Raw genomic sequence first — 72,089 nt, forward strand, 5'->3', positions numbered from 1 at the left:
GCTCCTTGGTCATACTGACGTTGAAATTGTTGTCCTGGCCAGGTCTCTGACCTCCTCCCTGTAGGCTGTATCATTGCTGTCGGTGATCAGGCCCACCACCATTGTGTCATCAGCAAACTTGATGATGGTGTTGGCATTGTAGTGTTGTAATATTTGATAACTATATATTATATATGTGACGCACACAAATACACTATACAAAAGTATGTGGACACCCCTTCAAATTAGTGGATTTGGCGATTTCAGCCACACCGGTTGCTGACAGGTGTATAAAATCGAGCACACAGCCATGCAATCTACATAGACAAACATTGGCAGTAGAATGGTCTTACTGAAGAGCTCAGTGACTTTCAATGTGGCACCATCTTAGAATGCCACCTTTCCAACAAGTAAGTTCATAAAATTTCTGCCCTGCTAGAGCTGCCCTAGTCAACTCTAAGTGTTGTTCTTGTGAAGTGGAAACATCTAGGAGTAACAACGGCTCCGCCACAAACTGGAAGAACACACAAGCTCACAGAACGGGGCCACTGAGTGCTGAAGCGCGTAGCGCATAAAAATCGTCTGTCCTTGGTTGTAACACTCACTACCCAGTTACTGCCTCTGGAAGCAACGTCAGCACAAGAACTGTTCATCGGGAACTTCATGAAATGGGTCACCATGGTCGAGCAGCCGCACACAAGCCTGAGATCACCATGCGCAATGCCAAGCATCGGCTGGAGTGGTGTAAAGCTCGCCACCATTGGACTCTGGAGCAGTGGAAACGTGTTCTCTGGAGTGATGAATCACACTTCACCATCTGGGTTTGGACAAATCTGGGTTTGGCGCATACCATGAGAACACTACCGGCTCTAATGCATAGTGCCAACAGTAAAGTTTGGTGGAGGAGGAATAATGGTCTGGGGCAGTTTTTAATGGTTTGGGCTAGGCCCATTAGTTCCAGTGAAGGAATATCTTAACACAACAGCATACAATGACATTGTCACGACTTCTACCGAAGGTAACTCCTCTCCCTGTTCGGGCGGCGCTCGGCGGTTGGCGTCGCCGGTTTACTAGCCGCCACCGATCCCTTTTTCCTTTTCTGTTTGTTTTGTCTGTGATTCTTTTCACACCTGGTTTCAATTGCGTTTATTTCTGTGTGTATATAGGGTACCTGTTGCCTGCCTTAGTTCGTGCGGGATTAGACTTGTGTGTATTGCGCTCGATTGTATTTGATGTTTGTTGTGTTCACGATTTACGCACGTGTATGTAAAGTGTCAGAAATGTGTTTGTTTGCACGAGTTGCTGAGTATCGTGAGCGTAGTTTTTGGATTTTTGTCTGTGCCATTTTTGTATTGGTGGACTATATGATTAAACACGCTTCTCAGACATTCCTGCTCTCCTGCGCCTGACTCCTACACCTCTCACCGAGATGCACGTTATCACAGACATTCTAGACTATTTTGTGCCTCCAACTTTGTGGCAACAGTTCGGGGAAGGCCCTTTCCTGTTTCAGCATGACAATGCCCCTGTGCACAAAGCGAGGTCCAAACAGAAGTGGTTTGTCGAGATCGATGTGGAAGAACTTGACTGGTTTGCACAGAGCCCTGACCTAAACCCCATTAAACACCTTTGGGATGAATTGGAATGCCGACTGCAAGCCAGGCCTAATCGCCCAACATCAGTGTCCGACCTCACTAATGCTATTGTGGCTGAATGGAAGCAAGTCCCTGCAGCAATGTTCCAACATCTAGTGGAAAGCCTTCCCAGAAGAGTGGAGGCTGTTATAGCAGCAAAGGGGGGACCAACTCCATATTAATGCCCATGATTTTGGAATGAGATGTTCAACGAGCAGGTATCCACATAGTTTGTGTAACGGCTGTCTAATGCCTCCTCCTCGGATGAGGAGGAGGAGTAAGGGTCGGACCAAAATGCAGCGTTGAATGCAGACATAATAGATATTTATTAAAGAAAGACGAAACACGAAAACTCTTACACAAACTACAAAACAACAAACGACGTAGACAGACCTGAACTTGAGAACTTACATAAAGACACGAAGAACGCACGAACAGGAAAGACTAGCCGAACGAACAAACGAAACAGTCCCGTGTGGTGCAACAGACACAGACACAGGAACAATCACCCACAAACAAACAGTGAGAACAGCCTACCTTAATATGGTTCTCAATCAGAGGAAACGTCAAACACCTGCCTCTAATTGAGAACCATATCAGGCAACACATTCAACCCAACATAGAAACACATAACATAGACTACCCACCCAGCTCACGTCCTGACCAACTAAACAAAGTAAAACAAAGGCAAATAAGGTCAGGAACGTGACAGTTTGGGTCACGTAGTGTACTTATGATCATATTTCTGATTTCATTTGTTTTCTTTGGAGCCATCCCAAGAATTTCCCAGGTATCTGCATTGAAAGTAATGTAGTATATGATTACAGCCGCTAGTGGGAGTTGTGATATCAATGGGGAGCGTTAGTGGGATCGTGAGGTCTTGGATGTTTCTTCTTCTCATTATTCCACCCTGTTAATTCAGGTATGTAATGTGCAAAAGTGCAATATTGAGATAACATGGTTAACTACATAGTCCATGAGTTTGGTGATGTTTGAAGGAAATTGAAGGCAGTTTTAACCAAGTGAAACACTGGTTAGTATTTTCCCCATTATAAGTAATGGAGGTTCGCTATGTTGCTAATGGGTTACATGTATGAAAAGGGAATAATACCTACTAAAAAAAAATATATATATATATATATACTGTATATTAGAAAAGGGAATAAGATGGCGTCCAAACTTCTACTTTTTTCAATAATGTTTTAGCTCCTATTTGGTTTATTTTCTATGAACAAAGGCTCAGTTTACTTTAGGTAATATATGTAAATATGTGATGATAGAATGTGTTGAAGGTGTTTATATTTGTAAGAAAATAGCATTTAACAGTTCATTAGCTTTATGCTAACCAAATGTAGTTAGCTCTAGGCTATTGGGTTTCAGCTATTGTTAGCTCACGTGTTGATGGTTTAGAATGTAATGGTTGTAGCATTGTGTAGCACAGGCCTCTGCTAGCTTTATGGAAATTGACACTGCTAGTACAGTCAGATCTATATAATGTAGTCTCTTATGATACAATTTGATGGTTTAACATGCTAAATAGCTTTTGCTGTTAGATGCTAAATACTACTGATAAAATAGCCTAAATACTAATGATAAAATAGTTATATGCACTATTAATTTGATTATTAGTGAAAGGTGAATGTGTTTGAATGTGTAGATGTATGGAGATAGCTTTTTGAACTTGAGACCTTTATTTTTGATACTCAACATGGAATGTGAAAGACTTAGTACTACAATGCAGTTGTAATGTATCATTGATTTTGACAACAGAAAAAAAAAAGATAAATAATAAAACATTTTCATACATTTTGGAGAATGCCTAATACTGAGCACTACTAACTTTTCTCTGTCTCCTTATTCCACCCTGTTAATTCAGGTCTTAACTGCTGACCACGACTCAGTCCGAGGTGTGTAACATATACACTGAGTATACCAAACATTAGGGAAACCTTCCTTTCTAATATTGAGTTGCACCCCCTGCCTTTTGCCCTCAGAACAGCCTCAATTCGTCGACAAACTGTTGTTTTGGATGCAGTATTTGCAGCATACTGTAGTTGTACTGCATGGACTCTACAAGGTGTCGAAAACGTTCCACAGGGAGGCTGGCCCATGTTGACTCCAATGCTTCCTCCAATGTTTTGTCAAGTTGGCTGGATGTCCTTTGTGTGGTGGACCATTCTTGATACACACGGGAAACTGCTGAGCGTGAAAAACCCAGCAGCGTTGCAGTCCTTGACACAAACCAGTGCGTCTGGTACCCTGTTCAATGGCACTTACAGTAAAAAATGTTGTCTTGCCCATTCACCCTCTGAATGGCACACATACACAATCCGTCTCAATTGTGTCAAGGATAAAAATAAAAATAAACGTAATTTATGCTGATTGAAGTGGATTTAACAAGTAACATCAATAAGGGATCATAGCTTTCACCTGGTCAGTCTATGCATGGAAAGAGCAGGTGTTCTTAATGTTTTGTATACTCAGTGTATACCACACATGTGATCCGTGATAAGACTATGCAATTAGTCTATTCAAATCTTAATCTGACTCCATAAAGATGATATAGCAATATGCTATAATAGACTGTAGCTGAGTTACAGTAATAGCAATCAAGATAGGTCTGAGAATGGAATTCTAAATCAAGTGTATTATTTAATAACTTTGTAAAATTAATTCACATACAAGACTAAAGCTTAAGTTACAAAGCATTAACAAGCATTACAAGCATTGTTCTAGGCATGAGAGGGAGAGAGAGAGAAAAGCCTGAAAGGCCATGCTACAAGAGTCCATGGGGTGGAGAGAGAAAGAGAGAGAGTATCTTACTAGCACAGATCAGGAACAAAGAGAGAGAGAACAATGAATCCCTTTTATAAAATCTGAGTTGTATAGCGTTACTGTTGAGTTAACTCCCAAACAGATATCAGACCAACAGGATGTAAAGGCAACTGAACCTCTACTACCCAGAGTTGAGACAGAATGGGGGTTTGAGAGCAACACAGAGAAGGCTGAATTCCGGAGAAGACAATAAACCCTCTTGCATGCAGTTGTTGAGAGTCAATTAGGAGGGTGGCAGGGGCTCACTTTGGAGGATGGCGGGGGGAGGACCCTACAGAGTCGTGCATGGCCACACAGTCGTGGGTGAACAGGGAGTAAAGGAGGGGACTAAGAACACACCCCTGGGGGGCCCCAGTGTTGAGGATCAGCATGGCGGATGTGTTGTTGCCTACCCTCACCACCTGGGGGTGCCTGTCGGGAAGTCCAGGATCCATTTGCAGAGGGAGATGTTCAGTCCCAGGGTCCAGAACTTGGTGACGAGCTTGGAGGGGACTATAGTGTTGAACGCTGAGCTGTAGTAAATGAACAGCATTTTCACATAGGTATTCATTCCTCTTGTCCAGGTGGGAGAGAGCAGTGTGAGATGCAATTGAGATTGTGTCATCTGTGGATCTGTTGTGGCAGCATGCGAATTGGAGTATGTCCAGGGTGGACACTGCAAGAAACACTTAATTCTGCAGGAGTTAATGTAAAAAAATGGCAACATGTGAGGCCAACAGTCAGTGTCCAGACTTCAGTTACTAGTCCAACTATTACTGTTCCCATCTGAACTTCAAAGGTGTGCAAACCAGGCCAGGGGAAGCGCATTGGTTCCAGGACAATGTGGTTTGTCCAGTGCGCACTGAGTGGATTCCTCCCAGGCAAAACTGCATATTGAAAGATGGCTGCTGTAACAGCTTTCGTCCTTGTCTGAGGAGGAGTAGCAAGGATCGGACCAATGTGCAGCGTGGTAAGTGTCCATAATAGATTTTTAATAAATCTAAATGAACACAGAACAAAAATAACAAAACAACAACCGAAACAGTCCAGTATGGTGCAAACACTGAAACAGGAAACAACCACTCACAAAACACAATAGAAAACAGGCTACCTAAATATGGCTCCCAATCAGAGACAACGACTGACACCTGCCTCTGATTGAGAACCATACTAGGCCAAACACATAGAAATATAACAACAGAACAAAACATAGAAAAACAACATAGAATGCCCACCCCAACTCACGCCCTGACCAACTAAAATAAAGACATAAAAAAGGAACTAAGGTCAGAACGTGACAGCTGCAAACACATAGTTTCTAAACCCAGAGGCCTAATGTCCAGATACTTCCTGGAACGCTTCACGAAGCAGAATCCACAAGACCGAGGTTTGGGGTTTCACAAGTCAATGGGAGAAGTGAAAAATGTGCCATTAAGTTGTTACATTTTTCGAAATCTAAAGGCAAAACCTACATTTGAGCCAATGTCTTAAGCAGCTGAAACTGTAATTAGCCTACTACAACCGTGTGAAAGTGACAAACCTGAAATGTTTTAATTTTCATCAAAAACAACTTGAAGAAATGCCTTTGATTTGAGAGCACATACACAGTTCGGCGCGACATGACCATTGGACCCGATGATGTGTTTCTGCGCAAGAGCTTAGCTAGCTAAAGTCCCCTTTCAAAAAAAGATTGCAGTTTTGAAACTGCAGTAAAAGTACAGTATCTGCAGTAAACTGTGGTATTTTGGATGCAGTAATTGCAGAATAACTGCCATGTACTGCAGTTGAACTGCAAAATGATTGCAGTAAAAAAAAACTGTTGTTTTACAGCATACTGTAGCTATACTGCAGTGTTCTGCAGTTATACTGCTCTCTGACTGCAATATTTTTTCGTAATGGTCGCCATGACATCGCCTACAAGTGTAATCAGGGATTTCTATTGGAGAAACAGTTTCACGGTCTCTTTATTTAATCTTTGACAAAACGGGGTATGCAAACTTGAGTTTGAAAAGTTTGAAAACGTATAAAAGAACGGCCGTCCATCTTGGACACTGTCTAGTTCATTATGCACTGAGTGTACAAAACATTAGGAACACTTTCCATGACATAGACTGACAGGTGAAAGCTATGTTCCCTTATTGATGTCAATTGTTAAATCCACTTCAATCAGTGTAGATGAAGGGGAGGAGACCGGTTAAAGAACGTTTTTTAAGCCTTGAGACAATTGCATTTGAATGGGGTATGGTAGTAGGTGCCAAGTGCACCGGTTTGAGTATGTCAAGAACTGCAATGCTGCTGGGTTTTTCACCCTCAACTGTGTGTATCAAGAATGGTCCACCACCCAATGAACATCCAGCCAACTTGACAAACTGTGGGAAGCATTGGAGTCAACATGGCCCAGCATCCCTGTGGAATGCTTTCGACACCTTGTAGAGTCCATGCCCAGACGAATTGAGGCTGTTCTGAGGGCAAAAGGTGGGGCAACTCAATATTAGGAAGGTGTTCCTAATATTTTGTACACTCAGTGTATACCTAGTGATGCGAACAGGAATAGATTACGTTGAAAACAAACAGATGCTGTCTCTAGTAGTTCATATATACCTCAGTGCTCCCATTGACCTTTATACGCTTTATCAAAGATGATGGATAAATATGTTTACTTAGGCCGTTTACCATTGGAAGAAATTGTTATGGTTCTTGTGTGTAAGTGGGCGTTCCCGCTCTTGTGTGAGCATACTTTTTCTGAGTGAGCTCACGGTTCCTCGATAGTATCTGGGATGCTCACGGGAGAGAGGGGGGGGGGTCTTCTTTTTCTTTGAGATTGGGTAAGCGTATCATATCCAATTTTTAAGGTGCATACACCGCCCCCTACTCTACTGGAGTGTGAGGCCAGTCACGGCCTACATACATTAAATTCTCTTCATTAGTCCTGTTCCTCTAAGAAAGTGAAATAAATCCCTAGACATCACTTCCTTCCCCCCACTACACCACCCACACCCCAACCCTGTCCAGCCTCTCTAACCCTTTCACACAATCTCTCCCTATCTACGTCATACAGTTCACAAAATATCAACATATGCTCTACCGTTTCCTCCACTAAACACTCATCACACAGACCTGTTTCATGTCTCCCTATCATCCACAACATAGCGTTCAAACCTGTGTGTCCAAACCGTAGTCTACTCCACACAACTTCCTCTATCCTACACCCCATACGAGAAGCCTCGTTTACACCTTGCGGTAACATGCGAGTTTTGTGATCTGAGCAATATGACCCAATCACTATCTGTCTGTCACGTCTACACATGGTATTAAAATATCTGTGTTTACACAGGAAGCCTAATTCTGATCCTTTGCACAATTATTGGTGAAGAAAGAGTTAGGCTGCCTGTGTAAACAGCCTACTTGTGTCTGCATTGTGACCAGATTAGCAGGTGCCTCCCTGTGTGCAAATTGTTTGACAGATATCGGGTGTGTTTGAGTGATAAGGCTAAAGCAACCAACTATAGACGAAAGTCAAGGAGTGAAGTAGGGGGAGGTGCATCTGCAACCAATGATGTATATAAACCCTGGATTGCTAATGCTATGTATTGGCCATTGAGAGGCTTTGAAGCCACTGGTCGGCCATATTGGCACTCCCCAGCAGAAGCAGTCCTCCATAGGAATAAATGGAATTCTACAGTATTTCAATTGTTCCAAGGACATAATTACATGTATTTAAGTATTTTTGTTGTTTTAGTAAGGACAGTAACATTAGCAATCTCTAAAAAGCATACTTTAAGGAAAATGTTTTTATATATATATATTATTTGTTTTACCTTTAGCTCACATAATATTTTAAAAGTTTGCATTAAGGTGTCTGTAATAGAATAAGTGTGGCAAATGTAGACATTAATATATGCATTTTTATAGATTCCAAAATATCTTTTTACAACGGTGGGGAAGTTCCAAGATGGAGGCAAGGTGGCCTCCAGCCCCCCCCTATCAGTCATCTAGTGTATATATAAATCATTGATCTGCGACAGCTGAGAGTCAGACACTAATGTACTTTGCAAAGGCAATGCTCAGATCAACATGGCAGTGTTGCCATTGGCTGGTTTCGAGAGCATCAAATCCATGATGCATTGAGGGTAAATGGTGACTGACTGACTGGTCTACAAATAATGAGTAGCTATTTATGATGCAAGGTGATGCAAATTTGTAGAGCAGTCAGTCGCCTGTACTGTTGATCAAGCCCATTGTTAGTAAAAGGGTTTCTTTATGTCGAAATAAACATGTAACTAACCCTCATATCACACACTCACAAACTGAAATCATATTATGTGTGTACACATTGTACAATCAATTAGTGAGAGCCTCAAATATCACATTTCCACTGTACAAATAAGTCTGGACAAATTGGTTCCTTTTTCAGTCATGTCTTTTTGTCACGTTCGTGTGGTTCAAACAAAAACACCTTAATGATTGGTTGACAACAGTCTTCCACAGTGCAAGCGATGGCCGCAGGATGAAGTTGTTGAAGAGCAACTGCAGAAACCTGCAGTCAAAACCTTATGACCTTAGATCACATGATTTTTGTAACGTTCATGCAGTTGACATGCAGGCGCAAAAGTCGGACAACTTTTATCCCCAGAATGCAACACACTTTGAAGGCATTGAAAAAAAGAGACCCACTCGAACGCACCCCGCATTAACTCAAACGCAGCCTGCTATGGCTGAACATTGATGAGTGAAGTCGGGGGAGGTGTATCTGCAACAGCCGAAAGTCGGACAATGTTATGGTTTACCTACAGCAAGGCTCTGTCCAACATGGCAGTGTTGCCATTGTTTATAAAAACTTTTTCTATGGAATGTCAAAATAAACATGTAAATATGTGTACATTGTACTATCAATTGGTGAGAGAGAGCCTCAAAATATCACATTCATTTGTACATATCCACTGTAGACATGAATCACAGTAAAGTTTCACGCAGGTCTTTTGTCCCGTTCGCTTGGGTCAGAAGCAACTGCAGGGACTTGAAGGTGATTTCATAGTTTTTGTAAAGTTCATGCAGTCGGCAAGTCGGACCATTTTTATCACCATAATGCAACACACTTTGAAAGTGAAATGGTAAAATTTGTCAAATTGATCCACTCGAACACACCCATTCTTTCAAAATAATATGAATGCATTTTTTAAAGCTGAGGTCATAAGTAAATGGTGCTCAGTGTCAATGGGCTTGTTCAACATTGCAGCCGACTGCCTTTTCTACACTAAACAAAAATATAAACACAAATGTTCGTCCCATGTTTCATGACCAGAAATAAAATATCCCAGAAATGTTCCACACGCACAAAAAGCTTATTTCTCTAAAATGTTGGGCACAAAATTGTTTACATCCATGTTAGTGAGCAGTTCTCATTTGCTAATATAATCCATCCACCTCACAGTTGTGGCATATCAAGAAGCTGTTTAAACAGCATGATCATTACACACCTTGTGCTTGGGACAATAAAAGGCCACTCTAAAATGTGAGGTTTTGTCACAACACAATGCCACAGATGTCTCAAGTTTTGAGGGAGCGTGCAATTGACATGCTGACTGTAGGAATGTCCACCAGAGCTGTTTCCAGAGAATTGGATGTTAATTTCTCTACCATAAGCTGCATCCAACGTCATTTTAGAGAATTTGACAGTACGTCAAACCGGCCTCACAGCCGCAGACCACATGTAACCACACCTGTCCAAGACCTCCACATCCAGCTTCTTCACTTGGAGGATCGTCTGAGACCAGCCACTGGGAAAGCTGATGAAACTGGGTTTTCACAACTGAAGAATTTCTGCAAACTGTCAGAAAGAGTCTCAGGGAAGCTTATCTGCATGCTTGTTGTTGTCTCCAGGTTCTTGAACAGACTTCAGTGGGCAAATGCTCACCTTCGTTGGCCACCGGTAAGCTGGAGAAGTGTGCTCTTCACGGATGAATCTCGGTTTCAACTGTAACAGACAGATGGCAGAGAGCATAGCATATATGGCTTCATGTGGGAGAGCGGTTTGCTATTGTCAACGTTGTGAACAGTGCCCCGTGGTGGTGCTGGGGTTATGGTATGGGCAGGCATAAGCTACAGACAATGAACACAATTAAATTTTATCGATGGCAATTTGAATGCACAGAGATACTGTGATGAGATCCTGAGGCCCGTTGTTGTGCCATTTATCTGCCACCATCACCTCATGTTTCAGCATGATAATTCAGAGCCCCATGTCACAAGCACCTGTACACAATTCCTGGAAGCTGTAAATGTCCCAGTTCTTCCATGGCCTACATACTCACCAGACATGTCACCCATAGAGCATGTTTAGGATGCTCTGGCTTGACACGTACAATAGCGTGTTCCAGTTCCCGCCAATATCCAGCAACTTCGCACAGCCATTGAAGAGTTGGAAACATTCCACAGGCCACAATCAACAGCCTGATCAACTCTATGCGAAGGAGATGTGTCACACTGCATGAGGCAAATGGTGGTCACACCAGATACTGACTGGTTTTCTGATCCATGCCCCTACCTTTTTTAAAAAGGTATCTGTGACCAACAGAGGCATATTTGTATCCCCAGTTATGTGAAATTCATAGATCAGGGCCTAATTAATACATTGTAATTGACTGATATTACATTTTGAAATTGTTGCATATTGCATTTAAATTTTCAGATTAGGACAAAGGGCGCATGTTAGCGCCAGGTATAAACGCGGCTTGAGAGCCAGTTCAACAGGCATCCCCTCCAGGATCAAGCAAAAATAAAAAATAAAAAAGGACAGCATACGAACGACCTTTCAGCATTTCAAAAATAAACATGTGAAAGAAAGCAACAGCACTTCCTTAACATGTTCATTTTCTGCTCTGACAAACATTTTGTATTGTTTTTATACAAGTTTCGCATGATTCATTACATCAATCAATGTGGTTTGTTACCTAATCTAGACCATTTCAGGAGATCAGTGCTCAAGAGGTAAACCATTTACTTTGCACCAAGGCTCCCTAATCCAAATAACACTGAGCCAATGAGACAGACAAAAGCAGCATTTGATTTCAAGGCATGAGAATGAACTAGAAAAGGACAAACCTAGTAATCTCCAAATCAACTCCAGTTAAGACAAAATATGGCATGAATGGAATCTTAGGCCGTACCTAACCACTGCATTGTTCCCGGGAATTGCAGTGAATTTCAAAGTAGATCATTAAGACATTCACTTGATTGATCTATCAGAACTACTGCAATTTTGAAGAACTACTACAAACTTATAATAGAAAAAGTCAGAACATCATTTTCCAAACGTATTTTTTGATTGGGTGGAATCAATATGGAACCAGTGTATAGACACCAGGGATGCAAGGCCAGTATAATTCATCGCTGTGTTGTTACACATCACACTTCTTTTCTTTATCCAGCATGGTGTTTTGGTAAGCCAAAGTTTGTGCATTAAAAATGGTACAAAAATCTATCTCCCCTTCCCCATATGCCATCAGTGCTCCCAGAAGGCAATGCAACAAGACAGTGGACAAAGGACAGCGTTGAAAGTCTTGAGACTAGATGGAGTGTGCTTTCTTGGTTCCACACACACAGGACAGGCAGTCTCGAGGGCATGCTACCAGTCAGTTTGACCAGCAGACACGTTAGGCGGCCACTACGGTGCAGCATGCGGAGGGTCACATCAGGCCTCTCTGATCTTGGCAGCCAGAGCAGAGTTCTCCTGGCGAATTGCTTTGTAGTCCTCCAGGATCTTCTCCAGGTTGCTTACAGTCTTCTTACCATTTTCAGTTTCAATCTACGGAGAGAAGGAAACTTAAAAGTTTGCTCTACCAAGTCAGCTCTAGATCACTATGTCAATAAAATGACAAACTGACTCATGTGGTACAGTAGCAGTACAAGTTAGTGGTTTGGAATAAAAGAAAGAGGGCCATCTATACCTGCTCCTCCAGGTCTCTGATCTCTCTCATGATTGTGCCTGTGTCCTCAATAGTTTGGATCAACTGAGTGCAGTTCTATACCAAGGAAGATAATGAAGTCACACAACTAAGCAATGTAGCTATAGGCACCTAAAATTACCACAGAGCACCAGACCAAAGGATATACAGTATGTCTTGCTCTTCAATTTCTAAGAAAATTGTATATTCTGCAAACAAGCTCTTACCTCATGCAAGGCTGCCAGGTACTTGTAGGATTTGCGGACAGATTCGTCTTTCTTCGCATCCTACACAGTATTAGGAAAAGTATTGATTAGGCAAGAAGGAACATCATTGGTGTGCTTTCCTGAAATTGTCAAACTGTGGTATAGAACAATTGAAATGAAAGGCATGAGCAAACTGACAGCAAGGGTCCTTGGTAGCAAGTTGAGCATTATCAGGTGATCTAGAAGGGATTTCTTTGACCTATAATTGCAAAAAGTAGACACGAGTTATCTTGCTAGGTGCTCTACCTTGAAGACCAGCTCATCAGTCACAGCGAACGTTCGGTCCAGTTTTCCAGTCAGATTGTTAATCTCTTTCTGCAGCTCCTTAGTGTCAGACAGAATCTACAGAGACCAAGAGTCGGACACACAAATACCATACTTGAAATCACACTACTCAGATTCAAATTTAGTTTTTAATTCCTTTGTTTTTCAGGAGATACTCAGGACTGTATTGTTGAGAGGTGTCTCAAACAGTGTACCTTTGTAATTTCTTCCTTCTGTTTCCTGATATTGCCAACGATCTCCAGAATCCTTGCAGTGTACGCTGAGCGGGAGACATCTTTGGGGAGATTCTCAAACTCTGTTATCTGAAAGAGATGTCAGATTCCCCAAAATTGTGTCTGACATACAATGCATGGACTGGAACCTAAATAAACAGTGTGGAAGTAGCTCATCCCAAATATATTTAAAATTTGTTCTAATACCAGTTGTTTATACAGTGCCTCCTTCATCTTGGACTCCTCCGCAGATTGGCGGATTTTGTTGTGAAGCTCTTTGATTTCAACTAGCTTTCTGGAGGACTCAATCTACAAAAGAAAATGGAAGTTGAATCTCGCACAGTCAAACACACACATTTGGTGATATCTAAGGAGATTAACACTACCTCTTGGTTGCTGCAGAGCTCCTTGAGCCTGCGGTGCTCATCGATGAGCGGAGCTCTGCGTTTCTCCCACTGCACGGCAAGGTTGACCACTCGCTTGGCACTTCCCTCCACCAGGGCCTGCAGCTTGGCCAGGTTGTTCTCTGCGTCCGGCATCAGGTCAATGGTCTGCTTCTTCACCCGCACAGAGTCCTCCTTCTCCGCCTTGCTCAGCTCTTTCTGCTTCAGCTCATCTGACACCTGCACACAAACAGGAGACAAGTTAGTCTCGCAGGGTGACTACATCTTACATGTCACAGTTCATTTGACTGTGGTAACTCTGGTCGGAGGTAGGGATGGGGGGTATGTAATCATTTCACTATTCGAATAGTATCATGAATTTGTCAGATATCCAGATATAGGAAATGCAAGTCTTTTTCCCCCCTTAAGTTAACCTGAGCACTGCTGCGCGATGGAGAGAAGCTGGCCATCCATTGCTGCGGAGGGGGCGGAATATGTGAAGGAGCAGACGGAGAGAGAGACGCTAAGGCAACTCAGCTACAGCCAATACTAGCTAACTTGTTGCAGCCACAATGTTATTTATCGTCGTATATAACAGTGCCCATCTTGACTGTAAAAGCCTAGAAGCAAGCTAGCTAAATAAAACAACTGCCTAAATGTTGGTTGCTCATTGTTGCCTACTCCTCATTTTGCTAACTTTTCATTCCATAATTTTATTCCATCTTGCATTGCATTAGTGAACTCACTCTCTTTCTACACATTGAACCTCTGTCGCTTTGATTGGCCAACATAAACAACAAGCTACACGTGAAGGCTACCGGTCAGCTACCGGTCTTTTTATGGGGTGCACATCCTAAAAACTATATAAAAAAAAAATAATTTTCATGTTTAAATGTCATGGTATATCCTTTCATGTAACAATGCCATATGGATATTTTAATGAAACTTAGAAAAATACTTTTCAGTGTTAAAATAGGGCTATAATTTTTCCCCCTGCAAAAAACAAAGCACACAAGTAATCCAAAATACAAATGTCAGATCGGATATTCGAATAACCACGCACATCCCTAGTCTGAGGTCTACACAAATACAGAGTTTATCTGTTTTAAATCAGAGAGGCTCCAGTTACCTGAAGTACGGATACGGTGAGCTGCTTCATGTCTCCGCCCACCTCCTCTAGGCTGAGGGTGAGCTGCTGTAGCTGCTGCTGCAGGGAGGCCAGCTCCTCCTGCTGTCGGGCCTGCAGTTCCTCTTCCGACTGATGCGAGCTGGGAAGGGGGCTGGCCGCTGCTGCCATCTGCTGGGAGGCTTTCGCAGGCTCCTGACACACACACACACACACACACACTAGATTCAGATTGGCAATGAAAGGGGGAACATTTGTAGATGTTGCTCAATGTCTTTGGGGCAGGCTTTGTTAACTCTTCAATTACCTGTGTGAAAGTGAATTTCTCAGTGTGAGTGAAGCGGGAGCCCTTGGCGAGGATGTCACCACCGAGGGAGGAGCCCCCGAAGGACTGCAGTAGCTCTGCGAGATCAGAGCCCGACCTGTGGGCACCGAGGGTGTCCGAGTGAGGCTGGGCCGCAGTGTGCAGCTGCTCTTCGATCCGCTTCTGCAGACGGACACGCTTCCTGGAGCGATATTCCTGGGTGGCCACGAGAGGAGACAAAGTGGAGTTCAGAGATTAAAACACTGCAATAAACACAAAATTATTCTTATTGTGCTCAAATTAAAATTGTCCAAAATCTTGAAAAACTATCCCTTTAAGTGAACTATCCCTTTAAGAGTGTACCTCAGGGGTGAGGCGGGAAAGGAGGCCTTGGCTGTTCCACTCATTTTCCCACTCCTGGGCGGCACTAAGCTCCCCTGCATGCATCTCCAGCAGGGATGCCGGCACTGAGGCATGCTGCGACGGCTGAGCAGTCACAGGGGGAAGAAATTCCCTGTGGTAGTCCTTTTCCTCTGGAGACGGGGTGAAAAGAATGACGTGGTACACTGGGATTTAACTCTCACCACAGGTTCTTATTTCATTGGCAAAGAATATCTTGTACCCCATGCTAATATATATAGGCTACTAATTCAGAACCCTACATAATTGGAAGAATTGGATTACAGAATGATATGCAATGAGAGTAAGTACAGAGGGCCCTGTGTATTCTGGGGTTTACCTTTCAACTGCTTTTTCCCAGGCACTTTGAGGCAGTGCAGTAAACTAAGGGGCTGAGAGTGGAAACTGTGGGACGGTCCTGGGTTCTAAAAATAATGAAATGTTAAGTGAGAACACATACATTAAGTGGGAACACTTGACACAAAGACATTCAAATAGGAAGTTTGTATAGTGCATCATTTTGATATATTGACTTCAGTAAATATCCAGGTCATTAAAAAACAGGGTAAACTTGAGACATTGCATTATTGCCTCACTACTTTCACTGACCAGCCCTGAAATCTAGCTTCCTTTATGATCTAGGAAACCAACAGTTATTTGTCAGTGTTTCTTAACTTTAGCTGCCATGTCATTGATAATGCTTTGTGATATTGCCAGCAGGACATACCTACCTGTGTTTTACATAGGAGGGGTAGTCTGCAAGATGGAGGGAGCCAAGGCAAGGCCAGCTGAGCTTTGATCTGGGTAGCTATCAATTTCTGGAGGAGGACCGATTTACCTGTTATGGGGTACAATGAATGCGAGACAAATAAATACTTATAGATAAAATAATTGTCATTTTGAGAGATTCACAAACATTCAATGTATTTTTATTGATCAGATTATAAAGCAAAAAAAAATGCCCAATGTATAAGGGGATAGCTAAAGTTAATGGTATTCAATAATGACAAGAAGTACAATGGTGGGACAATGTGTCTGTACCTGCTGGTTGGTCCAAGGCCTCAGCACTTTCTCTGGGCAGCTTCTCCACCAGGAACATGAGCAGAGAGCGGATCTCTGGCTCATTGCTGTAAAGAAAGGTCTGGTAGCCAATCTCTCCCTTGTAGCCAAGGTCCTGCATAGAAACACATGTCAACCTGGTTATGGAGTCTGCTCATACACATGACATTGACCTTTGTGTCACATACCTCACCCAGTCTAGAGCATGAGGGTCATTAAGCGTGAAAATGGAACCAGTCCATGACATTGTGTATGAAGACCATTATGAACATGTGGAATGATGGAGCCTTCTTCACAAAATGAGCAAACCAAATGTATTCACACTTGGGAGATTCTAAATCTTGTAATAAAACTACATTTCAGAAGATCACTTCAATGAAGTTATGCAAGCAAATGGACTATTCAATAAAGCCAATCGAGTGAGAAAATAAAAATAGTTAAAAGCAGTGCTCAACGAGATTAGGCATTAGGATATGACATGACTTCACATTGTCGCAGGCGGTCAAATTGGTTGCTGAATTACTTCTATTCAGACATCAGTGGTCCAGACTGCATGCATGTAGTTTGGACCATGAGTAACTGAGCTTGATCTAATGAAATTCAATTCATTTTAGAGTATAAAAAGAACCTGGACTGAGTTTCATGCAAAGGGGGTATAGGTCATATGGCTACCGTACATCAAGAAGTCGTGCATGGTTATTCTTTTAGATCCAACAATATCTTAATCTTCTTCATTTGTTCAACATAGTATTGTGGGGAGATAGTCACGAGCCTCACTTCGCAACAGGAGGGTGAGCACTATCCCTTTTCTTTTTGACCTCTCACCTGACAGGCCTGTGCCAGGCTCATGCCCACTCGGAAGCGGGCAGACATGCCGGGGGGTAAGGAGTGGGACAGGCTGCTCCCCAGAGCCGGGTCGATCACTCGCAGACATTTCACTACCGCCTCCACTATGAACTCACTGGAGAAGCGCTTCACACTCTGTACATCCTCCCCCACGTCCCTTGGCAAACACACAGAGCATGAGATGCAGGTGCACGGGGTTAACTTCTCATGTGTGTCTCACACCTCGCTAGTCATGTAATCAGCAAGTTACTCTTTTAAACGACATTGAAAAATGTGTACCGTTAGCGTAGCTAACTTGACCGACATGGAAGAATTCTGGTCACTACACTAGCTCAAAGATTTGCAGAGTTCAAATCAAAAGAACCAGCTATTAGAACACACTTGTACAAGTGTGAATGAATGTAATTTAGCTAACTTAGCTAGCTCTCTGTACTTCAATTCCCAAGGAAAACATCAGCTGAGATAATGGCTGATGAGTAATTGAATGTAGATAGACCTGGGTGTCAATCACTAAATCAAAGAAGAGAGCTACGTATCTAGAGGTAGCGAGCTATCCAAAACTCACTAGACACAAACAAGCAACAGTAGCAAGCCAGATGGCAAACGTTCACTAACTAGAAACAAAATGTTAATAATGTTGGCTAACTACTTACGTGCCGGTCTGTCTAAGGGAGTGAATTAAAATCTTATCAACTTCCTCCATCGCTGTAAGAAGATGAAGTGCCTTGCAATTCCTTCTCCTAAATTCCAATAATTAGGCTTCAATATGCTTATTTTGGCTAGCTAGATAACGTTAGCGGTCTCACAGGCGGGTCCATTAAAAAAAACACACAAAAACAAGCTAGCTCGCCTGTTTTTAGCTGGGGAACTAGCTAACGTTGTCACTTCTCAACGCATGAACAAGAGGCACGACAGTAGCTATTCCAGCAACCGTTCCACTTAACACTTTTTTTGTGCTCCCTTAAATGTCTTGCAAATAGCTTTTTATCATATGAGAGATAGCTAGCTGACAAATTAGTAAAAGCTAAAATGTTGCATCTATAAACACATGAAGTCACATGGGAGGAGGATATGATAGCAGTGTTCTATGGGATGCTGAGTTTCAACATTCTTCAGCATTGTTGTAAAAAAAACGGAGAGTTGGGAAAGTAAAACTATGATTCCCAGCAAACCCCCGCTTCTGGAGTCGCATGACTGGGTACTGCGTCGAGGAAGAGGCGAAGCGAAAGGATTTGTGCCACGTTCACGTACTAGAACTAGGAAACTCAGAACTAGGAAACTCGGGAAATGTCTGACTTGCCAACTGGTAAACGCGGCACGGTATAACTACATCCATTTAGCAAGTCGGACATTTCCGAGTTTCCTAGTTCCCGACTAGCGTTGGAACACGACATTACTCCACCCCAAATCTGTCCACGCGAGATAAGCAGACCACGTGGCCATGTTCTGTGTGGAGGTCAACAATGATTAATGTACATTGGGGTGGGGTTGGGGATAGGCAGTGTGTACCCAATGGTACGTTCGGTTGAGCCGTACCACCCTCTTTAGCACCTTGCTGTAACAGGCTGTGATGCAGCCCGACACAAGTGTGAATGTATATTCTCCCTCAAGCCGATACCACAACGGCCCTCAAGGATCTACACTGGACTTTGTGCAAACTGGAAACCACATATCCTGAGGCCGCTAGCGAAGTTCTATCAACACATTGACTGTAGTACTCGCGCTGCTAAAACACTCGACCACTGCTACTCCAACTTCCGGGATGCCTACAAGGCACTCCCCCACCCTCTCTTTGGCAAATCAGATCATGACTCCATTTTGCTCCTCTCTTCCTATAGGCAGAATCTTAAACAGGAAGTACCTGTGCTAAGGACTATTCAACGCTGGTCTGACCAATCGGAATCCACGCGTCGAAATTGTTTTGATCAGGCAGACTGGGATATGTTCCGGGTAGCCTCAGAGAATAATATCAACGTATATGCTGACTCTGTGAGTGAGTTTATAAGGAGGTATATAGGAGATGCTGTTCCCACTGTGACTATTAAAACCTACCCTAACCAGAAACCATGGACAGATGGCGGCATTCGCACAAAATTGAAAGTGCGAACCACCGCATTTAACCATGGAAAGGCGACTGGGAATATAGCCGAATACAAACAGTGTAGTTATTCCCTCCGCAAGGCATTCAAACAAGCAAAATGTGAGTATAGAGACAAAGTGGAGTCGCAGTTCAACGGCTCAGTCTGTTGTCCCCACATGCTTCAAGATGGCCACCATTGTTCCTGTACCCAAGAATGCAAAGGTAACTGAACTAAATGACTATCGCTCCGTAGCACTCACTTCTGTCATCATTTTTTATTTTATTTTTATTTCACCTTTATTTAACCAGGTAGGCTAGTTGAGAACAAGTTCTCATTTGCAACTGCGACCTGGCCAAGATAAAGCATAGCAGTGTGAACAGACAACAACACAGAGTTACACATGGAGTAAACAATAAACAAGTCAATAACATGGTAGAAAAAAAGAGAATCTATATACAATGTGTGCAAAAGGCATGAGGAGGTAGGCAATAAATCGAATAATTACAATTTAGCAGATTAACACTGGAGTGATAAATCATCAGATGATCATGTGCAGGTAGAGATACTGGTGTGCAAAAGAGCAGAAAAGTAAATAAATAAAAGCAGTATGGGGGTGAGGTAGGTAAATTGGGTGGGCTATATACCGATGGACTATGTACAGCTGCAGCGATCGGTTAGCTGCTCATGAAGTGCTTTCAGAGACAAGTCAAGGATCAAACCACCTCCACCTTACCTGCCACCCTAGACCCACTTCAGTTTGCATACTGCCCCAACAGGTCCACAGACGATGCAATCTCCATCACATTGCACACTGCCCTATCCCATCTGGACAAGAGGAATACCTATGTGAAAATGCTGTTCATTGACTACAGCTCAGCAGTCAACACCATAGTACCCTCAAAGCTCATCATTAAGCTTGAGGCCCTGGGTCTCAACCCCGCTCTGTGCAATTGGGTCCTGGACTTCCTGATGGACCACCCGCAAGTGGTGAAGGTAGGAAACAACATCTCCACTTCGCTGATCCTCAACACTGGGGCCCCACAAGGGTGCGTGCTCAGCCCCCTCCTGTACTCCCTGTTTACCCATGACTGAGTGGCCATGCACGCCTCCAACTAAATCATCAAGTTTGCAGACGACACAACAGTAGTAGGCTTGATTACCAACAACGACGAGACAGCCTTCAGGGAGGAGGTGAGGGCTCTAGGAGTGTGGTGTCAGGAAAATAACCTTTCACTCAACATCAACAAAACAAAGGAGATGATTGTGAAACCGCAAAGGTAGCACCCCCCTATCCACATCGACGGGACAGCAGTGGAGAAGGTGGAAAGTTTTACGTTTTAAGTTCTTGCATTCATATCACTGACAAACTGAAATGGTCCACCCACACATACAGTGTGGAGAAGAAGGCGCAGGAGTGCCTCTTCAACCTCAGGAGGCTGAAGAAATTTGGCTTGTCACCAAAAACCCTCACAAACTTTTACAGACTCACAATTGAGAGCATCCTGTCGGGCTGTATCACCGCCTGGTATGGCAACTGCACCTCCCACAACCGCAGGGCTCTCCAGAGGGTGGTGTGGTCTGCACAACACATCACTGGGGGCAAACTACCTGCCCTCCAGGACACCTACAGCACCCAATGTCACAGGAAGGCCAAAAAGATCATGAAGGACAACAACCACCTGAGCTACTGCCTGTTCACCCTGTTACCATCCAGAAGGCGAGGTCAGTACAGGTGCATCAAAGCTGTGACAGAGAGACTGAAAAACAGCTTCTATCTCCAGGCCATCAGACTGTTAAATAGCCATCACTAGCACAGAGAGGCTGCTGCCTACATACAGACTTGTAGAATAATTTGCCACTTTAATAAATGGAACACTAGTCACTTTAATAATACCACTTTAATAGTGTTTACATATCTTGCATTACTCATCTCATATGTATATATTGTATTCTGTACTATCTATTGCATCTTGGCCTATGCCGCTCTGTCATTGCTCATCCATATATTTATATTTATATATTCTTATTCCATTCCTTTATTTAGATTTGTGTGTATTAGGTATCTGTTGTGGAGTTTTTAGATATTACTTGGTAGATATTGCTGCACTGTCGGAACTAGAAGCACAAGCATTTTGCTACACTCGCAACATCTGCTAACCATGTGTATGTGACCAATTTGATTTGATTTAGTTATTCCCTCCATAAGGCAATCAGACAGGCAAAACGTCAGTACAGAGACAAAGTAAGGTCACAATTCAACGGCTCAGAAACGAGATGTGGCAGGGTCAACAGACAATTACGGATTACAAAGGGTAAACCAGCCACGTCGCGCGGACACCGACGTCTTGCTCCCAGACAAGCTAAACACCTTCTTCGCACGCTTTGAGGATAACACAGTTCCACCGACGCGGCCCACTCCCAAGGACTGCTCCGTGGCCGACGTGAGTAAGACATTTAAACGTGTTAACCCTCGCAAGGCTGCCGGCCCAGACGGCATCCCTAGCCACGTCCTCAGAGCATGTGCAGACCAGCTGGCTGTAGTGCTTACGGACACATTCAATCTCTCCCTATCCCAGTCTGCTGTCTCCACTTGCTTCAAGATGTCCACCATTGTTCCTGTACCCAAGAAAGCAAAGGTAACTGAACTAAATTACTATAGCCCCGTAACACTCACTTCTGTCATCATGACGTGCTTTGAGAGGCTAGTTAAGGATCATATCATCTCTACATTACCTGACACCCTAGACCCACTCCAATTTGCATACCGCCCGACCAGATCCACAGATGATGCAATCTCTATTGCACTCCACACTGCCCTTTCCCACGTGGACAAAAGGAACACCTACGTGAAAATGCTATTCATTGACTACAGCTCAGCGTTCAACACCATAGTGCCCTCAAAGCTCATCACAATGCTAAGGACCCTGCAACTAAACACCTCCCTCTGCAACTGGATCCTGGACTTCCTGACTGGCCGCCCCCATGTGGTAAGGGTATGTAATAACACATCTGCCACGCTGATCCTCAACACAGGGGCCCCTCAGGGGTGCGTGCTCAGTTCCTTCCTCTACTCCCTGTTCACCCATGACTGCATGACCAAGCACGACTCCAACACCATCATTAACTTTGCCGACGACACAACAGTGGTAGGCCTGATCATCGACAACGATGAGACAGCCTATAGGGAGGAGGTCAGAGACCTGGCGGTGTGGTGCCAGGATAACAGCCTCTTCCTCAACGTGATCAAGACAAAGCAGATGATTGCGGACTACAGAAAAAGGAGGACCGAGCACACCCCCATTCTCATGGGGGTGTAGTGGAGCAGGTTGAGAGCTTCAAGTTCCTTGGAGTCCAAATCACCAACAAACTATCATGGTCCAAACACACCAAGACAGTCGTGAAGAAGGCACAACAACGCCTATTCCCCCTCAGGAGACTGAAAAGATTTGGCATGGGTCCTCAGATCCTCAAAAAGTTCTATAGCTGCACCATAGAGAGCATCCTGACTGGTTGCATCACTGCCTGGTATGGCAAATGCTCGGCCTCCGACCGCAAAGCACTACAGAGGGTAGTGCATACGGCCCAGTACATCACTGGGGCCAAGCTTCCTGCCATCCATAACCTCTATACCAGGCGGTGTCAGAGGAAGGCCCGAAAAATTGCCAAAGACTCCAGCCACCTTAGTCATAGACTGTTCTTTCTGCTACTGCACGGCAAGCGGTACCGGAGCCCCAAGTCTAGGTACAAAAGGCTTCTTAACAGCTTCTAGCCCTAAGCCATAAGACTCCTGAACAGCTAATCAAATGGCACCCGTACTGTTTGCATTGTCCCCACCCCCCATTTTTACGCTGCTGCTACTCTCTGTTTATTATCCATGCATAGTCACTTTACCTCTACCTACATGTACATATTACCTCAATTATCTCGACTAACTGGTGCCCTTGCACATTGACTCTGTGTTATTTTATTGTTGCTCCGTAATTATCAGTTATTTTTTGTATTTTTTGTATAGATTTTTAATTTGGTCTATTTATTTTTTTCTTCAGTTTATTTTAGTAAATACTTTCTTAACAATTTTTTTCTTATTCGAAGTCCAGGACCCAGTTGCATAGGGAGGAGTTCAGTCCCAGGGCCGTGAGCTTTGTGGTGAGCTTAGAGGGCACTATGGTATTGAAGGTCAAGCTGTAGTTGAAGAAACAACATCCTCACATATGCATTCCTTTTGTCCAGGTGGGTGAGGGCAGTGTGCAGTGCAATGGTGATTGCGTCGTCCGTTGATCTGTTAGGCGAATTAGAGTGGGTCAAGTGTGTCTTGAAGGGAGGTGGTGAGGTTTTGAAGCCATCTGTCGGCCATATTGGCACTCTCCAGTCGGAGCAGTCCTCCATAGGAATTAATGGAATTCTACAGTATTTAAATTAAATGCTTCAAGGACAAAATTACATGTATTTAAGTCTTTTTGTTGTTGTAGTGGGGACAGTAACATTATTACTCTCTAAAATAAATGTTTTATATACACTGCTCAAAAAAATAAAGGGAACACTAAAATAACACATCCTAGATCTGAATGAATGAAATATTCTTATTAAATACTTTTATCTTTACATAGTTGAATGTGCTGACAACAAAATAACACAAAAATTATCAATGGAAATCAAATTTATCAACCCATGGAGGTCTGGATTTGGAGTCACACTCAAAATTAAAGTGGAAAACCACACTACAGGCTGATCCAACTTTGATGTAATGTCCTTAAAACAAGTCAAAATGAGGCTCAGTAGTGTGTGTGGCCTCCACATGCCTGTATGACCTCCCTACAACGCCTGGGCATGCTCCTGATGAGGTGGCGGATGGTCTCCTGAGGCATCTCCTCCCAGACCTGGACTAAAGCATCCGCCAACTCCTGGACAGTCTGTGGTGCAACGTGGCGTTGGTGGATGGAGCGAGACATGATGTCCCAGATGTGCTCAACTGGATTCAGGTCTGGGGAACGGACGGGCCAGTCCATAGCATCAATGCCTTCCTCTTGCAGGAACTGCTGACACACTCCAGCCACATGAGGTCTAGCATTGTCTTGCATTAGGAGGAACCCAGGGCCAACCGCACCAGCATATGGTCTCACAAGGGGTCTGAGGATCTCATCTCGGTACCTAATGGCAGTCAGGCTACCTCTGGCGAGCACATGGAGGGCTGTGCGGCCCCCCAAAGAAATGCCACCCCACACCATGACTGACCCACCGCCAAACCGGTCATGCTGGAGGATGTTGCAGGCAGCAGAAGGTTCTCCACGGCGTCTCCAGACTCTGTCACGTCTGTCACATGTGCTCAGTGTGAACCTGCTTTCATCTGTGAAGAGCACAGGGCGCCAGTGGCGAATTTGCCAATCTTGGTGTTCTCTGGCAAATGCCAAACGTCCTGCACGGTGTTGGGCTGTAAGCACAACCCCCACCTGTGGACGTCGGGCCCTCATACCACCCTCATGGAGTCTGTTTCTGACCGTTTGAGCAGACACATGCACATTTGTGGCCTGCTGGAGGTCATTTTGCAGGGCTCTGGCAGTGCTCCTCCTGCTCCTCCTTGCACAAAGGCGGAGGTAGCGGTCCTGCTGCTGGGTTGTTGCCCTCATACGGTCTCCTCCACGTCTCCTGATGTACTGGCCTGTCTCCTGGTAGCGCCTCCATGCTCTGGACTCTGGATGCTGACAGACACAGCAAACCTTCTTGCCACAGCTCGCATTGATGTGCCATCCTGGATGAGCTGCACTACCTGAACCACTTGTGTGGGTTGTAGACTCCGTCTCATGCTACCACTAGAGTGAAAGCACCGCCAGCATTCAAAAGTGACCGAAACATCAGCCAGGAAGCATAGGAACTGAGAAGTGGTCTGTGGTCACCACCTGTAGAACCACTCCTTTATTGGGGATGTCTTGCTAATTGCCTATAATTTCCACCTGTTGTCTATTCCATTTGCACAACAGCATGTGAAATTTATTGTCAATCAGTGTTGCTTCCTAAGTGGACAGTTTGATTTCACAGAAGTGTGATTGACTTGGAGTTACATTGTGTTGTTTAAGTGTTCCCTTTATTTTTTGGAGCAGTGTATATATATATATTATATTATATTATATTTTATATATTTTTTATGTTTAGCTCACATAATATAATTTAAAAGTATGGATTAAGGTGAGTGTGATATAATAAATGTGTCAAAAAACTAATGTAGACATTAATAAATGTATTTCTATAGCTTCCAAAATCTTTTTTTGCAATAAAGGTGTGCCAAGATTGTGCACTCTGTTAGTCATCCAAGATTTATACACATCATTGGGTGTGACCACAAATGATTTATACATATTATTTCTTCTGATTGTTCAGAGCATGCTGCAGCACCCTCATCACCCCTAAACAGTTATAAGCAGTGTATTTTTTTTCTTCAGCAAATCTCAGATGTTATGGGTCCTAAACTTTATATACATTTTTTTAATGCAGAGATTTGTAGTTACAAACACATTTACAAAAGTCACTATCCCTGATTCATCAGAATCAGAATGACAACCATGGGAGTACTTTCCTTTTCTGCCATCTGGTGTTTGGATGCAGCTTTGTCTTAATTAACGACTCTATTGAATTTAAAACGTTTGACTGCTATCAGCAGTTCTGAGTTTAGCTTCATGTAGCCTTGGGGTTTACCTTTCCTTTCCACTGTATTTCATAAGGGGGCATGATGTAACTCATACCACTGGGCCGGACTCTTAAGCAACCAGAGGTTGATCACCTCACCATATTTATTTCCAATGTTGCCAGTTTTTTGGAAAAGGGGGGCATGTAAGAATGAAGTCTGCTGATAGGACAACAAGTCAATGGGTCTAGTGTATCTGAGTGTGCCTCCTCCAAATGTAATAGATTCCCAATGGAGCAATTGTTGCGAGAAAAGGCCACTGATCGCCTGCTTTTGACAGCAGCAAAGTAATGAGCATGTGTGACATCATAAGAAACTTGAGACCATCATTTTGAACAACCCTCCCTTTTAGTGCCTTTTCCTCTATATGTGCTCGCCCCCTAACCCTCTCCCTTACTCTTAGCAGACACTCTGCTCTTTCTTCTTGGATATAAACTCAGGCCAATTACAATTGGGCAAAACAACACCTTGGCCAAGAAAACATCTCTACTCAGGACACACTTCACTAACTCTCTGTCTTTGAAACTCTACGTTCTCTGCATTTGAAGGTAATAGAACATTCCTTTATTCTGCTCTACGTATTGCCATGCCACGTGGGGGTCATAGCAGGAACTTGACATGAAGGGTAAAATACCATTGAAATTCCACTGGTGGACATTGGAAGGGATTGGTGTGAGGTAGCATTGTGAGGTACCATTGTGGAATTTGTCATTGTCAGTGAGATAGCATTGTGGAATTTGGCATTGTCAGTGAGGTAGCATTGTGAGGTAGCATAGTGGAACTTGTCATTGTCAGTAGTACTACTTGATTTGATTTCCACAACATTATTTGAATAACTCAGTTTTATGATTACATTTTTTCCTGATCAGTGTCATGTATGTGGATATATATATATATATATATATATATATATATATATATATATATATATATATATATATATATATGAATTGTTGGAACACCGGTCTGAATAAGTCAATTAAGAAAGGTCAAAGACAGACACAGCGTGATAAGTAGTGAGCTCACAGGAGTAACTGCACCAACTGACAAACAAATTCAGTGGCCACTGTCTCCTTGTGTGACTGACAATGTATTTAGGGAATTGCTCAGAACAGCATGTTTTATAGTTAAGTGTAATGATTGATTCATATTCTTCTGGTCTGACTGTTTTTTAATGTGAATCAAACCCACCACTCATGGATCCTAAACTCATTCTTTGTCTGTAAATGCAAAAGTCTCGGACTGAAATGTCACAGTTTGTTTTTAACTATGGATCTGTAATAAACTCTATTTTTATAATTGAGTGTCTACTGGACACTAGTGTCCAATGGAGTGCCTTCTACTTCAGTTGTTAGCCAGCGGATCCAACCCACTTCCTTACAGCTGCACTGGGGTCTGACAGCATTCCTGTGTATAATAAGACACCACGGAGCACGGTGCGAGGTATGGCTCGGAAAACGTACTTCAATCAAGGGATGACAAATGTGTTGTACTCTGGTTTTGTCCCATTATTCCAACTGTTACAACGAGAAGATTTAACGTTTTGAAGTAAACTGCCGTTTTCATCCTCATGCTAGCTAGCAGTAGCAACGGTAGCCATTATGGAATGGCACGTCACGTTGAACAACAAAGGAGCTGATTAGCTAACACAAACATTCCAAAATGGTTGCTTTTGCTTCTGCTACCAACCCTAGTGCAACTATAAGCAAGCGGGTTAGCTGGCTACTTCAGTTGTTTGAGCAAGAAACCCCTTTTTTCACTTTGTCTAATAAATGCAAGAATCAGTTGATCCTACCATTAGAGAACATAATTTATAGCTCTTCCTCAAATTGTATTTACATAATCTGCATAGCAACCTCTTAATCAGCCAATAGAAAGCAAGACAAAAATGGAAGGTTATTGCATAATATGTAATGTATACACCCCTCTATTGCACAGAAAAGATGAGGTCAGAGAGTGTTTTATATGCTGTGCTCTGCTGTGCCATATACTTTCCCTTTTTTTCTTCAGGCACATTTGTTTCTCTCACTCAGCAACTAAGCATTGGAAACATATAAATAGTTGAATAGTAGCTTCAGTAATACAGGGAAGTTGCAATGTCTATCCACCATTTCAAACTACCGTCACATGGTGGTACATATTTGTGGTTCTTCCGTGGGCCGAATGCACGATTCAACAGGCTTTCTCGGACATAACTATGCAGGATTGGTTGATGGAACTCCCACTATTTACTTTTTCTTCCCATTACAGATTAAGCTATGTGTTTTCTGATGGGTCAGTCAATAATCCATCATATAAGAAACCTAGCTTGTTTAGCTTTTTAGCTAAATATTAAAACAGACATTTTATCAGAAATACCTCTTTAATTTTAGACCTTTTTAACCTGAGATCATCCTTCTTCACTGAGAGAGGATTTCCTGGCTGTATTGGTTGCCGACCACTGTGGCTGGAAAAGCACTCAACTTCCTAAAACATCCAACATAAACATCAGAAAAAGACTACATTTCAACGAAAGAGCATTGCAATGTAGATAATATGTTTAGTGTTTGCGTGCGTGTGTGTGCATGGGTCACCAGTGCATTTATGTGTGTGTTTGTTTGTAGTAGTGGTGATGGTTGGGTGTTGATTTTTTTAGAAACATTTTGTGTTGGTGTAAAGTGAGAACACAGTAGAAAGACATTCTGGAGTTTGATTCCCAAGACGCAATGCAAGAATGTGCCTGCCCAACCCTTCTTGCCAGGGGCTCTTCATGCATTAGAATAAAGATTTTAGCCGAAGAGGGAGCGATTTAGCGAGGAGAAAAATCACACATGTAACGTAGCAATGTAGAAATGTGAAAAGAAAGAGAGACAGAGAAAGGAATGTTAGTGGAATGGGTGTGGAACTGCAGACACCTACCCCCCCCCACACACACACACAGACTTTAAATATTTTGAGCATTAAAGATTTATGGAAAATAAATAGTGGAGTGGTATTACTAAGTAAACTGTAACTGAAAACTCCCACTCTCCCTTTATCTCCTCTTCTCTATCGTTCTATTTATCTCATGCTACACTCACTCTTTCCAAAGGGCTTCAACTGGGTGCTGAGAAGGTTAAGTTAAGTAAATAATATATAGACGGACTGACTGACTGACTCACTAGAGAGTGTGGATAGATTGTTACCTGAATCGGATCTTAGTACACTGAAAAATGAACTGTTTTTAAAAGGGGTAAGTTGTTCATAAAAATCTGCATGGTATAGGTTAAGAGCTACATTATCTGCATTAGCATAACCAGTTCTCTCAGGGGAGGTGTGTGTAAGGATTTTTTGATTTATTAGGATCCCCATTAGCCGACGCCAATGGCGACAGCTAGTCTAAAGTACATGACCTCTTCTGGTCTAATGTCTATCAGTTCAGAATGAAAAATGTGTTGGGGGGTTTAGTAGATTCATTAAAGACCAAGTGCAGTCAAAAACTAGATTTTCCTGTGTTTTATATATATTTCCACACTATGAGGTTGGAATAATACTGTGAAATTGTGAAATTATGATAATGCTCTTTAGTGTAAGAGCTGTTTGAAATCAGAGCTGTTTTGAAGTCTGAAATCTCAGCCTGTTTTTGTGGCATGTAGTTTTGGCCAATAAGAAAGAGAGTTCCAAACCTCTCTGCCAATAACAGCCAGTTTTCAGTTTACTCCGCCCCACTCCCAGACAGTCCTAGCAAAATTCTTTCTTGAGAAATTGCTCTTTGCGAAGAAGCTATTTTTGTTAATTTTTTGACAATTTTGATTAAAAACAATTACATTAATAAGGTGCTTAATTGTTACCTAGAAATGATTTAACATTTAGATAAAAACAGATGCATTGGACCTTTAGAAAATAAGGGTGACATTCTGCGGCAGACATAAAATGTATGTTTGTGAGTTCTTTTTTCCATTGAACTGGTGTGATTTCACACATGGCTTTTCTAAATGTTGGTGTCCTTTCCATCAAGGTTTAGGCTCTGCAAATATATTCAACTTTTTTCTTAATCATTATCTAAATGTAATAGCACAGTAATAGTTATATAAAGACTTTGATGTTCTTTTCTCACACATTTCCTCGCAAGACATTGTTTCCTGAATTATGGTTTGGCATCGCTGTCGATAGAACACATGAGACGCAGGCTCCCACAAATCTCACTGGCCTTCAAACTGAGCTGCTACATGATATTTCTATTACAAACTGCATAACCAAACCAATCACAAATCTGTGGCAAGTATTTTATTTTGTGTGTAGTATGACATGTGCTGGATTACATTGTTGTATATGTTATATAGGTAACATTTATCACTTTACGTTTGGCTGATGATGAAACTTGTTGGGTATTATTGATATAGAAACTAGAGTTGCCCCATAGGACATAATTGGAGTACAATTTGCCCATATCAAAGGGTAACCCTTTATTTGGATAGTCCATTTGTAGATGCTCTACAGACTATCAGTAACATTTCAACTAACTATCTACTAAACCTTATCCCTATCCCTAACCTTAACTCTTATCCTAACCCTAACCTTAACCCTTACCTTAACCCTAGCCCTAGCCGTAACTCTAACCTTAACCCTTACCCTAATCCTTATTCTAATCCTAACCCTAACCGTAACCTTAACAGGTTTCTTATCAACAGTTGCTTATCAACAGATAGTTTGTTGATAGTATGACCATCTGTAGAGCATCTACAGATGGACTATCCGGACTATCCAAATAAAGTGTGACCTGAGTATGGGTCATCAGAAGTCACATTCTGACAAATCATCCAATCATATCCAATCATCATGTGTCTCTCAGAAAAAGTTGAATACGTGTTAGGGAACCCGCTACCTGAGTCAAGTTTGAAAAGCACATGATGTGTCATGTGATGTCAGAGTGGTCGAACCTTATCAAACTCACGTTTGACATGATAGGTTACAAGGCTGATGTCTCTAGCAAATGGTGGTAAAAACCTGGATTTACTCCAAACTGCATCTTTGGACCCAGTGAGCCACGTATCCATCCCAGGGTTTAAGAAAAACTTCTGGCGTGCATTTAAATGTGAATTCCAACATCCCATATCACTTGTACTAGAAAACACATCTTTCCTCTAGAGGGTCATTGGGTTCAGCAGTTTCTTAAAGTTGCAAGAAGCAGTAATGTTTTCTATGGTAAAGGTCAAACAGAAAAGCTTACTTTCAAAAGCAGTAACTATGATATATGGCTGCTTTTATCCAAGATACTGTATGTTGGTTGTACTTTCATGCCATAATAAAATAGACAAAAATGTTGTGTGGGGGTAACAAAGAACATTAGTCATGAGTTAAGCATAGGCCTACACGTTGAAAGTTCAGATATACTTGGATATTTTCTTTGGCTAGTCAGACCATGTTTTTGAATGAAAAGACTATTGTCTGTAATACAGCACACTGAGAACAAAAGTAGCCTAGCTATAAGATAACAAAATACAGCATTGCCTTGTCAGTGGGCAAACACAACTGACAAGGCTTGATAAAGGGCCACATGCCTTATCCTGTTGTACACAGTGCCTTCGGAAAGTATTCACACCCCTTTGAGATTTTCCACATTTTGTTGTGTTACAATTAGGGATTAAAATGGATTCAATTGACAAAAAATTGTCAACGATCCACACAAAATTATATTAAATTTTTTTTATTAATGGAAAATAAAACACAAATATATTTTGATTAGATAAGTATTCAACCCCCTGAGTCAATACATGTTAGAATCCCCTTTTGACAGCGATTCCAGCTGTGAGTCTTTCTGGGTAAGTCTCTTAGAGCGTTGCAAATTTGGATGGTTTAATATTTGCCCATCATTTTTTAAAGAATTCTTCAAGCTCTATCAAGTTGGTTGTTGATCATTGCTAGACAGTCATTTTCAAGTCCTGCCATAGATTTTCAGGCTGATTTAAATCAAAACTGTAATTAGGCCACTCATGTATATTTGGCATTGCATTTTAGGTTAATGTCCTGCTCAAAGGTGGAATTGACTCTCAGTGTTTGCTGGAAAGCAGACTGAACCAGGTTTTCCTCTAGGACTTTGCCTGTGCTTAGCTCTATTGTTTTTCTTTTTGTCCAAAAAAACTCCCTATTCCTTGTCGATGACAAGCATGCCCATAACATGATGCACCATGCTTGAAAATATGAAGAGTGGTACTCAGTGATGTGTTGTGTTGGATTTTCCCCAAACATAATGCTTTGTATTCAGACAAAAAGTAAATTTCTTTGTCACATTTTTAGCAGTATTACTTTAGTTCCTTATTGCAAACAGGATGCATGTTTTGGATATATACAGTGGGGAGAACAGGTATTTGATACACTGCCGATTTTGCAGGTTTTCCTACTTACAAAGCATGTAGAGGTCTGTAATTTTTATCATAGGTACACTTCAACTGTGAGAGACGGAATCTAAAACAAAAATCCAGAAAATCACATTGTATGATTTTTAAGTAATTAATTTGCATTTTATTGCATGACATAAGTATTTGATCACCTACCAACCAGTAAGAATTCCGGCTCTCACAGACCTGTTCGTTTTTCTTTAAGGAGCCCTTCTGTTCTCCACTCATTACCTGTATTAACTGCACCTGTTTGAACTCGTTACCTGTATAAAAGACACCTGTCCACACACTCAATCAAACAGACTCCAACCTCTCCACAATGGCCAAGACCAGAGAGCTGTGTAAGGACATCAGGGATAAAATTGTAGACCTGCACAAGGCTGGGATGGGCTACAGGACAATAGGCAAGCCGCTTGGTGAGAAGGCAACAACTGTTGGCGCAATTATTAGAAAATGGAAGAAGTTCAAGATGACGGTCAATCACCCTCGGTCTGGGGCTCCATGCAAGATCTCACCTCGTGGGGCATCAATGATCATGAGGAAGGTGAGGGATCAGCCCAGAACTACACGGCAGGACCTGGTCAATGACCTGAAGAGAGCTGGGACCACAGTCTCAAAGAAAACCATTAGTAACACACTACGCCGTCATGGATTAAAATCCTGCAGCGCACGCAAGGTCCCCCTGCTCAAGCCAGCGCATGTCCAGGCCCGTCTGAAGTTTGCCAATGACCATCTGGATGATCCAGAGGAGGAATGGGAGAAGGTCATGTGGTCTGATGAGACAAAAATAGAGCTTTTTGGTCTAAACTCCACTTGCCGTGTTTGGAGGAAGAAGAAGGATGAGTACAACCCCAAGAACACCATCCCAACCGTGAAGCATGGAGGTGGAAACATCATTCTTTGGGGATGCTTTTCTGCAAAGGGGACAGGACGACTGCACCGTATTGAGGGGAGGATGGATGGGGCCATGTATCGCGAGATCTTGGCCAACAACCTCCTTCCCTCAGTAAGAGCATTGAAGATGGGTTGTGGCTGGGTCTTCCAGCATGACAACGACCCGAAAAACACACAGCCAGGGCAACTAAGGAGTGGCTCTGTAAGAAGCATCTCAAGGTCCTGGAGTGGCCTAGCCAGTCTCCAGACCTGAACCCCATAGAAAATCTTTGGAGGGAGCTGAAAGTCCGTATTGCCCAGCGACAGCCCCGAAACCTGAAGGATCTGGAGAAGGTCTGTATGGAGGAGTGGGCCAAAATCCCTGCTGCAGTGTGTGCAAACCTGGTCAAGAACTACAGGAAACGTATGATCTCTGTAATTGCAAACAAAGGTTTCTGTACCAAATATTAAGTTCTGCTTTTCTGATGTATCAAATACTTATGTCATGCAATAAAATGAAAATTAATTACATAAAAATCATACAATGTGATTTTCTGGATTTTTCTTTTAGATTCCGTCTCTCACAGTTGAAGTGTACCTATGATAAAAATTACAGACCTCTACATGCTTTGTAAGTAGGAAAACCTGCAAAATCGGCAGTGTATCAAATACTTTTTCTCCCCACTGTATATTCGGTGCCGGCTTCCTTCTTTTCACTCTGTCATTTAGGTTAGTATTGTGGAGTAACTGCAATGTTTTTGATCCATCCTCAGTTTTTTCTTATTACAGCTATTTAACTCTGTAACTGGTTTAAAATCACCAATGGCCTCATGGTGAAAGCCCTGAGCTGTTTCTTTCCTCTCTGTCACGCCCTGACCATAGTTTGCTTTGTATGTTTCTATGTTTTGTTTGGTCAGGGTGTGATCTGAGTGGGCATTCTATGTTGTATGTCTAGTTTGTCTATTTCTATGTGTTTGGCCTGATATGGTTCTCAATCAGAGGCAGGTGTTAGTCGTTGTCTCTGATTGGGAACCATATTTAGGTAGCCTGTTTTGTATTGTGGGTTGTGGGTGATTGTTCCTGTTTCTGTGTCTTTTTGTATGTCACCATACGGGACTGTTGCGTTTTCGTTCGTTTGTCCGTTTATTGTTTTGTTCTTTGTTTTCGAATTAAAATGGATAATCATCACGCTGCATTTTGGTCCTCCGATCCTTCTTACTACTCCTCCTCAGATGACGATGATCGTGACACTCTCTGACAACCGAGTTAGGAAGGACGCCTGTGTCTTTGTAGTGACTGGGTGTATTGATACACCATCCAAAGTGTAATTTATAACTTCACCATGCTCAAAGGGATATTCAATGTCTGCTTTTTTTTACGCATCTACCAATAGTTGTTCTTCTTTGCGAGGCATTGGAAAACCTCGCTGGTCTTTGCTGTTGAATCTGTGCTTGAAATTTACTGCTCAACTGAGTGACCTTACAGATAATTGTATGTGTGGGGTAAAGAGATGAGGTAGTCAGTCAAAAATAATGGTAAACACAATTATTGCACACAGAGTTAGTCCATGCAACTTATTATTTGACTTGTTAAGCACATTTTTACTCCTGAAGTTATTTAGGTTGCCATAACAAACGGGTTGAATACTTATTGACTCAAGACATTTCAGCTTTTCATTTTTTATTAATTTGTAAAAAAATTAATTAAAAAAACATAATTCCACGTTGACATTATTGTCACGTTCCTGACCTGTTTTCTCTTGTTTTTGTATGTGTTTAGTTGGTCAGGGCGTGAGTTGGGGTGGGCATTCTATGTTATGTGTTTCTATGTTTAGGTCGTTTGTAATTAGCCTTATATGGTTCTCAATCAGGGACAGGTGTTTGACGTTTCCTCTGATTGAGAACCATATAAAGGTAGGCTGTTCACACTGTTTGTTTGTGGGTGGTTGTCTTCCGTGTCTGTGTATGTTGCACCACACGGGACTGTTTCGGTTTGTTCGTTTGTTGTAGTCTGTACCTGTTCGTGCGTTCTTCGTGTTATATGTAAGTTCTCATAGTTCAGGTCTGTCTACGTTCGTTTGTTATTTTGTAGTTTGTTGAAGTGTTTTCGGTTTTCGTCTTTACTTTAATAAACTTCATTATGTCCACATTCCACGCTGCGCTTTGGTCCAATCCCTACTCCTCCTCTTCTTCCGAAGAGGAGGAGGACAACCGTGACAGAACCACCCACCAACCATGGATCAAGCAGCGTGAGAGGAACCAGCAACAGCGGAAAAAAAACCAGGACTCGTGGACATGGGAGGATGTTTTGGACGGCAAGGGTTGCTACACATGGGAGGAGATCCTGGCTGGAAGAGATCGCCTCCCATGGGAACAGCTGGAGGCGATTAGGAGAGCAGAGGCAACCGGAGAGAGGAACCGGAGTTATGAGGGTACACGACTAGCAAGGAAGCCTGTGAGTAAACCCCAAAAATTTCTTGGGGGGGGGCTAAAAGGGAGAGTGGCGAAGTCAGGTAGGAGACCTGCGCCTACTCCCTGTACTTACCGTGGAGAGCGAGAGTACGGGCAGACACCGTGTTACGCAGTAGAGCGCATGGTGTCTCCTGTACGTGTGCATAGCCCGGTGCGGTACATACCAGCTCCTCGTATCGGCCGGTCCAGATTGAGCATTAAGCCAAGTGCCATGAAGCCGGCTCTACATATCTGGCCACCAGTGCGTCTCCTCGGGCCGGCTTACATGGCACCAGCCTTACGCATGGTGTCCCCGGTTCGCCTACATAGCCCTGTGCGGGTTATTCCACCTCCCCGCACTGGTCGGGCGAAGGGGAGCATACAACCAGGTAAGGTTGGGCAGGCTCAGTGCTCAAGGGAGCCAGTACGCCTGCAAGGTCTGGTATTTCCGGCGCCACCTCCCCGCTCCAGCCCAGTACCACCAGTGCCTACACCACGCACCAGGCTTCCAGTGCGTCTCCAGAGCCCTGTTCCTCAACCGTGACAATTATGGGGTGTATAGATGAGTGACACAACATCTACATTTAAGCCATTTGAAATGTTAGCTGTGACACAACAAAATGTGGATAAAGTCAAGGGCTGTGAATACTTTCTGAAGGCACTGTAATTCTTGTGTCAATGTATCAGAAGGCGTTATGTAAGCAGCCTCATATGACTCTATTTGTTCAGCAAATTGTGAAATTTCTTGTTTGCCAGTTTCGTCTGTAATGACGTCAAATCCCAGCTGGCACACCAGTTTGCATAGGGATGGTAGGTATCTTACACTTTAGTAACACTGCAGTGTAGATGAACAAGAGTGAAATCCTAAACCAATACCAGGGATCCCTTAAATAGAGATTCCTACCTCAATGGCACTCACCTGGAAAAATAAAAGATTGATAAATAACAGTGTACAACAAAGTTTGTGTTCACAACAAAGTCTGTGATGGCAACACAGTGCTTCCAGGTTTCGTTTATATCAGATTTACATCCCTTTTCTGGGAAACGTGAGTTGATTGAAACAAAAAAAGAACTGGCCCTAACAATCTGTACTTCATTTTGTAATGGAGGAAAGTGTTAAATCAATTATGAGTTGTATGCAGAAGGACTTCAAGGTAGATCTGCCAAGTAAACCAAGCCCTACTGAAAGTAATGGTAACAGCCCACTTTTCCAAATCCTGTTGTGTCAGAAACATTGAGCAAGGTGATTTGATTTCACCTGTTTACAGTATGGTTGTCCTCATTCAAATGCTATTGACAGGACTTATATTGGAAGGAATTCTATTGGAAGGAATTCCAAAGTAGTCAGGAGTCTCATTACTGGCAATGCAACCTGAGCCGTCAAATGAAATGACACATGCAGGGAGAGAGTGGTGCTATGGATTCCTCTGGTGGGAAGCAGACATGTGGTCCCATAGTGACAGACAACTTGACAACTCCCACAGTTACCCTAGAGTCTAGGCTTCACTTTGCAACGTGCAAATTCCCCAAACCGTTTTCAACGTATGTCAAACCTGACTGTTTACATTTTTCTGTCTATCATCTGGAATGGCATCCAAAAGACAAGTTGTTCATTTATCTAAGGTACATCTTTTTCTCCTTTTTCAGATTGGAACTTTAGCCTCCTTGTGAATCCTTCAATGTTTTCCTCCAGTCAGTGAAGAACCATCAGTCACACCCAGCTCTCTTTGTATCAGCAAAAAACAATATGGAACTCCAAAAGCTATCAAATGGTCACCACCATGGCTTCGTCCCTTTGGAAAATGGGTATGTGTCCTCTTTGACTGCACATATTGCTACCTGGCATGCATGATAATATCATTCCGCCAGTTGTGTGCATGATAGTATTTTGATTTCAAAAAGGCCACCAAGATTCCACAAATTCCAAGGATATTTGTGTTTGTTTTCTGACAGACAAGACTATTACCACCCTATATTTGTCACTGTTTGTGTAGATGAAATGTCTACAGTCTAGATTGACATGGTCTTGTGATGGTTGTCAACTAATGCAAATTCAACATGAAAGCAAAAAAACATTTCACCATGACATTGGATTTAGGTTAAAAGTTGGGAGAAAAAAAGACAACACTTTCCACGTTGATTCAACATCATCACATTGATTTATTTTATTGAAATAACGTGGAAACAACTAGTTTTTTGCCCAGTTTTTTTTTTTTGCACAGAAATGTATTGTTATGTTTGTTCGGCTATTTTGAGCAGATGAACAAGTTAAATGAAATCCACTGTCATTATGGTTTTGCAGAAAATGTATCATATTTGTGTTGAAAACCTGGAAAAATACCAGTGAAAACATGCTTTTTGTAAACACTAGTATACCTCAGATGCATTTTAAACATTTAAATGGATACAGTACTCTTTCAAGGACAGCATTTTCAAGCACCCAGTGGATTATAATGATACTTTGCTTGGCTGAAGTTGGACATTAATGAAATTGAGTGTTGTTTAACCTTATAGTTTCTATATTTCCTTGGTTTGATTGACTTCATAGTATCCTGCAGGCGGGAGAGGAAGAGGAGATGTTACCACATAAGAGTGATGGGACCAAGAAGCCCCAGTTTACAGATGTGAGTATGAAGAGCTATGGCAACAGCTTTGGAGCTGGCAGTCATCCTTTTTATGCTGAGATGTCATGTCATGAAATGTCATCATGAGGAGTTATAACAACGTACATTCGTGTCTTTGTGTCCTTGGCAGTTTGAGGGGAAAACCTCTTTCGGAATGTCCGTCTTTAACCTCAGTAACGCCATAATGGGGAGTGGAATTCTAGGACTGTCGTACGCCATGTCAAACACAGGCATCGTTCTCTTTATGTAAGTACAGCAACACATTATGTCCCTATGTGATTCCTTGATGTGACAACAGACAAATTAGTACACACACCCCCACCAAGTTAAATATTACACAGCTCTTGGCAGGACAAAATTTGGGGGGGAAGGATTATTTGTCTCATATTTTTTGTTGTTGTCAAAAGGTCACAGATCCTCCCGATATGGTTTGATACACACTGTTACTGCACAACACATAGCAACAATGTTACCAAAACACTACAGTGGAATCCTGACAAATTATATGAAAAAGTAGTCAATCTAATGTTTAACATTTACGGTCCTCAAATGGTTAAAAGAACAGTGGCGAAGAGTGGTGTGCGTTGGTGTGTCCATATGTCATTTTTATGGTGAGATTTGAGACACATGGGACTCCTAAATCAGATTTCAGGAGTTAAATATAGCAAAGAGTTGGCTGATGAATCATAGCTTGGGTGTGAGCACACCACAGATATGGCTCCCCAGCATGCTTTGCACTTTGGGTTGCTCACATTCACGTCAGGTTCAGTCAGAAGTCAAGAATTGTTTAAATGTTTATGAATAAATAATTTGTCCATTGTGCCAATCAATTTGCTGTCACAGGAGGGCAGTCTATTCTTGTAGAGTTTACTGTGTTTGTTTGATGCATCTGTGAAGCAGTGGGCTGACCATGGGATTCATTATTTTAACATTGGCTGAATCCACATGAAATAAATTGTTGTTTACCTTTCCAAAATCTCTAAGTCAGTTGTTTGTGCTCTGCAGAATCCTATTGACATGTATCGCCTGTCTGTCCAGCTACTCGGTTCACCTCCTGCTTAAGAGTGCTGGAGTTGTGGGTGAGTATGTGTTACTTAGGACCACCCTTAGGAATCAAAGACAAATTGAAAGCTGAATCACAAAGTTTATCATAACAAGATGAGAAAAGTGAACTGACTTTTCTGTCAACAAACTTTCCCTCTGCATTTGGACCATTGAAAAACTTGTGATTTTACCCCTCCACAAATGCCTGACAGAAATGCCCAGCTTTTTTTTATAGACAAACCTAAAGTAGGGATCCACCATATGAACCAAGCTGTCTGTAGTTGTTGGTTCGCTGGTGTCACATATACAAAACTGTATGCACTCACTGTTGCTTTAGATTAAAGTGTCTTCTAATGTCATGGCATATAGATCCTGTCCCATGTCTACTCTTTAACAGACTAATATCTTGTTTGTCTGTTCAGGTATTCGTGCGTATGAACAGCTGGGCTTCCGGGCTTTTGGACACCCAGGAAAAATAGCAGCGGGTGTCATTATAACCTTTCACAACATTGGTGGTAAGTACCTAGGAGGAGGAATTGGGTCATTGAGTTTGATTGAATAGGACCCTCTGTCCATAAAAGTGAAAACATTTTGCCCCTCTAATACAGTAATATATTCACCCACTAGCACTAACACATAGTATCTGTTTTGAAGAGAACCACATGGGCAAATATAAATGCACTCATGGCTTCACTGCACTCATGGATTTCATGGCTCATAAAAGTTTTAGTGGTTCATGACAGAAAGTTTTCCTCCAATGTTTGTGTGATATTGCTAAGCATTTTTAGGCAAACTAAAATACAGGTAAAAATGGGCAGGGTGTGTCTGTTTTCTTATGATAATAGAAGTTAAAAACTCTGAAATATGTTTAATCCCCTCCAGCAATGTCCAGTTACCTCTTCATTGTGAAGTATGAGTTACCTCTGGTCATTCAAGCCTTCCTGGGCTTGTCATCAAACACTGGGTAAGTGGAGCAGCACCTTGCCACAACTTTCAGTGTAGCAAACTAACATGAGGACTATTGTCTTCGGCACACTTACTGATGTATGTTTAATTAAGGCCAGGAGTTTTTCTTGACAACGTTACTTGTCCACGAAAACACTGCTCCTGAGAGGCGCAGCGGTCTAAGGCACTGCATCTCAGTGCTGGAGGCGTCACTACAGACACCCTGGTTTGATTCCAGGCTGTATCACAACCGGCCGTGATTGGGAGTCCCATAGGGCGGCGCACAATTGGCCCAGCGTCGTCCGGGTTTGGCCGGTGTAGGCCGTCATTGTAAATAAGAATTTGTTCTTAACTGACTTGCCTAGTTAATTAAATGAAATTAAATAAAAAAATTAGGGGGTGTAACATGCAACAAGCTAGCTGTTAAAATCCCCATAAACCCAGATTACTCTTTCCTGATTGATCCCTCTCTGGAACCAATCAGAGCTAAACTCCTATAGTTAGGACTGGACTTTCACCCCCATCTAATCTTTATTATCTGTCCATTGTACCATCCTCATTCCTCTTCACTGCCATCCCAAACTAGTCAACCCTCCCAATATTTGGTGCTAAAACCCAGGATTGGCTAATGCATTATACATGGACCCAGCAAAATATGCCGCACCTTACGATCCCTACGCCTACTTCCAGGTCTCCAGTGCTTACCCCCAGGTCCCTAAACTGTATTAGCCATCCCACCAGAACCACACGCCATTTTTACCTAACATTGCATCAATTGCCCCTAAACAGTATGTTTCCTAGTATAGTCTACATTGCATGCCATAATGAACCTAGAAGTAATTAACTTTTGTGTCTGACTACGTTTTTGTTTTTTGTTAATGTTTTAAATTAGAGATTGGTTCCTGAATGGGAATTACCTCATCATCATCGTCAGTGTGTGCGTCATCCTCCCACTTGCCCTGATGAGACAACTGGGTATGTGACTGACCTCATAATGACCTTTGACTTTTCCTCATGGCTGCTAATGACCTCACTGGCTGTCAATCTTTCAGTCAGCGCCTATTTATTCATAAAACAAAACATTTGGATGACTATAGACTCTGCTCTGTTAAGGATCTATTTTAGGCCAGGAGCAGACGTGTCCTGGAAACCAAACATTGTCAGCTGGGATGTGGGATGCTTGTTGTTGTTTTTGTTGTAGTAACAATCCTTGGTTGCATCTTGCAGGGTATTTGGGTTACACCAGTGGCTTCTCCCTCACCTGCATGGTCTTTTTCCTTTCCTCGGTGAGTGACTTTCTGATGACATCTGATGATGGATGTCTATACTGTATTATATGACAATATATATATTATACAAGCAATCATACATTTCAATATTATATTCTGATGCGGCATATGCTTTTCACCTCCTGATAATTGGACTTCCATTGTCCATGCTCTGTTTTTAGTGATTCTTTACCATTGTTAATGTGTTAAATGTGTTAACAGTTTAGGGCATGAGTCATGACTAAAGACTGTGGTACTAATGTGCCCTCGACAATTTGAGGAGATATTTATATCTTGTGCCACTCTACCTCACATGACATTTCATGTTAGCTCCTGTTTCGTATACTCACTGCCAGCCAGGCCTTGTTGTACAATGGTGAAATTAGCTAAGAACATGGATACGTTAACTTTCTGAAATGGGTTATTGTCTGATTATGTTGACATACAAAGAAAAAGGGGGGGCAACATCATAAATTAACCACATTTGGCCAAATTATTATTTTAATATTGTAATATGTTAAAACTATAGTTAAAATGTTTGAAACTGTTCAATGTTGCTTGAATACTTGAGCACAATCCTAGATTACACTACTGTGCATGTTGTTGTTTAAAATGCCTTACTGCAGAAAGGTACATTGTTAATGTGACAAATTCTATCGTTGACCTTGATCAATTAGCAAAAGCAGAAGGATGAATGAGGCTTTGGACAGGAATTCACAAGTTAACTAGAGATATGTCTAGGGCTCCCGAGTGGCGCAGCGATCTAAGGCACTACATCTCAGTGTTGGAGGCGTCACTACAGACCCTGGTTCGATTCCAGGCTGTATCACAAACGGCCGTGATTGGGAGTCCCATAGGGCGGCGCACATTGTAAATAAGAATTTGTTCTTAACTGACTTGCCTTGTTAAATAAAGGTTAAAAAAAAAAAAAAAAAAATGTGATCATGGTTGTCAGCTATAGAGGATTGATATATTTCTGCTGACATCTCACCACTCTCTCTTTCCTCTCTACCTCTCGCTTCTCTCTCTTTCTCTCTCTCAAGGTCATATACAAGAAGTTCAACATCCCCTGCCCCCTGGTGCCAAATGGCAGCAATCACACAACAATTATCAACACCACCATGGAAGAGGGACAGTGTGAAGGCAAAATGTTCACCATAAACCAGGAGGTTAAAATATATGTTTTAGTGTTTATTCCACATCACCTCTGCTCTTAGGTTCTTACTCTGCTACAATACAACCACATAAGGTTAGGAGCTATTTGCAGTTGGAGCACATGTCATTCAATATGCTAATGACTTTGTGCATCCATGCACATATCATGTTACAGCCAGTGCAACTGGTTGTTCATGTGTATTGAAGCAGAGCAGAACCAGCGTGGCACAAATGTCCACACGGTCTTGTGAGTTTACTCAAGCACTCCTTGTGTGATGCTGCTAATTTAACTTATCCTTTATATGGTTTCCAGACGGCTTATACCATCCCCATCTTGGCGTTCGCCTTTGTTTGTCACCCTGAGGTGCTTCCCATTTACACTGAACTCAAAAAGTAAGTTCATAAAACAATATGAACACCCAATTTGTTCCCTTCACACATCACCATGTTGATATGACAACCTTTATCCTTCTTTACCGATACTAAATTGCACTACAACACATACAGTTGAAGTCGGAAGATTACATGCACTTAGGTTGGAGTCATTAAAACTCGTTTTTCAACCACTCCACAAATTTCTTGTTAACAAACTATAGTTTTGGCAAGTCGGTTAGGCCATCTACTTTGTGCATGACACAAGTCATTTTTCCAACAATTGTTTACAGACAGATTATTTCACTTATAATTCACTGTATCACAATTCCAGTGGGTCAGACGTTTACATACACTAAGTTGACTGTGCCTTTAAACAGCTTGGAAAATTCCAGAAAATTATGTCATGGCTTTAGAAGCTTCTGATAGGCTAATTGACATCAATTGAGAATTGTACCTGTGGATGTATTTCAAGGCCTACCTTCAAACTCAGTGCCTCTTTGCTTGACATCATGGGAAAATAAAAAGAAATCAGCCAAGACCTCAGAAGAAAAATGGTAGACCTCCACAAGTCTGGTTCATCCTTGGGAGCAATTTCCAAATGCCTGAAGGTACAACATTCATCTGTACAAAAAATAGTATGCAAGTATAAACACCATGGGACCACGCAGCTGTCATACCGCTCAGGAAGGAGATGCATTCTGTCTCCTAGAGATGAACGTATTTTGGTGCGAAAAGTGCAGATCAATCCCAGAACAACAGCAAAGGACTTTGTGAAGATGCTGGAGGAAACCGGTACAAAAGTATCTATATCCACAGTAAAACACATCCTATATCGACATAACCTGAAAGGCCGCTCAGCAAGGAAGAAGCCACTGCTCCAAAACCGGCATAAAAAAGCCAGACAACGGTTTGCAGCTGCACATGGGGACAAAGATCGTACTTTTTGGAGAAATGTCCTCTGGTCTGATGAAAAAAAAAAATAGAACTGTTTGGCCATAATGACCATCATTATGTTTGGAGGAAAAAGGGTGAGGCTTGCAAGCCGAAGAACACCATCCCAACCGTGAAGCACGGGGGTGGAAGCATCATGTTGTGGGGGTGCTTTGCTGCAGGAGGGACTGGTGCACTTCACAACATAGATGGACTTATGAGAAAGGAAAATGATGTGGATATATTGAAGCAACATCTCAAGACATCAGTCAGGAAGTTAAAGCTTGGTCGCAAATTGGTCTTCCAAATAGACAATGACCCCAAGCATACTTCCAAAGTTGTGGCAAAATTGCTTAAGGACAACAAAGTTAAGGTATTAGAGTGGCCATCACAAAGCCCTGACCTCAATCCCATAGAACATTTGTGGGCAGAACTGAAAAAGCGTGTGCAAGCAAGGAGGCCTACAAACCTGACTCAGTTACACCAGCTCTGTCAGGAGGAATGGGCCAAATTTCATTCAACTTATTGTGGGAAGCTTGTGGAAGGCTACCCAAGACATTTGACCCAAGTTAAACAATGTAAAGGCAACGCTACCAAATACTAATTGAGTGTATGTAAACTTCTGACCCACTGGGAATGTGATGAAAGAAATAAAAGCTGAAATAAATCCTTCTCACTACTATTATTCTGACATTTCACATTCTTATAATAAAGTGGTGATCCTAACTGACCAAAGACAGGGTATTTTTACTAGGATTAAATGTCAAGAATTGTGAAACATTTAAACTCAGTTTATTTGGCTAAGGTGTATGTAAACTTCTGACTTCAACTGTACACATGTACCTACACCTGTTGGCTTTTGATTAAATCAAGGGACATTTTTAATATAATAAATGTAACATTAGTAGTGTAATCCCTCTACCTCATTAATAGACAAAAAAACTGCTTTCTTTCCACCAAAGCGCAACGAAGAGGCGCATGCAGGGTATTGCTAATGTGTCCATCATGGGCATGTTTGTCATGTACCTCCTCACTGCCATCTTTGGTTACCTCACCTTCTACGGTAAGACCAGGGCTTCAAGACGGCTTTAGTCGTATTCACGCTACAGAAAGAAATGTTGATTTCAGAATATCAAAAGATACTCAATTTGTGTGTGTGTGCATATATATATTTATGTAGTGAACACGGAATCTGAGCTCCTGCACACCTACAGCAAAGTGGACCCTCTGGACACCCTGATCCTGTGTGTGCGTGTGGCCGTGCTGGTGGCAGTCACCCTTACTGTCCCTGTGGTCCTCTTTCCTGTAAGAGCCTCCTCTCATTAGCTCTAATTACGTACTCTAATTCAGTGGTTCCTGAACTGGGAACCACCCTGGGGGTCCGTGGAGGTACTACAGGGGGTTCTGTGCCAAGATCTCTTTTTATTCTAAATAAATATTGCTAGCAACAACAGATGAAACAAATTTGGCTAATGGGTCTGTGAAACAAGTTTAGAGGGCAATACAATACAATACAATACACTGCAATATTATTAATCTACAATATAGGCTACCCTTAGATGCACAGTTGGGCCTGGGAGGCTCACAGGGATCCACAGTACTCCATCAATGATCCAGTTTTCAACTCAAGTTTCTTGTATTTCGTAAAATTGTCATTTTAAACATAAATGCACTGTAGTTTAAGCTTTAAACCTGCAAAATTGTCTCTCTGCCCCATGGGAAAATGTGTAGAATTGCAGGAAATTACCTTAAACTCCTCAGTTTTCTCTCCGATGCGAAGAGGGGTGCCTTTAAAATGTTATTTCCCAGGGCCCGAGGCTTGGTTAGCCCGGAATGCTATTTTTATCGCACTCTAAAGTCGGAGTTATGTTCTGATTTTAAGGGGGTCCCTGATGAATTTGCTATCACAAAAGAGGTCCCCGGCCGCAAAAAGTTTGGGAACCCCTGCTATTATTACTGTATTTCTAAGGACGCTTCCAATGGTTTTCATTTCAAATATTGTTTGCATTTCAAAACCAACATAGCCTAGATACTGTATATATCAATTTCTCTCTAAATGTTAAGCTACTGAATGTTAAGCTACATCCGTTATTATGCTTAGAATAACTGATGCTGGCTTGTACAGTACATCCTATAATCTCTGTTTAACCCAGAGTTGGTATTGGTAGGAAAGTGTATGGAATGTAATTTCATCAATTGGGTCTTTAGTTTAGGTTGATTGACTTTAAACATACCTTATAACTGACACTCGACAGCCATGTTGCAAGTTTCACTGTAGATACTCCCCTGAGTCCTCTTTCTCTCCAGATTCGCAGAGCCATTCTCCAGCTCCTGTTCCCAGAGAAACCATTCCACTGGGCACGCCACATCACCATCGCCCTGTGTCTCCTCTTCGTGGTCAACGTTCTTGTAATCCTTGTGCCCAATATCCGAGACATCTTTGGCATCATTGGTGAGACTCCGAAAAAAAGCACTCATATGCTCATGAGTATAGGCTACAACAGTTCTTGCCATCCAGCCTCAGATGCTTTTTCTCTACATACTCACCAATCAACCTGACATGCCATGTCTCATCATCACCCTTAACACTACAGGAAGGACAGTTTACATTACATATATGTCTCATACAAGAGTACTGACCAGAGGACTAACTCATTGTCTCATTTGGCTGTCCAGGGGCCACCACTGCACCTAGTCTGATCTTCATCCTCCCAGGATTATTCTACCTCCGCATTGTTCCCACCGAACAAGAACCAATGAAGTCAAGACCAAAGATCACGGTAGGTTTTCACATGACATTAATTTTCCTGCCATTGTCTAGACATGTTTATTAAAACTCTCCACACAATCCTCAGGTTTTCGGAGTGTTTGGGTGGTATCACAATGGGTTCTGGAAAGAACTTCCCGAAACCCCGGTTTGTGTCAAGATTTTTTTTTTTAACATTCATGACTGTAAGGTGAATTCCAACAACTCTTTCTCTGGCTGGTTTCAGGCTGCCTGTTTTACAGCCATGGGCTTCATCTTCATGTCAATGAGCCTGACGTTCATCATCATCGACTGGACGACCGGAGAGAAACGAGCTGGAGGTAGCCATTAGAGCACATCCGTTGACGTAGGGGTCCAAACGCCACAGCAGCATGCCCTGTCGCCGTGCCACTTCTTGATCACGTCTGGATTGTGAGGAAGATCAAACACGGTCGAAAGGCTGGACCCACATCATCATGAGTCTTACCATACCTGCGTCATGGTAAGACCGTTTACCCACCAATTCACACAAAAGGACATGCTACTCTTCCATGGAGGCTAGTCTTTGAGGAACCCAGTGATGTCACTTTCTTTGTGGAAGAAGTTCTAGTCAGAGATGTCACCCAGGCAGTGTCAGAGGTGCTGATGAGGGTGTTGCCCATGGAAACCCCTAAACCATTACTTGCTGCGTGTGTCAAAAGCCATTAAGCTAGTACCTCAAATGAAGAACATCTGGTGTAAAACAAAGGTGACAGAGATAGAAGAAGATGGGAGGGGTTAATTTTCTCTATACAAAGAGACTGGATCTCTTGAACTGTCAGGCTTCCCTCGCTACCCAACTGCCAAACAATTCACCCCACTGTTGTTTCTTGATCAAATATCAACATTGGTTTAATCAACCAGCTTTAAGGAGAAGAGAAGAAAATGTTATTCTAAAATGGATTTACTTTTATGTCACTTCCGAAACCTACTTCACTATCCGTAGATTTGTTTATTGAACGTAATTTCAGCTAAATTTCTTGAGGTAATTGACTGGTAGTGTACAGTATTTCTCAGTAGCTGCAGACCATTTAAAAACTAAATGAGCCACTAATGATAAATCAATCACTTTTCAGCATGGTCTAACTATTTAAATTTGACCATGTTGCTTGATGCCAAGTAATGTATTTACTCACCTTTTCCAGTTATCAAATCAAGGTGTATTGTTCACGTACACAGTTTTGCAGATGTTATCACAGGTGCAGTGAAATGCTTATGCTTCTAGCTCCAACTATGCAGCAATATCTAGGAGTACAATAACCAGAGGTGTGTGCCCTCAGATTTGTCCTGTTTAAAAATGGTTTTGTTGTTGTTGTTGTTGCTTTTTTGTAATACTACCAGCCACTTAGCAATTTTATTGGCTTTAGCTAGCCCATATAGGTTCCCCATGTCCTACACTTATAACTAGCTAGTTAGATTAGCTAGCTTGTCTAAATAGCTTAACTGGTATGCCTGCTGGCAAGGTTGGTAGACTTTTAAAAAAGCAAGCAATAACTCATTGTACTGAATAAGACTCACATTCCTTTCCATCTTTTACCCAGATTTAGCAGATATGCAGAGAAGCATATTTCGTTTCTTAAAAAAACAGCTCAAGAGGTATGCTTAGATATGCAGAAAAACATACACATTTTCCCCCACACAGAATTAAGCATAAATATTATGGTTGTAAATTGCAGGAAAAATCTGTTTCAACTATTTAAAAAAGGCTAAACATATCAAAACGAACAATATGAGAATGAGTAATGTCAGTCCGGAATATAAATAAATATACAGTGCCAGTCAAAAGTTTGGACACACCTACTCATTCAATTTTTTTTAAACTATTTACTACATTGTAGAACAATAGTGAAGACATCAAAACTATGAAATAACACATATGGAATCATGTAGTAACCAAAAAAGTGTTAAACAAATCAAAATATATTTTAGATTTTAGAATCTTCAAAGTAGTCTTGATGACAGCTTTGCACACTCTTGGCATAATCTCAACCAGCTTCACCTGGAAAGTTTTTCCAACAGTCTTGAAGGAGTTCCCACATATGCTGAGCACTTGTTGGCTGCTTTTCCTTCACTCTGCGGTCCAACTCATCCCAAATCATCTCAATTGGGTTGAGGTCGGGTGATTGTGGAGGCCAGGTAATCTGATGCTCCATTCCATCACTCTCCTTCTTGGTCAAATAGCCCTTACACAGCCTGGAGGTGTGTTGGGTCATTGTCCTGTTGAAAAACAGATGATAGTCCCACTAAGCGCAAACCAGGTGGGATGGCGTATCGCTACAGAATGTTGTGGTAGCCATGCTGGTTAAGTGTGCCTTGAATTCTAAATAAATCACTGACAGTGTCACCAGCAATGCACCCACACCATCACACCTCCTCCTCCATGCTTCACGGTTCAGCATGGAGGAGGAGGTGTGATGGTGTGGGTGCATATATTCCAAAATCTAAAATTTGGACTCAACAGACCAAATTACATATTTCCCCCTGTCTAATGTCCATTGCTTGTGTTTCTTGGCCCAACCTAGTCTCTTCTTCTTATTGGTGTCCTTTAGTAGTGGTTTCTTTGCAGCAATTCGACCATGAAGCCCTGATTCTCATAGTCTCATCTGAACAGTTGATTTTGAGATGTGTCTGTTACTTGAACTCTGTGAAGCATTTATTTGGGTTGCAATTTCTGAGGCTGGTAACTCTAATGAACTTATCCTCTGCAGCAGAGGTAACTCTGGGTCTTCCTTTCCTGTGGTGGTCCTCATGAGAGCCAGTTTCATCAGAGTGCTTGATGGTTTTTGCGACTGCACTTGAAGAAACTTTCAAAGTTCTTGAAATGTTCCGCATTGACTGACCTTCATGTCTTAAATAATGATAGACTGTAATTTCTCCTTGCTTATTTGAGCTGTTCTTGCTATAATATGGACTTGGTCTTTTACCAAATAGGGCTTTCTTCTGTATACCACCCCTACCTTGTCACAACACAACGGATGGGCTCAAAAGCATTAAGAAGGAAAGAAATTCCACAAATTAACTTTTAACAAGGCACACCTGTTAATTGAAATGCATTCCAGTTGACTACCTCATGAAGCTGGTTAAGAGAATGCCACGAGTGTGCAAAGCTGTCATCAAGGCAAAGGGTGGCTACTTTGAAGAATCTAAAATCTAAAATATATTTTGATTTGTTTAACACTTTTTTGGTTACTACATGATTCCATATGTGTTATTTCATAGTTTTTATGTCTTCACTATTACAATGTAGAAAATAGTAAAAATAAAGAAAAACCCTGGAATGAGTAGGTGTGTCCGAACTTTTGACTGGTACTGTATATATATGTAAAATGTGTTTAAAGACAGTATATGAATAGAAAAAGTGTGTACAGCAGTAGCTATATATGATGAGCCATGACTAGAATACAGTAAATACATATAAATTGTACATACATGTACATAAAGTGAGAAACTGTCACGATCGTTGTTAGGAGAAAGAGAGGAGGACCAAGGCGCAGCATAATAACAATACATCTTCCTTTTTAATGAAGACGAAACAAACACTTTTACAAACTAACAAAACGTGAAGCTATACAAAACAAATAAGTGCAGCCACTGGCAACTTTACACATAGACAATTACCCACAACCTACCTAATGACTATGGCTGCCTAAATATGGCTCCCAATCAGAGACAACGATAGACAGCTGTCTCTAATTGAGAACCAATCTAGGCAACCATAGACTTACATAAACACCTACACTGAACACAACCCCATGAACTCTACAAACACCCCCTAGACAATACAAACACCCTAGACGAGACAAAAACACACAAACATCCCCCATGTCACACCCTGACCTAACTAAAATAATAAAGAAAAACAAATAACTAAGGCCAGGGCGTGACAAAAACAGTATTTAAACATTATTATAATGACTAGTGTTCAATGACTCTGTTCACAGCAGTCTTTAAGGTGCAGGAGCAGTCATTCTTTTCTGTATCTCTATAAGAATCATTCTGCAGAATCAGTGTCTTCAAGTTATTGCAAGTTTGGCTTTTAAATATGCTGGACAGTATGGTTTCAATTCGGTATCCATCTTCACCACAATATTCTGAACAATTAAATCACACATTTCTAAACACATCAAGAGATCAAAACAACTGGGAAGTGAACCCAAAATAATTTGAACAATTGAATTATCATATTTTCTTCATTTGTGACATTTCTTATGCTGGTGCTATTGAAATAGGTGGGTTGTTCCCACGAAAAGAGTTCCTTTTGCATCCCTTTGATATTTTAAGTTGAAATTATGCACCAATATTGAATTTTAAAAGCATGTTATATTACACGAAGTGCTTTTTAATATAGACAACATGGAGTGCCCTTTAATATAGACCACATGGAGAATTCAATAAATAAAAACGAAATTATATGAATTAAGACTTTATGCACTTCTAGGAAGACTTTAACTCACTTAACCTCAACATTTCTCCAACTTTTCACCATCATTGTAAAGCCCTAGTTATTTTGTTGCTTTGACAAAGTCATGTCTGAAGACTATTACTTATTTAATGTGATTAGTGATTCATACATCTTTCCCTTATTTTAATGTCAACCCTGTTACGTGAACAGAACTCTCGTTTAAATATGGTGAAACTATTCCTTTAAAAAAAAAAAAATTCAAAAGAAACATTGTACATCTAATAGTCAAATCATAGTGTAAAAGCAGGTGAGGTGGTTCTACTCTTTTTGGCCATTTTGTGATGGAAAACTGAGTGGATCGAGCATAACAAGCCAACCCTGTTACCCATAGATAGACAGACATTCAATTACCACTTCCTGTTGCACACAACAAGCTTCCATTCCCCCTGTCACGAGGGGATTTATGGCTGATTTAAGATGAAATCGTCAACCCTGTTACTTTATTTGGCACTTACTATAGTCTTTTAAAAGCCTCTTGAGATGGGAAAATGTGTTTCTTATGAAGTTGAACGTGCTCTTTATGACAAAAATTGAATGTTTTTTTGGACAAAGTTACACTTCTCAAAAGGCTGCAAATTAGTGGAACGACCCAGGTAGTCTGCAATAGTTTCTATGTATACTTAAAATCCAACAAAGCAATAAGGCAAAAATGAAGAAGCAAGTTCCATAAAATCTGAATGATGGCATTCAGCTGTGTCTTATTTGACAAATACAGCACACCGGGAACATTCCCAGGACATTAGCTAACATCCCCATTCATTTCTAGTTCGGGTTTTATATAACATTAGGATGAAAACATCCCCCCCAAAAAATTACATTTTCTTTTATGAAATATCCTTGGAATGTTCTCCTAACATTCACTAAAATGTTGTGCACAACATCTGTAGCAACCACCACAAAACATTCTCCTTAGGTTCTAATTAGGTTTCCAGGTAGTTTAATAACAAAATGTTCTTGCATCATCAGGGGAATGTTTTATAAAAATATATAATCATGAGCACAACTGGATAGTTTCAGGGCAAACTAATTAATGTTTTGGGAATGTTCACAGAACCAATTTTGGTTTGCTGGGCAGTCTGTCCAGATAGTCAGTCATGCAATGCAGCATGTGCTTAGGTAAAACTATTGAATAAGGTCAAATATTGGGAAGCAAGAGGATTTCAGAGCCTATTTGGGCAGCTGAATTAATGTTTAGGAAGGACAAGGCTGAGTGTCTTGAAGAAATTGTTACAAAAAGGTAAGCACATTTTGTGTATGACATGGCACTATTGTCTATGATTTATTTTCAATAAATATGAATGGTTGTCAGTATTTATCGAAATGTCTTTACTGTGATCTGCATGTTCTGTGTCTTTTACTTTTCACAACATTCACAAAATAACTGAAAGGTACACTGTATTGAAAGGGATGGCTTAAGACAAATGTACGGAAAACCCTATTGAATGAAAACTCCATGAGAAAATCTGTTGTCCAGCAAGTGGGAGGGTTTTCATCGGATGAATTAAATGTATTCAGAGCGCGCAAGGTAGCAACACTTACAGAGAGAGTTACACCACTGAATAAGTCTGAACACCAAATACTGAGAAGTGCGTAGGAAAGTTGTGCATAGGAAAGGCATCATTTTCAGTCTTGAATCGGCCCCAATATGACTACTTCTCACAAACCAGCCCCATATTTCAGAATTTCCACAAGAACTGTAGCAAAAATCAGGAAGGCTGGAGTTCCTCTAAGATTTCATACATATGGCCAATTCAATTAACTACAATGTATTCAGAAAGTATTCACACCCCTTGACCTTTTCCACATTTTGTTGTGTTACAGCCTGAATTTAAAATGGATTCAATTGTTATTTTGTGTCATTGGCCTACACACAATAACCCATAATGTCAAAGTGATATTATATTTTCTTAAATGTTTACAAATGAATTGAGTCAGTAAGTATTCAACCCCTTTCTTATTTGTTATGGCAAGCCTAAATAAGTTCAAGAGTAAAAAATGTGCTTAACAAGTCACATAATAAGTTGCATGGACTCACTCTGTGTGCACTAATAGAGTTTAAAATTATTTTTGAATGACTACCTCATCTCTGTACCCCACTCATAAAATTATCTGTAAGGTACCTCAGTCAAGCAGTACATTTCAAGCACAGATTAAACAACAAAGACAAGGGAGGTTTTCCAATGCCTCGCAAAGAAGGGCCCCTAATGGTAGATGGGTAAAAAAAGCAGACATTGAATATTCCTTCGGAGCATAGTGAAGTTCTTAATTTGGATGGTGTATCAATACACCCAGTCACTACAAAGATACAGGCATCCTTTCTAACTCCAGAGAGGAAGGAAACTTCTCAGGGATTTCACCATTTATTTATTTTAATTTCACCTTTATTTAACCAGGTAGGCCAGTTGAGAACAAGTTCAGATTTACAACTGCGATCTGGCCAAGATAAAGCAAAGCAGTGCGAGAAAAACAACAACACAGAGTTACATATGGGATAAACAAACGTAGAGTCAATAACACAATAGAAAAATCAATATACAGTGTGTGCAAATGAAGTAAGGAGGTAAGGCAATAACTAGGCCATAGTGGCGAAGAAATTACAATTTAGCAATTTACACTGGAGGGATATATTTGCAGATGAGGATGTGCAAGTAGAAATACTGGTGTGCAAAAGAGCAGAAAAACAAAAACAAATATGGGGATGAGGTAGGTAGTTGGTTGGATGGGCTATTTACAGATGGGCTGTGTACAGATGCAGCGATTGGTAAGCTGCTCTGACAGCTGACGCTTAAAGTTAGTGAGGGAGATATAAGTCTCCAACTTCAGAGATTTTTGCAATTAATTTCAGTCATTGGCAGCAGAGAACTGGAAGGAAAGGCGGCCAAAGCAGGTGTTGGCTTTTGGGATGACCAGTGAAATATACCTGTTGGAGCACGTGCTACGGGTGGGTGTTGCTATGGTGACCAGTGAGCTGAAATAAGGCGGAGATTTACCTAGCAAAGACTTATAGATGACCTGGAGCCAGTGGGTTTGGAGACGAATAACCATGAGGCCAATGGTGACTTTAAAACAATTACAGAGTTTAACGGCTGTGATAGGAGAAAACAACATTGTAGTTACTCCATAATACTAACCTAATTGACAGAGTGAAAATAACGAAGCCTTTACAGAATAACAAAATTCCAAAACATGCGTCTTGTTTGCAATAAGGCACCAAAGTAATACTGCAAAACATGTGGCAAAGCAATTCACTTTTTTGTCCTGAATACAAAGTATTATGTTTGGGAAAAATCCAAAACAACACATACTGAGTACCACTCTCCATATTTTAAAGCATAGTGGTGGCTGCATCATGTTATGGGTATGCTTGTAATCGTTAAGGACTAGGATGTTTTTCAGGATAAAAAAGAAACGGAATGGAGCTAAGCACAGGCAAAATCCTAGAGGAAAACTTGGTTGTCTGCTTTTCACTAGACACTAGGAGATTAATTCACCGTTCAGCAGGACAATAACCTAAAATACAAGGCCAAATCTATACTGGAGTTGCTTACCAACAAGACTGCAAATATTCCTGAGTGGCCGAGTTACAGTTTTGACTTAAATCTACTTGAAAATCTATGGCAAGACCTGAAAATGGTTGTCTAGCAATGATCAACAACCAATTTGACAGAGGTTGAAGAATTTTGAAAAGAATAATGGACAAATGTTGCACAATCCATGTGTAGAAAGCTCTTAGGAGACTTACCCAGAAAGACACACAGCTGTAATCGCTGCCAGAGATGCTTCTACAAAGTATTGATTCAGGGGTGTGAATATTTATGTAAATGAGATATTTCTGCATTTAATTTTCAATACATTTGCTAAAATTTCTAAAAACTTGTTTTCACTTTGTTATTATGAGGAATTGTGTGTAAATAGGTGAAAAAACTAAATCAATTTAATAAATTTTGAATTCAGGATGTAACACAACAAAATGTGAAATAAGTCAAAGGGTATGAATACTTTCTGAAGGCACTGTATGTGGTACACAGAATAAGCCAGGCTGCTAACTGAAGAATAGTGTACAGACACTTACTACAGCCTCCATTACCTACAGGTTTTATCTGTTTTATACGAGTGCACCATCAGTACACTACATTCTTATAAGACAGACACTAAACACCCCACAACCATTGATCTAACAAAACAAAGGCTGATCAACAGCACCACTGCTGCCCTCACAACAATGTTCAGAGAGATTCCCGATTCAGAGGAAGAACAATCAACTATGGTCGCTGTACTTCCTGCTCTCTCCTGCGGTTTTGCTCTAACGTCAAGGAAGTCCTCGCTTTAGATACATGTCTCCGCTTCTACCTCACAAGCGTTCAGAAGTTTGAGGAGCCTCATAAGCTGTATCTGAACTTAAAGACCCCTATCTGGCCTGTGTGGAGCAATGAGTCGGGCATCAAAGTCGAGGATGTAGGAGAACAACCTCACCGTCCTTCTGAGCAACCAGTATAAAGAGGCTGTAGTGGAGCTCCTGGGCCAGAGATGTGTGGTAAGTCCCCATGACAACCTAAGGCTAGTTCATACCTGCCGCTTGCATGTTTCCTTTCTCCTGATCTTGTCTACATTCTGATTATGTCCAATTTTGTTAGCAGGTGTAGACAATTAAAATTAAATTAAAATTAAAAGACCTCCAGAGGTAGTCAGACATGCATTGTGTCTGGAAGTCTTACACGTGTAGATGGATCTGGACAGTGAAACCATTTAAATTATCATTGCCCTGCCCTCTAAAATCATTGATAGGTGACACAATTGACTTATGCCATCAATATGTGTCATAGCCCTTTACACTCGTACCCGTGTATGGGTTGAAAATGGCAGATTTTGACGCTGATAAGTGCCTAAATTGGAACACAGTGGCTATAGAGTAACATACTATACATGACATCAGAGCTCAGGGTCTCTGCTTCACGGGTCTGTATGGGTTTTGATTGACAGCCGTTCTGAACTTGAACACTGCGCGCGACAAGAAGTTGCTCCCATCCCTCCCGCTAATTGGGTTACTTTTGGCAAAAAATTGTCTGAGTGAAGGATTCAAAGGACTCAATGTATTTTGAAAGATGAGACGTTGAGGACTATAATAAATATCGCTTTGATGTCATACAAGCAAGCCAAACACCCGTGAATCCAAATGTGCATTTCACATTTCCATATCATAAAACTCATGTAATATACAGTGTCAACGTTTACGATCACTATGTTTGATGTACATTTACAAGATGACATGGCATTATACCCTGGGTTATCCTGAACAGAATGAGCCTATGTTTGTTGTATTGTGAAGGAAGTTTGTCGCGGACCATGCATCTGAATGCACTCAGGACTCCATTCTATGCACACCAAAATTATGATCTGCTTCTCTGAATTGCCTTATGAAAACCTAACACTGTAAGATAGTATTTTGTAATTTAGATAGTCATGTTGACCACCTGACCCAGATTGCGATTTATAATGGACCGTTTTTGGATTGCGTATACAACAACAGTAATTGTGTAAAGGCGGGGATACATGGCTGTGCTCCAAACAAAACAACTACAAGTGGGCTAGCTCTAGTTCATCAACAGCACAGCTAGACTCTTCTTTAAATCATAAAAGTGCATTAAAATTACTTAGGACCTGTGCACACTATGGAGAGGCGTGTGGCCACTTGGAAACAGCACTTAGACCTCTCAAACCCTTATCATGTATTTGTCTTATGTTGTACCTACCCTAAATTTTCTAAGGATATTCTTATAATGTTATTGAATGTATCCAGAGTATTTTCAGATTTCGTTAAAAAAACATGTGACGAAAAGTACAGTAAATGTAATATGTACATAAAATCAACATTGTAATGTTTAGATTCAGTCTTGTGTCAGGTGAACTGTTGTCCTCGCCTTTAGTCTAGTAATTTCCCCATAATATCCATTAATTGAATTGCTACCATGGTTATGCATATGCTTTCCATATTTATTCTGTAAGAAACATTTCAATTTAGCCCTATCCATATAGGCCAATTTCCATGAGTGTAAGTGGTTAAAATAAATATAATTAGGAAAGAACAGCAGTGAAACATTTAGCATAAAGGGGGACCAGAAAATCTGGTCACAATTCAGACACAGTGGACAGATAAGAGACACGTTTTAATACCATGTGTAGACACATTTCTGAAAATGTGGGCACAATCAGAATGTGGACAAGATCAGGACACAGGACCCATGTTAGAGCCAAGTATAAACAGGGTTTTAGACTGCAGGCCTGACTCAGAGACCAGATATAACATGGAGACATGGTCTGGATCTGAAAGGATTGGACAGGTATGTCTAATATGTCTTTTGGATAGGGGCTTGGGTTGTTTATGGATGGGGCCAAAGTAATCAGGGTCACATTCTGGGATGAAATGTAACCTTTGGAATCAGGCCCTGTTATCTTTTAAGCTTTGGACAGGAAAGACTTCTGTAACAGAAATGATCCAGATTGGTATTTTTTGCACAATTTCATAGTTTGGTTTAATACAGGGGTGTCAAACTCATTCCATGAAGGGTCTAGTGTCTGCAGGTTTTTGGTTTTTCCCTTCAGTCAAGACCTAGACAACCAGATGAGGGGTTCTTTACTAATTAGTGAACTTGACCTTAATTAATCAATCAAGTACAAGGGAGGAGTGGAAACCTGCAGACACTCGGCTCTCCATGGAATGAGTTTGACACATGGTTTATTACTTCAATATGCAACCTCACAAAATCATAAAACGCTCACTTCCAAGAGCCCTGAACAATGCTTAATTATCGCTCAATTAAACATGAATAACTATTTGGGTAAAACATTAATGGTAATGGGAATATTAGATTTACATGTAAGGGGGAAAAGATATCTCCTTGTGTTACCCTTTTCATTTAGTAGAATTTCGCCTAAGAGCTATACTAAGACATAGCCACTGCATACTTGCCTCAGAGGTGAACTACTGGAAGCCGGGCCTGAGGCCACTTCCTGTGAAGCTAGAAGAACAGGATGTTAACTACAGTTCAACACATGTATGACTTGTCGCTGTTTGGGAAATGTAAAACTTGAAGTGCATTTGAGTTTTAAAAAGGCTTCTGAAGTTTGTAATTTCCACTTTGACATTTGAGATTTGATTTTCCCTTATGAAACATGTATCAGCCCCTTCAAAAAATGTCTATTAATTATAACCTTAATTAATCAATCAGGTACAAGTTGTAGACTTGTTGATTTTCTGCTGTGCGGTTTGTTGCTAACCTTACTTTGCTACCTGCCAACTTTACGGTTTTTATTTTTTAAATACCGTTTTATATTTACATTTTTTCCCATTCGCTCAACTTAGTCACTCAACCTTTTCACCCCGGACGCATTATATGTTCGTGGTGCGTCAGGACCTCCACCAGCCGAAGCTAAGTAACATTAGTAACATTAACATTATGCCTTCTAATTGCAGTCGCTGTACTCATAATATACAGGAGAACGATAATATACAGGAGAACGATCGCCTTATGGCGAGGATAGCCGTTCTGCAAACGCAATCGCTAGGCAAGGGTAATTTAGGTGTAGGAAAGGATGAAACAGCGTCTGTGCCACCAATAGGTCCAATAGGTACAGATAGTAACGTTAGTACAAATTCCCTCGCACGGTCCCCGCAGCTGGACAATTTTCTCATGGCTTCTGGAGGGAAATGCTGTAGGAATGCTCAACCGGTGTCGCTCATTCAGCCAACAGAAACTTTCAACCGGTTCTCCCCAATAAGCAATGGGTCAGAGGCCGAGCCTTCTCTGGTCTCTCCACCCGTTACGGGGTCTGAGACGCCTTAGCCTCCCACCATTAGCTCTGACAAATTGAAAACCCTAGTCATTGGCGACTCCATTACCCACAGTATTAGACTTAAAACGAATCATCCAGCGATCATACACTGTTTACCAGGGGGCAGGGCTACCGACGTTAAGGCTAATCTGAAGATGGTGCTGGCTAAGGCTAAAACTGGTGAGTGTAGAGCGTATAGGTATATTGTTATCCACGTCGGCACCAACAATGTTAGGATGAAACAGTCAGAGGTCACCAAGCGCAACATAGCTTCAGTGTGTAAATCAGCTAGAAAGATGTCAACATCGAGTAATTGTCTGGTCCCCTGAGCTTTACAGCAGAGTCTCACAACTCAATCGCTGGTTGAAAACTGTTTTTTGCCCCTCACAAAATATAGAATTTGTAGTAAATTGGCACTCTTTCTGGGACTCACCCACAAACAGGACCAAGCCTGGCCTGCTGAGGAGTGATGGACTCCATCCTAGCTGGAGGGGTGCTCTCATCTTATCTACGAACATAGACAGGGCTCTAACTAACCTAGCTCCACAATGAGATAGGGTGCAGGCCTGGCATAGGGTACAGGCCAGTCAGCAGGCTGTTTGGCAGCCTGCCATTTTAGTGGAGTCTGCCACTAGCACAGTCAGTGTAGTCAGCTCAGCTATCCCCAATTGAGACCGTGTCTGTGCCTTGATCTAGGTTGGGCAAAACTAAACATGGCGGTGTTAGCCTTAGCAATCCCACTGGAATAAAGACCTCCTCCATTCCTGTCATTATTGAAAGAGATTGTGATATCTCACATCTCAAAATAGGGCTACTTAATGTTAGATCCCTCACTTCCAAAGCAGTTATAGTCAATGAACTAATCACTGAATATAATCTTGATGTGATTGGCCTGACTGAAACATGGCTTAAGCCTGATGAATTTACTATGTTAAATGAGGCCTCACCTCCTGGTTACACTAGTGACCATATCCCCCTTGCATCTCGCAAAAGTGGAGGTGTTGCTAACATTCACGATAGCAAATTTCAAAACACAAAAGAAAACGACTGCGTTTTCGTCTTTTGAGCTTCTAGTCATGAAATCTATGCAGCCTACTCAATCACTTTTTATAGCTACTGTTTACAGGCCTCCTGGGCCATATACAGCGTTCCTCACTGAGTTCCCTGAATTCCTATCGGACCTTGTAGTCATGGCAGATCAAATCAAATCAAATGTATTTATATAGCCTTTCTTACATCAGCTGATATCTCAAAGTGCTGTACAGAAACCCAGCCTAAAACCCCAAACAGCAAGCAATGCAGGTGTAGAAGCACGGTGGCTTGGAAAAACTCCATAGAAAGGCCAAAACCTAGGAAGAAACCTAGAGAGGAACCAGGCTATGAGGGGTGGCCAGTCCTCTTCTGGCTGTGCCGGGTGGAGATTATAACAGAACATGGCCAAGATGTTCCAATGTTCATACATGACCCCCATGGTCATATAATAATAATCGCAGTAGTTGTCGAGGGTGCAGCAAGTCAGCACCTCAGGAGTAAATGTCAGTTGGCTTTTCATAGCCGATCATGTCTGGGACAGGTAGCACGTCCGGTGAACAGGTCAGGGTTCCATAGCCGCAGGCAGATCAGTTGAAACTGGAGCAGCAGCACGGCCAGGTGGACTGGGGACAGCAAGGAGTCATCATGCCAGGTAGTCCTGAGTCATGGTCCTAGGGCTCAGGTCCTCCGAGAGAGAGAAAGAAAGAGAGAAAGAGAGAATTAGAGAGAGCATACTTAAATTCACACAGGACACCGGATAAGACAGGAGAAGTACTCCAGATATAACAAACTGACCCTAGCCCCCCGACACATAAACTACTGCAGCATGAATACTGGAGGCTGAGACAGGAGGGGTCAGGAGACACTGTGGCCCCATCCGATGATACCCCCAGACAGGGCCAAACAGGAAGGATATAACCCCACCCACTTTGCCAAAGCACAGCCCCCACACCACTAGAGGGATATCTTCAACCACCAACTTACCATCCTGAGACAAGGCCGAGTATAGCCCACGAAGATCTCCCCCACGGCACGAACCCAAGGGGGGGCGCCAACCCGGACAGGAAGATCACGTCAGTGACTCAACCCACTCAAGTGGTGCACCCCCCTAGAGACGGCATGGAAGAGCACCAGTAAGCCAGTGACTCAGCCCCTGTAATAGGGTTTGAGGCAGAGAATCCTAGTGGAGAGAGGGGAACCGGCCAGCCAGAGACAGCAAGGGCAGTTCATTGCTCCAGTGCCTTTCCGTTCACCTTCACACTCCTGGGCCAGACTACACTCAATCATAGGACCCACTGAAGAGATGAGTCTTCAATAAAGACTTAAAGGTTGAGACCGAGTCTGCGTCTCTCACATGGGTAGGCAGACCATTCCATAAAAATTGAGCTCTATAGGAGAAAGCCCTGCCTCCAGCTGTTTGCTTAGAAGTTCTAGGGACAGTTAGGAGGCCTGCGTCTTGTGACCGTAGCGTACGTGTAGGTATGTACGGCAGGACCAAATCGGAAAGATAGGTAGGAGCAAGCCCTTGTAATGCTTTGTAGGTTAGCAGTAAAACCTTGAAATCAGCTCTAGCCTTAACAGGAAGCCAGTGTTGAGAGGCTAGCACTGGAGTACAATGATAAAAATGTTTGGTTCTAGTCAAGATTCTAGCAGCCGTGTTTAGCACTAACTAAAGTTTATTTAGTGCTTTATCCGGGTAGCCAGAAAGTAGAGCATTGCAGTAGTCTAACCTGGAAGGGACAAAAGCATGGATACATTTTTCTGCATCATTTTTGGACAGAAAGTTTCTGATTTTTGCAATGTTACGTAGATGGAAAAAAGCTGTCCTTGAAACAGTCTTGATATGTTCGTCAAAAGAGAGTTCAGGGTCCAGAGTAACGCCAAGGTCCTTCACAGTTTTATTTGAGACGACTTTACAACCATCAAGATTAATTGTCAGATTCAACAGAAGATCTCTTTGTTTCTTGGGACCTAGAACAAGCATCTCTGTTTTGTCCGAGTTTAAAAGTAGAACATTTGCCGCAATCCACTTCCTTATGTCTGAAACACAGGATTCCAGGGAGGGCGATTTTGAGGCTTCACCACGTTTCCTCAAAATGTACAGCTGTGTGTCGTCCGCATAGCAGTGAAGGTTAACATTATGTTTCTGAATGACATCACCAAGAGGTAAAATATATAGTGAAAACAATAGTGGTCCTATAACGGAGCATTGAGGAACACCGAAATTTACAGTTGATTTGTCAGAGGACAAACCATCTACAGAGACAAACTGATATCTTTCCGACAGATAAGATCTAAACCAGGCCAGAACTTGTCCGTGTAGACCAATTTTGGTTTCCAATCTCTCCAAAAGAATGTGGTGATCGATGGTATCAAAAGCAACACTAAGGTCTAGGAGCACGAGGACAGATGCAGAGCCTCGGTCTGACGCCATTAAAAAGTAATTTACCACCTTCACAAGTGCAGTCTCAGTGCTATGATGGGGTCTAAAAGTGTTTCATATACATTGCTTGTCTTCAGGGAGGCAGTGAGTTGCAAAGCAACAGCTTTTTCAATTTTGAGAGGAATAGGAGATTCGATATAGGCTGATAGTTTTTTATATTTTCTGGGTCAAGGTTTGGCTTTTCAAGAGAGGCTTGAAAAGTTTGGGACACATCCGGTGGATAGAGAGCCGTTTATTATGTTCAACATAGGGGGACCAAGCACAGGAAGCAGCTCTTTCAGTAGTTTAGTTGGAATAGGGTCCAATATGCAGCTTGAAGGTTTAGAGGCCATGATTATTTTCATCAATGTGTCAAGAGATATAGTATTAAACAACTTGAGTTCTCCCTTGATCCTAGGTCCTGGCAGTGTTGTGCAGACTCAGGACAACTGAGCTTTGGAGGAATACGCAGATTTAAAGAGGAGTCCTTAATTTGCTTTCTAATGATCATGATCTTTTCGTCAAAGAAGTTCATGAATTTATCACTGCTGTCTGGTTAAACTATAAACTCTCCTTCCAGACTCACATTAAGCATCTCCAATCCAAAGTTAAATCTAGAATCGGCTTCCCAAGCAACCTTCACTCATGCTGCCAAACATACCCTCGTAAAACTGACTATCCTACCGATCCTTGATTTCGGTGATGTAGTTTACAAAATAGCCTCCAACACTCTACTCAGCAAATTGGATGCAGTCTATCACAGTGCCATCCATTTTGTCACAAAGCCCCATATACTACCCACCACTGCGACCTGTATGCTGTCGTTGGCTGGCCCTCGCTTCATATTCGTCGCCAAAACCACTGGCTCCAGGTCATCTGTAAGTCTTTGCTAGGTAAAGCCCCGCCTTATCTCAGCTCACTGGTCACCATAGCAGCACCCACCCGTAGCACCAGTAGGTATTTTTAACTGGTCACCCTCAAAGCCAATTCATCCTTTGGCCGCCTTTCCTTCCAGTTATCTGCTGCCAATGACTGGAACGAACTGCAAAAACCACTGAAGCTGGAGACTCATATCTCCCTCATTAACTTTAAGCACCAGCTGTCAGAGCAGCTCACAGATCACTGCACCTGTACATAGCCCATCTGTGAATAGCCCATCCAACTACCTCATCCCCATACTGTTATTTATTTATTTTGCTCCTTTGCACCCCAGTATCTCTACTTGCACATTCATCTTCTGCACATCTATCACTACAGTGTTTAATTGCAATTATTTCGCCACTATGGCCTATTTATTGCCTTACCTCCCTTATCCTACCTCATTTGCACACACTGTATATAGACTTTTTCTATTGTATTATTGACTGTATGTTTGTTTATTCCATGTGTAACTCTGTGTTGTTGTTTGTGTCGCACTGCTTTGCTTTATCTTGGCCAGGCCGCAGTTGTGAATGAGAACTTGTTCTCAACTAGCCTACCTGGTTAAATAAAGAAATGAATACCTCCACAGAGCAAGGTTGAAACTAAAACCGCACTCAATGAGCTGTATTCCGCTATAAGCAAACAGGAAAACTTTCACCCAGAAGCGGCGCTCCTGGTAGCCGATGACTTTCATGCAGGGAAACTTAAAATCAGTTTTACCGAATTTCTATCAGCATGTTAAATGTGCAACCAGAGGGTAAAATATTATAGACCACCTTTACTCCACACACAGAGAAGCGTATAAAGCTCTCCCTCGCCCTCCATTTGGTAAATCTGACCATAACTCTATCCTCCTGATTCCTGCTTACAAGCAAAAATTAAAGCAGGAAGCACCAGTGACTCGGTCTATAAAAAAGTGGTCAGATGAAGCAGATGCTAAACTACAGGACTGTTTTGCAAGCACAGACTGGAATATGTTCCGGGATTCTTCGGAACATATTCTTCCATTTGCACCGAGCTAAAGAGCAGAGCTGCTGCTTTCAAGGAGCGGGACTCTAACCTGGAAGCTTATGAGAAATCCCGCTATGCCCTCCGACGAACCATCAAACCAGGACGTGTACTCCGAGCATGCGTTTACCAACTGGCAAGTGTCTTCACTGACATTTTCAACCTCTCCCTGTCTGAGTCTGTAATACCAACATGTTTCAAGCAGACCACTATAGTCACTGTGCCCAAGAACACTAAGGTAACCTGCCTAAATGACTACCGACCCGTAGCACTCACGTTTGTAGCCATGAAATGCTTTGAAATGCTGGTCATGGCTCACATCAACACCATTATCCCAGAAACCCTAGACCCACTCCAATTTACATACTGCACCAACAGATCCACATATGATGCAATCTCTATTGCACTCCACACAGCCCTTTCCCACCTGGGCAAAAGGAACACCTATGTGAGAATGCTATTCAAGACAAAAGAGATGATTGTGGACTACAGGAAAAGGAGGACCGAGCATGCCCCCATTCTTATAGACAGGACTACAGTGGAGCAGGTTGAGAGCTTCAAGTTCCTTGGCTTCCACATCACCAACAAACTAACATGGTCCAAGCACATCAAGACAGTCATGAAGAGGGCACGACAAAACCTATTCCCCCTCAGGAAACTGAAAAGATTTGTCATGGGTCCTCAGATTCTCAAAAGGTTTAACAGCTGCACCATCGAGAGCATCCTGACTGGTTGCATCGCTGCCTGGTATGGCAACTGCTCGGCCTCCGACCGCAAGGCACTACAGAGGGTAGTGCGTATGGCCCAGTACATCACCGGGGCCAAGCTTCCTGCCATCCAGGACCTCTATACCAGGCGGTGTCAGAGGAAGGCCCTAGAAATTGTCAAAGACTCCAGCCACCCTAATCATAGACTGTTCTCTTTGCTACCGCACGGCAAGCGGTACCGGAGTGCCAAGTCTAGGTCCAAGAGGCTTCTAAACAGCTTCTACCCCCAAGCCATAAGACTCCTGAACAGCTAATCAAATGGCTACCCAGACTATTTGCGCCCCCCCCTCCCCCGTACACTGCTGTTACTCTCTGTTATTATCTATGCATAGCCACTTTAATAACCCTACCTGCTGTCGTAGCTGAATCAGAATTAGTTAAGTAACAGATAAATAAGATATTTTATTTACTTTCATAATATGCTTATGTGAGATACTTGTCATTAGAATGTCTCCCTTTGGACTATACTGTCGGCAGTAGCATTTTTCCTTTTTTCTCAAGGGAAAAGTCACTTGGGGCCCAGAGAGGGGAGAGGTCAGGCTTGTCTTTTACATGTCTGGTAATATGCAGAATATCAGAAAGGAAGAGTTCAGAATGGAACATTATCTTCATATGTGAATGTATCTGTTAAATCATGTGAAGGGATGATTAAGGGGGAACCAATTATCTCTTGGCTCCACAATGTCTGTGCACAAGTCACTCCCCTCAGTGAGCTTGTCCAGGGGTGGGGTGTATTTGAGATGGGAGTATCTAAAGTTGACAATTGATATATGCCATTGGATGAGGTAATGATTTGGTACTATGAAGTACCAAGAACGAGATTAGAACCTCGTCTTAGAGACCAAACTGAACGATAATTTATAGCTAATGCTATCTGGCTATGGGATACTCCTCTCTCAAGTAAAAGGCCCTTTGTGAAGTTCCTGAGATCTGTGGTTCGTCATGTAAGTTGAGAGGGGTGTATCTTGGCTATAAAATATCTTTGTATTCTTTTGTAAGGACTCTCAGAATTCATTTATAGACACTGAATTGATCTGAGAGTCAAAGGGCTATGGTGAAGCTCATTTGATTAAAGATTATGTTTAAATATAACTCTGACTTTTGTGTGGTTTGTAAACTCTCCTCATTTAGTAATACAGGAAATTACCATGACACTGCATGTACATAATTACCTCAATTACCTCGACACCGGTGCCCCCGCACATTGACACATTGACTCTGAACCGGTAGCCCCTGTATATAGCTCTGCTATTTAATTTTTTGTTTTTCTTCTCTCATACTTTTTTTTCAGTATTTTCTCGAAACTGCATTGTTGGTTAAGGGCTTGTAAGTAAGCATTTCTTTGTAAGGTCTACACCTGTTGTATTCGGCGCATGTGACAAATACAATTTGATTTGATTTGACAGTGTATTTTGAAATAAATATATTTAAATACTTCTTGCATTTGAATCCAGGTCTGTTTGTTCCTAGGGGTATTTGAAATATATTTGGAAAGTATTATTTCAATAGTTTAAATAGTATTTATTGGAAATTATTAGAAAATACTTTCAAATACTTAAAATTGAAGTAGTTGATTCAGACACATTATTTGAAATGTACTAAAATAGACAGAAAATAAGTATTTAAAATATAAATACTTAAATACGCATTTATTTTAACCTAAGTCTGCTATGTGACTGTCACGACCGTCTGTTGAAGAAATGGACCAAGGCGTAGCGTTGTGAGCGTACATACTTATTTATTAACGATGTCGCCAAAAAAACAATAACACTCCAAACGAAACGTGCAGCCAACGTAGTGCTCACAGGCAACTAAACATGGACAACTACCCACAAAACCAAAATGGAAAATGGCAACCTAAATAGGATCCCCAATCAGAGACAACGATAAACAGCTGTCTCTGATTGGGAACAAGAAAAAACCCTAGACAATACAAAACTAACTAAACCACCCTTGTCACACCCTGACCTAACCAAATAATAAAGAAAACAAATATAGATAGGCCTTTCTCAGAACTAATTGACCCTCTACTACAACAAACAAATGTTTGGTTGAGACTCTTCTGAAGCTTACAGCAGATCTAGTGACAGAACCACAGAACCAATTTAAACAGTTTGGGTGTCTGTGTCTGTGTGTCCTACTGTAGGCCACAGAAGACGCAGATGCACACCCCGCTCTTCAGGAGGAGTCTGAGAGAATTGTGGGAGCTCATTCTAATGTTCAATTGTACAGTAACTGAATGCCTAGATGCCTGTCTGCCTGCTTTATATAGCAAGCCACGGCCACATGACTCACTGTCTGTAGGAGCTAACCATTTTCGTGAACGGGAGAGTGTACCTAATAAACTGGCCACTGAGTGTATACCTCAAATATATGTGTGTGTGAGGGGGGGGGGGGGTTCTCTGTCTGAGTTGACCTTTATATTTTATTCTTATTTATGCACTGCCTCTATGCACACTCACAGGGCACACTACGCACACATATAAACATTCAGCACATAGGGCTGTTGCAGTGACCATATTACCGCCACACCAACGGTCATGAGTCATGAAGGCAGTCAAAGTCCACATGACCGTTTAGTTACGGTAATTAGGCTTTTCCAAGCTCTGATGCTGCTGATCGTCATTAGTAGCCTACCGAACTTACTAACTGCCTGGCACCGTTTAGTTACGGTAATTAGGCTTCTCCAAGCTCTGATGCTGCTGATCGTCATTAGTAGCCTACCGAACTTGCTAACTGCCTCCCACTCTATTGTCCCGTGTGGTCCCGTGTGGCTCAGTTGGTAGAGCATGGCGCTTGCAACGCCAGGATTGTGGGTTCATTCCCCACGGGGGGACCAGGATGAATATGTATGAACTTTCCAATTTGTAAGTCGCTCTGGATAAGAGCGTCTGCTAAATGACTTAAATGTAAATGTAAAATGTCCCTCTAATCACTCTGACATCAATGCAAATGTTTCAACAATTTTATCAAACACTTCACGAGAGCCTATGAGCCCATGTTGCGCAAAATTTCAATAGGCTATGCAATTGTGCAAGAAAACAGAGTGAGGGCCTCTGTTAAAAAGAGGAGGAGCATAGCCTACCTGGCTATATTTTCTGGGTGATTAAAATATTGACTGGCTTTCATCAAGCTGCCCACTCAAGAAAAAGCTTCAAACTGTAACCAGTGCCTGCAACCTGGTTCATGTTATCAGTCAACCTACCAGGGTAGTTACAAACAGCACAGGAATGAAATCATCAACATCTATTGATCACATCTTTACTAATTCTGCATAAATTTGCTTGAAAGCAGTATCCAGATCCATCAGATGTAGTAATCACAATATAGTAGCCATATCTAGGAAAAACAAAGTTCCAAAGGCTGGGCCTAATATAGTGTATAAGAGGTCATACATTACATTTTGTAGTGATTATTATGTTGTTGATGTAAAAAATATTTGTTGGTCCGTGGTGTGTAAGGAGGAGCAAACAGACACTGCACTTAACACATTTATGAAATTGCTTATTCTGGTTACTAATAAGCATGCACCCATTAAGAAAATGACTAAAAACTGTTAAATCAACGTGGAATGATGAAGAATTGAAAAATGGTATGGTTGAGGGGGGTGAGTCAAAAGGAATGGCAAATAAGTCTGGCTGCACAACCGATTGGCAAACGTATTGCAAACTGAGAAACCGTGACTAAACTGAATAAAAAGAAGAAGAATCTACACTAGGAAACAAAGCTAAATGACAAAAAGAATGACAGTAAAAAGCTCTGGAGCACCTTAAATGAAATGTTGGGAAAAAAGGCAAACTCGGCTCCATCAATCCTTGAGTCAGATGGCTCATTCATCACAAAACCCACTGATATTGCCAACTACTTTAATGATTTTTTCATTGGCAAGATTAGCAAACAGGCTGTCACGCCCTGACCTTAATTTTCTATATTTTCTGTATTATTTTGGTCAGGTCAGGGTGTGACGAGGGTGGGTATGTGTGTTTTTGACTTGTCTAGGGTTTTTGTTTATCTATGGGGATTTTGTATGTCTAGGTAATGTAGGTTTATGGTGGCCTGAATTGGTTCCCAATCAGAGGCAGCTGTTTATCGTTGTCTCTGATTGGGGATCCTATTTAGGTTGCCATTTTCCATTTAGGTTTTGTGGGTAGTTGTCTATGTGTAGTTGCATGTCAGCACTCTGTTATTATAGCTTCACGTTCGTTTTGTTGTTTTTGTTAGTTTGTTTAAGTGTTCTTCGTTTTATTAAAGAAGAATGTATTCACATCACGCTGTGCCTTGGTCTCCTCACTACGACGATCGTGACACAGGCATGACATGCCAGCAACAAACGCTGACACTACACATTCAAGTATATCTAACCAAATTATGAAATACAACCATTGTAATTTTGAATTCCATATAGTGAGTGTGGAAGAAGTGAACAAATTATTGTTGTCTATCAACAATGACAAGCCACCGGGGTCTGACAACTTGGATTGAAAATTACTGAGGATAATAGCGGACGATATTGCCACTGCTATTTGCCATATTTTCAATTTAAGCCTACTAGAAAGTGTGTTCCCCCAGGCCTGGATGGAAGCAAAAGTAATTCCGCTACCTAAAAAAAGTAAAACCTCCTTTACTGGCTCAAATAGCCGACCAGATACAATTGTATTTTACAGTAAACCTATTGACAACACACTTTCAGCACGCTTATAGGGAAGGACATTCAGCACTTACACAAATGACTGATTATTGGCTGAGAGAAAATGATGATAAAAAGTTTGTAGGAGCTGTTTTGTTAGACTTCAGTGCGGCTTTTGACATTATCGATCATAGTCTGCTGCTGGAAAAACATATGTGTTATGGCTTTACACCCCCTGCTATATTGTGTATAAAGAGTTACCTGTCTAGCAGAACACAGAGGGTTTTCTTTAATGGACGCCTCTCCAACATAATCTAGGTAGAATCAGGAATTCCCCAGGGCAGTTGTCTAGGCCCCTTACTTTTTTCAATCTTTTTGCATAAAGCCAGTGTGTCTATGTATGTGGATGACTCAACACTATACACGTTATTTACTACAGCGATTGAAATGACTGCAACACTTAACAAAAAGCTGCAGTTAGTTTCAGAGTGGGTGGCAAGGAATAAGTTAGCCCTACATGTGTTATTTTCAAAAACTAAAAGCATTGTATTTGGGACAAATCATTAACTAAACCCTATACCTCAACTACATTTTGTAATAAATAATATGGAAATTGAGCAAGTTGAGGTGAGTAAACTGTCATGGTCAAAATATATTGATACAACAGTAGCTACCTTCTTAACAGCACTATCAACCAGGCAGGTCCTACAGCCTCAAAGTGGAGGAGAGATTGACTTCATCACTACTGATATTTATGAGAGGTATTGACATGTTGAATGCACAGAGCTGTCTGTTTGAACTACTGGCGCACAGCTCGGACACCCATGCATACCCCACAAGACATGCCACAAGATGTCTCTTCACAGTCCCCAAGTCCAGAACAGACTATGGGAGGCGCACAGTACTACATACTATCCCCCGTTTTCTCCCCAATTTTTGATCTTGCCCATAGGCCAATATGTTTTGATAAGGTTGGTATCACAACTAAAGTGGCCAAATAACTTATTAAAATTTACTTCTTAGCGCTAGGGGTCAGATTTTTTATTTTATTTTTTTAAATAACGTGCCCAACATAAACGGACATTTTCTATGGCCCAGATCGTAGAATATGCATGTAATTAGGATTAGATTAGGATAGAAAACACTCCAAAGTTTCCAAAACTGTCAAAATATTGTCTGTGAGTATAACAATACTTATCTGCAAGCGAAAACCTGAGAAAATGTAACCCGGAAGTGATATTTAAAAAAAAAATCTGTGTTCCCTGGCCCGTCTAACCTCCATTTAAAGGGGTATCAACCAGATTCCTTTTCCAATGGCTTCCTCAGGCTGTGACCAGGCTTTAGACATAGTTTCAGGCTTTTGTTTTGAAAAATGAGCGAGTTTTTTCAAAAGTAGTCAGGTGTCCTCTGAATATTTCCTGCGCGCGAGAGAGGGGCACCCCATTTTCCTTTTGTCTCTTAATGAATAGGTTATGGTCCGGGTGAAATATTATCGATTATGTTTGTTAAAAACAACCTGAGGATTGATTATAAAAAACATTTGACATGTTTCTACGACCATTACGGATACTTTTTGGAATTTGTCGAACGGAACACGGCTTTGATTTTCTGAACATAATGCGCAACCCAAATGGTGTTTTTTTGTGATAAAAGTAATATTTATCGAACAAAAATAACATTTGTTGTGTAACTGGGAGTCTCGTGAGTGGAAACATCCAAAGATTATCAAAGGTAAGCGATTAATTTCATTGCTTTTCTGACTTTCGTGACCAAGCTAACCAAGCTAATATAAGGCTAGCTGTTGTAGCATTGAAAGCTACACTCACAAAAGCTTGGATTTCTTTCGCTGTAAAGTATATTTTCAAAATCTGACACGATAGGTGGATTGCTAAACTGTGTTTTGGTATATTTCACTTGTGATTGCATGATTATAAATATTCTTAGTAATATTTCTTAATCTGATACGTTTGGAAATTTTCATCTTCCTTTCAGGACCGGAACGAGGCTGTAGTTTTCTCAGCATAACGCGCAACCCAAATGGCGTTTTTTTGTTATAAAAGTAATATTTATCAAACAAAAAGAACATTTATTGTGTAACGGAGTCTCGTGAGTGCAAACATCCGAAGATTATCTAAGGTAAGCGATTAATTTTATTGCTTTTCTGACTTTCGTGACCATGCTAATTTGGGGCTAGCTGTTGTAGCATTG

General features: G+C 41.6%; 2 protein-coding genes across 4 annotated transcripts; one reads left to right on the forward strand and one right to left on the reverse strand.

Annotated features, from left to right (window-relative positions):
* Nucleotides 1–11,227: 11,227 nt before the first annotated feature.
* On the reverse strand, nt 11,228–18,407 carry ccdc22 (coiled-coil domain containing 22). Its single transcript, XM_039010919.1, has 15 exons — nt 17,904–18,407; nt 17,230–17,407; nt 16,387–16,519; nt 16,077–16,183; nt 15,686–15,770; nt 15,310–15,479; nt 14,950–15,162; nt 14,646–14,837; nt 13,520–13,756; nt 13,341–13,442; nt 13,116–13,223; nt 12,883–12,978; nt 12,598–12,657; nt 12,374–12,448; nt 11,228–12,231 (listed from the first exon to the last, which is right to left on the reverse strand). Exons 1-15 carry the CDS (start codon nt 17,951–17,953, stop codon nt 12,118–12,120), a joined length of 1,920 nt encoding a protein of 639 aa, XP_038866847.1. The 5' UTR covers nt 17,954–18,407; the 3' UTR covers nt 11,228–12,117.
* A 7,515-nt stretch (nt 18,408–25,922) lies between these two features.
* Nucleotides 25,923–48,657, forward strand: slc38a5b (solute carrier family 38 member 5b). Of its 3 annotated transcripts, none has more exons than XM_039010922.1 (16): nt 25,923–26,555; nt 37,334–37,492; nt 38,235–38,310; nt 38,441–38,556; nt 39,316–39,389; nt 39,777–39,869; nt 40,237–40,318; nt 41,192–41,274; nt 41,527–41,585; nt 42,611–42,736; nt 43,036–43,115; nt 44,990–45,090; nt 45,208–45,332; nt 46,335–46,479; nt 46,704–46,807; nt 47,021–48,657. In XM_039010922.1, exons 2-16 carry the CDS (start codon nt 37,434–37,436, stop codon nt 47,123–47,125), a joined length of 1,428 nt encoding a protein of 475 aa, XP_038866850.1. In that variant the 5' UTR covers nt 25,923–26,555; nt 37,334–37,433; the 3' UTR covers nt 47,126–48,657. The 3 variants fall into 3 exon arrangements, with proteins under 3 accessions (XP_038866850.1, XP_038866849.1, XP_038866851.1); XM_039010921.1 differs by lacking the exon at nt 25,923–26,555 and adding an exon at nt 29,083–29,218; XM_039010923.1 differs by lacking the exon at nt 25,923–26,555 and adding an exon at nt 35,648–35,690.
* The last annotated feature ends 23,432 nt before the right edge of the window (nt 48,658–72,089 follow it).

This window comes from Salvelinus namaycush, chromosome 16 (assembly GCF_016432855.1).
Source record: "Salvelinus namaycush isolate Seneca chromosome 16, SaNama_1.0, whole genome shotgun sequence".
Lineage (NCBI taxonomy): Eukaryota > Metazoa > Chordata > Actinopteri > Salmoniformes > Salmonidae > Salvelinus > Salvelinus namaycush.

Bases quoted from the DNA above. Each gene is read 5' to 3' on its own strand.
- ccdc22 (XM_039010919.1), bottom strand. From the start codon at position 17,953: ATGGAGGAAGTTGATAAGATTTTAATTCACTCCCTTAGACAGACCGGC. The intron at 16,520-17,229 runs GTGAGAGGTCAA...GTTTCTATGCAG, and splicing joins GCCTGGCACAGGCCTGTCAG to GACCTTGGCTACAAGGGAGA. The intron at 13,443-13,519 runs GTAGTGTTAATC...TTTCTTTTGTAG, and splicing joins AGCTCTGCAGCAACCAAGAG to ATTGAGTCCTCCAGAAAGCT.
- slc38a5b (XM_039010922.1), top strand. From the start codon at position 37,434: ATGGAACTCCAAAAGCTATCAAATGGTCACCACCATGGCTTCGTCCCT. The intron at 39,870-40,236 runs GTAAGTACCTAG...AATCCCCTCCAG, and splicing joins AACCTTTCACAACATTGGTG to CAATGTCCAGTTACCTCTTC. The intron at 43,116-44,989 runs GTAAGTTCATAA...TTTCCACCAAAG, and splicing joins ATTTACACTGAACTCAAAAA to CGCAACGAAGAGGCGCATGC.